Source organism: Eurytemora carolleeae, unplaced genomic scaffold (assembly GCF_000591075.1).
Source record: "Eurytemora carolleeae unplaced genomic scaffold, Eaff_2.0 scaffold675, whole genome shotgun sequence".
Classification (NCBI taxonomy): domain Eukaryota; kingdom Metazoa; phylum Arthropoda; class Copepoda; order Calanoida; family Temoridae; genus Eurytemora; species Eurytemora carolleeae.
In genome coordinates, this window is record NW_019396903.1 from 13159 (window position 1) to 85247 (window position 72089).

A 72089-nucleotide genomic window follows, 5' to 3' on the forward strand; every position below is an offset into this window, starting at 1 on the left:
TAGGGATGAGAAGGTTAAACTGTCGGGGAGTCCAAAGACGTTTTTATATATTAAAACTTCTGAAAAGAATGACAATTAATTGTTAACGAAAGTCACTAATTCTTTATATGAAATATTCTTTGCTTAATTTTTGAAATGGGTTCACAATTAATAAACGTGTTTAGACTCCGTTGTCGGAGAACAAAGATAATTGTTTGGTTTGGTGTCTCCGAGAGGTGATTTTAGGTTAAAGACGACATTACATGGATGGAAACTCTAGGTCTAGTAGGTTTTGCAGGTTTAGGAAACTCTAGGTTTAAAGACGACATTACATAGATGGGCGGTGGGGTTTTTTAGTTAATGGTTGTCCGTTTTCACTGTTTATATTGCNTAATCATTACGAAATTTCGCGAAATTACGTTGTAGAAATTACGCGAAATTACGCCGTAATTTCGCGAAATGGATATTTCCCCAATTACGCGTAATCCTGCGAAATTACACGAAATGAAAATTATTACGCGTAACTGCACGTAATTACGCGTAAGAGAATAATCTATTACGTTGGAAACCCTAGGAACCCCTTGACCGATTTGCCTCAAATTTTTATTGGGGAACTAGGGAGAACCACGGGGATTTTCTTAGTTTGGTTTAAAAGTTTTTACTTGTTTAGATTGACTCTTACAAATAAGACTTTGTTTCCAGACAAAGCTGGGTTCCCAAGCTATAGTCTTTAATAATCCAAAATATAATTCTGAGTTAAGCCTTGTTATATTTGAACACAAAGGGTTAAATACCTTTAAAAGGCCTAAATCATGTTAAAAATATTCAGCTGTAAGATCTTCTGCCTTATCTTACGCTTTTTCTTTCAACCAGGGATTATTATTACGCATTTCATTTAAACATCTATAGCTCTGAACCTTACTGTCTTTACTGAAATCAGAAGTTTTTTTCCTGTAAAAATTACATTTTTGAAAGCCCTGAAACATTGTTTGGTGCAAAAAGTGGTAACCCTGGGTTCCTGGGGTATCCTTGAATAATAAATACATTATATAATACTTAGTATTCAGCTACACTAACATCATTGATGATAACATGCTGATAGGGACAACTCAAAATAATTCAAACCTTTTAATCATTTCGAACAAGAAATGTGGTGTAAGAAGGTTAAAGAGTTTAGAAGATAATAATATAAGATGGACGCCAGGGGATTGATCTTATGACTTATGTTTTTAGTTTTCTTACTGACTCCTTTAATACCCTTACAAAGCATAGTCAGTTTTGCCATTGCTGTGACAAAATAGAATTAAATGGAGTAAGTGATAACTACAGCTGTAAAGAAAATAGGATTAAATGGAGTAAGTGAAAACTATAGTTTTAAAGAAAAATAGCTGCAAAGAAAATAGGATTAAATGGAGTCAGTGATAACTACAGCTGTAAAGAAAATAGGATTAAATGAAGTAAGTGATAACTATAGCTGCAAAGAAAAATCAAATTACAATCCAATTGAAATGATTGACATTCAAAAACTGCACAAAACGAAGTGGAAGAAGGACAAGGTAAAGGTGCACTTGACCAATGAAAAATGATATGCTAGTAGTAGAGGTCAGAGTTCAGATTTATTTTCAATTTTTACAGGTTCCGCAAGGGCCCTTCTTTGCGCCGTCGATATTACACGGCAGTTTTACATCATTAGTCATACACACACTGGAGCTCAACCAGACTAAATATATCTTACATAATTTTACAAATAAAAACGCAAAACTGTACAAATTATTGAGGAAAAAAACTAGTTAATTGAAAACTGTATTGATGGGTTTTTAATTTATTGACAAAAATGCGGCAAAAAAAGAGTGAAGTAAACTCAAATAATGGAGTATGCAGGAGGGACATATTGAATATTGAAAACAAATTGAACTACGCAACAGGAGACAAGTTTTTTATTTCTTACATTGAAATAGTCACGGTTTTACTTCTGCTGCCTAGAGAGTGCAGGCTACAAAGTTAGTTTAGATTTTACAAATAATAAAAGAGGTTCGTTTCTTATTACTTTATAACGTTTTTGCTTGGAATTATATTATGTTAGGGACACAATATATGTTCAGTTTTATGATTGGGGCATACTATCACCAAGATTGCACGCTCCCAAACAAAAATCGAGCACCCTTTATGGTCACCCTATATGTGGTATTATGTTGTGGACACCCTACATGTGGTACTATGTTGTAGACATACTATATATGTGCAGTATTATGTTGTGGACACCCTACATATAAGCGGTATTATGTTGTATACACCCTATATGCGGTAGGATGTTGTGGACACCCTATATGTGCAGTATTATATTGTGGACACCCTATATGTGGTTTTATGTTGTGGACACCCTATATATGTGCAGTATTATGTTGTGGACACCTTATATGTGGAGTATTATGTTGTGGACACCCTATATGTGGTATTATGTTGTGGACACCCTATATATGTGCAGTATTATGTTGTGGACACACTATATATGTGCAGTATTATGTTGTGGACACTCTATATGTGGTATTTTGTCGTGGACACCCTATATGTGCAGTATTATATTGCGGACACCCTATATATGTACAGTATTATGTTGTGGACACCCTATATGTGGTATTATGTTTTGGACACCCTATATGTGGTATTTTGTCTTGGACACCCTATATGTGCTGTATTATATTGTGGACACCCTATATATGTGCAGTATTATGTTGTGGACACCCTTTATGTGGTATTATGTTGTAGACACCCTATATATGTGCAGTATTATGTTGTGGACACCTTACATATGTGGTATTATGTTGTGGACACCCTATATGTGGTATTATGTTGTGGACACCCTATATGTGGTATTATGTGGTTAATATCTGAAATATTCCTTGTACGAAACCCTTTATCCCTTTATATTCGGACATTAGTATAGGGTATTAGGATACCGGGGAGTGGGTTATAGAGCAACACATGGACTAAATTTGAGCTAGGATATATAGGATATCTAGGGGAAACTAAAAATCATCATTTAAAGGGAATATAGACGTAATTTTAAGTGACTTTCCATTTCAAAAATGGGATGTCACAAAAGTACCTTTTAAAGCTTTTTCTGATAAAAGATGCACAAGAAATCCATCATTTTCTCTTTTAAAATTGATTATTTTCATATGTGGTTTCATGTGTTGTGTATTTGCTTACTTTCCAAACAATAAAGAAAACTGCGGAAATAAACACTTTTTAAACAAGAAAAATGTGTTACATATTATTAATTATATCCATTAGAGGGAACCATTGTGAATCGTGCAGTGCCATCCTTTAATGAAAGGCCTCTTAAAAATTAAAATCAAAGTCCCTTTAGAAGTCACCAAAATTATAAATATAGTTCAATTAAAGTCCCTTTAGGAGTCACCAAAATTACAAAAATAGTTTAATTAAAGTCCCCTTAGGAGTCACCAAAATTACAAAATAGTTCAATTAAAGTCTCTTTAGGAGTCACATCCGGCCTTCTTTCGTTATTTTGACAAATTAATGTATTTCTGTCTGTGAATAAAGTACGCGAATAAATTGTAAGATTGTTGATTTGTCAATGTATGTAGTTTTGTATCCCACTAAGATCTAGTGTTGCAAGTTCAGAGTAATTTCTATGATAATTTTTCTTCCCCAAGTGTTTATATTAGTCTTCATTATTATCAACTTTATCAAACAAAAATATAAACAAACTTAAAGGGACTGTACACTTATTTCTTAAGTGACCCTTCACTTATACTGTGGCAAGTCTGATTTACAAAGGTACCCTTCATTGTCTCCGCAAAATGTATAGATCTTGGTTTTGCTAGAAATTAATTATCTTCAATTGTGGTTCCTCTTTAGTAAAAGTGATTTGCAAATCTATTCTACAGAGACGATGAAGGAAATTGTCATAATTTGACACTAATTTAGCAAAATTACTAAAACATCCTGCCTATTAAATTATCTCTCCTTGAAAATCCATTAATATTTATATTTAATTTTTACAAAATATTTCAATTTCGTATGACAAAATTTTAGATACATTTTATGGAGAATAATTGGGGTTTAAAGGGAGTGACTGGCTATGTAAGGAAGTTAAACTAAGCATGCAGTGTTGTGGACAAATTCTTTAGGTTTCATTTGAGACATATAAAACTCTTTAAAGATCTGTAAATCCTGAAATTGAGCGCAAAGTCGACGTCAAAAATCGTACTTTTGGGTGGATACGTTTTCTGAAATGTTTTTTTTAAATTATTAAATAACGACGACAAAAAATGTAAACAAAATTCTTCAGTAAACTAATTAGTTGTTACGGGTCAGGTTGAGAAAATAAAAGTTAACTCTTATCATCGAAAATAAGTAATCTTATTCAATTATTACTTTCTATCTCTCTTTCATCACAAAGATTTTCTGCAGATTTTCTGGAATTTTTATGACATTTGAAGAATTAAGAAATCTGCGAACAAATTCATAGTAAATAAGAAATTCGATATATTGATGAAAAAGGAAATAATCAATTCTAACTTCGATTTATTGACAAATTTCTTTTGATTAAATGATTAAAAATGATTAAAAAACGATTCTGAAAACGTGCCCACCCAAATTCATGATTTTGAACGTCGACTTTACACTCAAACTCAGTAATTCAAAATCGTGGAAACGTTTTTTATGTCTTCAATGAATCCTAAAGAATTTGTCCACAACACTGCATACTCAGTTTAACAACATTTCGTAGCCGGTTTGTCCCTTTAAGTATAATCAATAGACATACCTGATTCACAACAGTAACCTTTCAACTTTTCTAAACTAGAAACTAGATTTCTATTTGAAAGTGTTAAATGCAGTTTCTCAGCATAAGCGACAGCCAAGGAGAATAGAGTATATATTAGAGTGGAATTTACTAGAAAAAAGTGTAAAATGACCATTTTGTTGTACTAAGTCCATACTGCAGGTGTACTTCACATATTTGCGCTATACAACCTTTTGGGCCCTGGAATATCATTTTATAGAAAATCTAAAATTAATATTAAAAGAAAACCAAATTATGAAATAGGCTGGTTTCATAATTGACCAAAGATCATTTCACATAGACTCTATGCCTTCCACTTTACAAACGATGATTTTTCGTTATAACTATAAATCAAATTATGTTTTTTATTCACCTAATTTATTATAAAGTTTATTTGACAGCTTTAAAAAATTTGAAATTGAAATGGATAGTCTAGGGAACATACTGAATTAATGTACTCTACTGCATATAATTTGTGAACATTACATGATTTGTACACTTTGAACTCCCTTTCAGACTGAAAGGGTCTGACAAAATTCATACCGAGGGATTGTCTAAATTCCACTCTAATATATATTCTATTACTCTTTGGCGACAGAAGATTCAAGTAGTAGAGACTAGAAAATAAAATGTAACATATTTATTATCAAAAAACGAATTACTTTGTTTATATTTGTCCTTTAACTTAAAACTTAATATATTGTACTGGAAGAACTGGAAAGGATATATTGTACTGGAAAGGATATATTGTACTGGAAAGGATATATTGTACTGGAAAGGATATATTGTACTGGAAAGGATACTGGAAAGGATATATTGTACTGGAAAGGATATATTGTACTGGAAAGGATATATTGTACTGGAAAGGATATATTGTACTGGAAAGGATGAGAAAATTGTTGAAATTAAAAGTTTATTACCACTTTCCGTGTAATTAGTCGGAAACAGGGTATTTTTGACAATTTTGTTATTTGTCCAGGGGTTGATATACTTTTCAGACACCGTGAAATAATTTTCAATCTTAATTTTATTCATTTTTATCTTTATCATAATTTTTATTTTGAAAAATGTTTATCCCTGTTTTGTCCCTGTTTTTATAGTTTAATATCCTCCTTCCTTCCTTTATTGCGGTTTAATCTCTCTCTCTCTAGACTATTTTAAAAATATTTTGTTCAGAAGGTTTTCCTAATGTTTCAAATCTTGTCTGTTTATCAATGTTATACAATTTGATTTTATCTGTGTTAAATTACATCCCTTGATTGGCCGAGAGTACATCTGAGAGTAGTTCAACTAGCTAGACCGAATTCAACTACTTCTGTCTAATTAATAAACCCACCCCCAGGAGTATTTTTATTTTAAAAATTTCTTAAAAGAGGTAAACGTAATTTCAAGCGATCTTCCATTTACAGAGTGGCATGTCTGATTCATCAAAAATTTATACCGATAATCATTGACTGAGATATCCGTAATCTTCTAGCTGAAAATTTGATGCTGAAATGCAAGAGTGTACTGGCATAAAGTCTACAATGACAATCATAAGTCAAAGCTTTCATTGATTTTCGGGAACCATCCCTTTATGGTGGAGTTTTAAGGTTCAGCAAATGAGAACTGTTAATTCGTACATTAGAGTGGATACAGTCTTGTTCTTCCATTCTTAAATATCATTTAAAATGTTTTAAAGCCTTGTAAAACCTGACTTGACGTTCAAGTTGTCGGGGGGGGGGGGGGGGGGGGGGGGGGGCGGGGGGGCATGCCTTAAATTGCAATATTTTGTAAAACAAATACATTGCGCGGTTATTTTTAAGAACTTGTGTGTAGTTGTAAAGACAAATATGTACATTGCACGTGGCGTACGTGCCAATGGACTGAGATTTCAATATGTGGTTCGGAGTTTTGTTTATATGCTTTTATCATGCTTGCTAGAGAAAATTAGGAAGATTTAGGACGGATGCAGTTAGAAAAATAAAAGAAACAGAAAGGAAAGCGGGAAAGAACGTGTATTAGAAAAAAAATCGAAAAGGGCAAAAGATGAAGATTAAGAAGTAAAAAAGAAACATAGAAAGTAAAAAGGAAGAATCAGAAAGGATGAGAGAAAATAATATTAAAGGAACAGAATGGATGAGAGAAAGTAATATTACAGGAACAGAAAGGATGAGAGAAAGTAATATTATAGGAACAGAAAGGATGAGATAAAGTAATATTATAGGAACAGAAAGGATTAGATAAAGTAATATTATAGAAACAGAAAGGATTAGAGAATATAATATTATAGGAACATGAAAGGATGAGAGAAAGTAATATTATAGGAACAGAAAGGATAAGAGAAAGTAATATTAAAGGAACAGAAAGGATGAGAGAAAGTAATATTAAAGGAACAGAAAGGATGAAATAAAGTATAAGAGAAAGGAATAAAGGACGAGAACAGAATAAGTCTGTCTTTTTTAGTTCAGAATGTTGAGTTCCTTTGTCTAAGACCCCATTCTTGGAGTAAATAGAGTAGTATATAAACCGACAGATAGAGCTTATCTGTTTTGGAACAAACTAAATCTTTGTTTTAACCCACTTTCAGTTGTCAGATTTAGATAATGTTCAGCTTTTTGAAAAGCCTACGACATAAGCAATTTTTTGCAAATTATTTGCATACAACCTCTCAAAAGAAATTTGCACATTTTTAGGTTTTCTTGATTAAAAATCAGGTTATTTAAAATTTTGCTATTTTTTTGCATATTTGGAATGGTACGGTTAAGGGCTTTAAAAAATGTATATTTTATCATTTTTTGGACATTTTTTTTCAAACATTTTTACTTTATAACTGGATTTTGCCAAAATAAATTCAATTTTTTCAAATTTCCAATTTTTTTGCAGATCATCAAACAAGGGATTTAGAAGGGGGGTCAAATTGATCCTGTATGTATAAAATGCCTTATTTTTCCCATTAGCTTTATGTCAGATAAATAGAAGATAGTTAAAGTAGTAATAATTTAAATTTTAAAAATAAAGATATGTATTGATTTATATAAAGTCAGTGTTGGTCAGGGAAGTAGGGGATTGAAAAAAAAATTCTAGAATAAATGTTGATAAAAAGATTTCAACAACTTGGTGGTAGTGAGGGTAGTTTGAAATAAAAAACAAATTCTTGAATAAATGTTGATATATAGATTTTAAAAAGTCGGAGGTAGTGAGGGTAGTATGAATACAATTTTAAGTGAAACCAACCATATTTGAGCCGCGGCTTAAATTTAAGCCGCCGCTCAAATTCTTTAAATTCGGCCTCAGCACTTAAAAACATTAGATTTTCAGGCGGAAAAGCATAAACTACTCCATCATTTTTATAAATCAGACACGTGGGTCCTTTAAAATCATCGTGTTTACAGTGTTTTAGAATTTGAAAGTATTTTTTATCTCTTTACATTACTTACATTCTCTTAGAGTTGAATCATGTTAAATGTAACGGAAGCTGTACTAGAGTAGAAAATTGAGTTTGGATGAATAAAACCGGTTTCTCAATTGTTGTTGTTCTATGTAAACAATAGAATTTGTAGACTAATAAACAGTCTAATGGTCTATATATGCAAAATTGCAAATTAACTGCTGACGCAACGAGAGGATTTACGCAAATAATGAGGCGTTTGAAAATTTGAATTGGCTACGCAGGATTTGTTTACAAAATGTAAACAAAAACAAACAATGTAGAGAAAGTATTTAAACAAACAATTTAATGGTTTGTTGCAGGGGTGAGGGGGAAGGGAAACGTGGGAAAACATTAGATTTTAAGATTATTTTAGTTTAATTCTTTTTATTTTAAGTTACACGTATGCAATTACATGACTTAATAGATCAGGCTTCATGACTTGCTTGTATTTGTATTTGTATGGTTTAGATACAAATATATAAAAAATACAGCATCAAAAAAATAAAGCTATGCCTATAAATAATGATTTTAAATTATCATTCGTCATAGAAACATTCTACATTTTTTGAGTGTTTTGGATTTACAATATTTGGTATTAAAAGATAATTGCGCTTTTTTGATGGAAAACAGAATTTTAGTTTGGTAAATTTTGATAAATCTTATAGGAATTTATTTCCTTAAAGACGGAACATCCTTAGGCATGTTGCTAAAATATAATTTGTTTATTCCCATTAAGACACGACATACTCAGCTGGAGTTAGTTTCGATTAGTATGTCGCTAAAACCTGATTGGGTTCTTTCCAAAAGAGGACATACTTAGATAAAGTTAGTTTCCCTTGAATACAGAACATATGAAAGGTAAAATATAAACAAAATAGAAAGTAAAAACAAACTGTTCTTTTATAATTTAAAAATCATTACAACTGCAGCATTGAGAAATCAAAATATGAATATCATTTGTTCTTACAATATAGATTTAACTAGAAATGCGGGAAAACGTTTGTTTAAATGCTTGAAAATAAATCATCCATATTTTCTAATTTAACAGATAAAATGTGGAAACTTAGATTCTAGAAATAATTCAGAAGTTAATTTAGTCTTCATAAGATAATTTTTGTTTTCAGTGATTTATTTTGTAAGTTATGAAAGTGAGTTTTGTTTTGAATTGTGGATTATACTCAAAAACGGTGGGTTTTGTCTCGAAAACGTTTAATACAATTTTGGTTATAGCTTTTACTATCGACTTTTACTCTGAATATGGCCGGGATCCCAAAAAACAGTCTTTCAATTGTTGCCCATTTCTAACACTCAGTGTTAGAAATTGGCCATTTGTTAGTTTTGGAACTAATGTCCCCTGTACTTAGGTAAAGATAGTTTAGAGTAACAAGTTAGTGATTAACTATAAACATCTAAGTGGTTTCTTCCCAAAAAGACAGGGCATACTTAGCATAGAGTAAGTTTTTCGTCGCTAAAATCTGATTTTAGTTTAGTTTTGTTCCAACTGCTTAATAAAGTCGTGAACAAGGGTAACGAGACGTGTAGACTTCTAATCTCTTTCCATGTCTTACAATTAAACCGAAACAAAGTTTTTTAATCGCGACCGCGTGTCAAAAAAATTACCTATTACCATTGAAATGCAGGCTGTCAAAACTAAATTCAAAAAGGTAAGAAATGTTTAAGTGGAAAAAATGTCAATATCTTTTAAACAGAAAAGTCCACGATTTTATTGTTGCAGAGTACGATGTAAAAGGAGACTTGAAAAGCAACAGTTAGCGCTAAAATTGCTACTAATATAGTGGGTGCGGAGCGTAAGCCTACTATAATCAAGGTTATAATGCAAGGAAAGTTAATTGCGGTTGTGTATACTCTGCGTACATATTGAAACCAGTTCTCTCTGGGCGGAATTTGTAAACAAGAATCAGTGTTCGTCTAATTTTGATAATTCACATAATAGTTTCCATTGACCAGAATATTTTATAGATTATTTTTGTGAAAATGGATTCCCTGTCAGGCTGTGGAATCCGTCTTTTGTTTTACTTTTCCGTCCAAAGACAATACACTGCAGTAGAAAAATAGTGTACACCTCTGAAATAACTTTCCTTGCATTAGTACCTTGACTATAATAATCTTCTCTCTATACGTTTCCACAATGAACTGTAGCAGTACTAAGAAATATAATATGTAATAAATGGCGTGCTAATTATGACTCCAATATCATGTTTAATGAGTCTCACTAATCCAAGGGAGGGGGGGGGGAAGTAGAAGGGGAACATATATAAATATCTTTCCTGGGGGAAGTTATGACTGTAGAGAAATATTGGGCGACTAAGGGGTGTAATGGGGTGGGGCAGGGGATTAGAGGGTTAGCAACAAGATGCCAATAAAAAGAAAATTTAATATGGATTAACAAAATCATAAGACACATACCTCAAAGGTAAAAAAAGCTCGAAAAAAGGCACATAAACAGATGGATGGAAACAAAGAGAGATAGAAAGACAAAAATATGGTTAGGTAGATAGATAAATAGATATATATATATAGATAGATATATAGATAAACAGATAGATAGATATATAAATAGAAAGGCAGATGTATAGATAGATAGATGAATAGATATGAGTGTAAATGTGTATAGTTTATCCTAATGTTAATCATATCTGGTTAATCCAGAGGAATTATGAGAACATAGGACTAATCAACAGTGTGAAGGGAACATTAGGGATATATCTATCTAAATATCTATCTATCTCTCTATCTATCTATCTATCTATCTATCTATCTATCTATCTATCTATCTATCTATCTATCTATCTATCTATCTATTTATCTATCCAGCCTTCTATCTATTTGTCTATCTATCTATATATTATCTATCTATCTATCTACCTTTATATCTATCTATCTAGTTAGCTATCTATCTAAATGTCAATCTATTTATCTATCTATCTATATCTTTCTATCTATCTGTCCGGCCTTCTTTCGTTATTTTGACAAATTAATGTATTTCTGTCTGTGAATAAAGTACGCGAATAAATTGTAAGATTGTTGATTTGTCAATGTATTTAGAAATTGATGCAAGTTTGTATTAACGGCACGTTCGGTCGTACTTACACCATCACGTACATACACCCTCACGTACACACGCGCGTACAGCCGGCCACACGACACTAATCTAAATTATATACCATAACATGTGCTGCGTAATTGTTTTACACGCCAAAAATGTACATCTTATTTTATTTATTTTTTACAGGTTGAGAGTCATTAAATGAAATTTATGACGCAGAAAATGTTTTAAAAAATTTTATTTCATCTTTTGTTTGAATTATTTTCATCATTTCACTAAAATTTCATTTCCTTGGATTTTGAACAGTCACAAGTTAAAACTAGAAAATTTGTAAAATGTTTGACTTTTACGAACGAAAAATGTTAAAGTTTTGAATGTAGACTTGGTTTGCAGTTCTTAAAATGCACGCCTTATTAGCAATAAAGAATTATTTTTTGAAATCTAAGTTGCGGAGCCTTTAATTTTTTTGTGTAGCTAAAATTACGGGGATATAAATGTGCTTCTATCTATAAAGTTAATCTGGCTTGTTGAGGTATAGCTTTAGATTGAAATTGATTCAAAGGGAGTGTTCGCGAAAAATAGGTGGTATAGGCTTACGTCGAAAAATGATCGATGGTGATCGCTACTAATCTTACCTCTATCTGTTGCCTCTATAAGGGGAGAATCTTTTTAAAAACAACTTATACCGAAGCAAGGAACTGTATATACTATACCGAAGCAAGGAACTGTATATACTATACCAAAGCAAGGAACTGTATATACTATACCGAAGCAAGGAACTGTATATACTATACCAAAGCAAGGAACTGTATATACTATACCGAAGCAAGGAACTGTATATACTATAACAGAAATTGTTTTGAATTTCCAATATATAAACTAATAAATTTGTTCTAGCATCTGTGTGTAAAATAAAAACTAAAGGATCTACGAGGTTACAAAGTCATACCAGTTATAAACATAAATTTTACCTTTTTCTTATGTCTAGTTCATAATGGTTCAGAGTAGGGTCACGTTGTGAATCAGTAATGTAACAATTAAAATTAAAGCTCAAATGAAATTAGGTCAAATAAAATAATTGTATTGGAGGCACTCGGATCCTGTATGCCTGACCCAATCATGGTTCAGTCATGTGTTTGTTGTCTTTTCTGAACCAATAGAAATAGTATGGCCTGTTACATCTATCTTCCTATCTATTTCATTATCCAATCAGAGTAATGAATCCTTCCGTCGGTGCTATCAGTAAATGGAAATATTTACTTCTCCTGAAACTATAGTGGAATTGAGGGTCACTTACGACGTGGTGCTATGCAAACATCTCACCACGGAAATGCCTCAAAAAACGGGCTCATAAAACGAATTTAATGTCGTCTTCTCTCAACTTAAGATTGAAAAACTATATTCTAACAATTTTCACAGCCATGGCCGCAGCGCTCGGCCCCTTAGCCGCAGCGCACAGCTCCCCTAGTCCAACCGAGCCCCCTTCGTTGCCTACGGCGCAACCTAACCTATCCTAAATTAATGCTATAAATAATTTTTTTCAATTAAATTTGTTTTAATGAGAGAAGACGACATTAAATTAGTTTTATGATTCCTTTTTTTGACGCATTTCCGTGGTGAGACGTTTCCATAGCACCACCTAAATAACGCATTACACTCCTGTATGCCGAGTCCATTAGTCCCTCATCCAATCAGGGTTCAGTCATGTGTTTGTTTTCTATTCTGAACCAATAGAAATAGTATGGCGGTAACATCTATCTTTCTATCTATCTCATTATCCTTCAAATCCTTCAATCCTTGAATTGGCGCAAACAGTTAATGGAAATATTTACTTCTACTGAAACTATAGTGTAACAGTCCCTGTAAGATTGATATCTCCTCAGGTTAAAATGTATTCTGTATTCTCCAAATTGTTCAATTCTTCAACTTTTTTTCATTTGGAATAAATCTTCTGTGAAACTACTCTTATTAAACTTTTTCGCAAACAGGTTTTAGAAAAAAAATTTTTTTATCAAACTGATTTTTTTTTCAAGGTTTTTTTTTTAATTTCATATTAAAATGAGGGAATAGTCATCCCTGATATAAATGACTTGAAACTGTTTTGATTGCTGGTTCTTCTGGTTTGCTCTCTATGTTTTCCAGGATACAGAGAAGAGAAAAGAAGAGAAGCAGTTCCTGAAAAAGCTGGATGTGTTATGCCTTAGAAAATCAAATTTTAAATAAACTTTTTCTGCTTCATCCATCCATTAAAATCTAGTTTTCGTCCAATTGAAATTTTAAATGTTTTTAATCATAACTCCAAAATACAAAAGAGCTTTACAGAAAAAATGCAAAACCATTTTTTTATTTTCAACCAACTAAACTTGTTCTTTTCCGTCACAAAGTCGTAATAGTAATATTGGAAATAAACATCTTTTCTTTGCACGCCATGGACAGTAGATACACGCTTTCTATTTATTTCTGCTCTGTGGATAAACCCTATTCAAATGTAATACATCTCTTGGGGGTACTTTGTTTAAATCCCCCCCCCATACGCTCTCTAACACCCTTGTCAATATTCTTCAATTCAAATATTTATAACCATATATCTAACTTTAATTCTTCAGCTAGTTAGATATATAGCCATATATCTAACTTTAATTCTTCAGCTAATTAGATATGTATATATAATATATAACCATATTTCTAAAGTAAGATGTATATACGTATATATCTAATTTACTAAGGAATAAAAGTTAGATATATCAAACGGCTCTACGTATATATATATAACTAGCTAAGGAATGAAAGTTAGATATATCCAATGACTCTACGTATATATCTAACTCGCTAAGGAATGAAAGCTAGATATATCAAATGGCTCTACGTATATTTATATATAACTAGCTAAGGAATGAAAGTTAGTTATATCAAATGGGTCTACGTATATATATATATATATATATATAACTAGCTAAGGAATGAAAGTTAGATAAATCCAACGGCTCTAAGTGTATATATATAACTAGCTAAGGAATTAAAGTTAGATATATCAAATGGCTCTACGTAACGTACATATCTAACTAACTAAGGAATGAAAGTTAGACATATTAAATGGCTCTACGTACATATCTAACTAACTAAGGAATGAAAGTTAGAAATATTAAATGGCTCTACGTATATATCTAACTAACTAAGGAATGAAAGTTAGAAATATTAAATGGCTCTACGTACATATCTAACTAACTAAGGAATGAAAGTTAGAAATATTAAATGGCTCTACGTACATATCTAACTAACTAAGGAATGAAAGTTAGAAATATTAAATGGCTCTACGTACATATCTAACTAACTAAGGAATGAAAGTTAGATATATCAAATGGCTCTACGTACATATCTAAATAACTAAGGAATGAAAGTTAGAAATATTAAATGGCTCTACGTATATATCTAAATAACTAAGGAATGAAAGTTAGAAATATGAAATGGCTCTACGTACATATCTAACTAACTAAGGAATGAAAGGTAGAAATATTAAATGGCTCTACGTAAATATCTAACTAACTAAGGAATGAAAGTTAGATATATCCAATGGCTCTACGTACATATCTAACTAACTAAGGAATGAAAGTTAGAAATATTAAATGGCTCTACGTACATATCTAACTAACTAAGGAATGAAAGTTAGATATATCAAATGGCTCTACGTACATATCTAACTAACTAAGGAATGAAAGTTAGAAATATTAAATGGCTCTAGGTACATATCTAACTAACTAAGGAATGAAAGTTAGAAATATTAAATGGCTCTACGTACATATCTAACTAACTAAGGAATGAAAGTTAGATATAATGGCTCTACGTACATATCTAACTAACTAAGGAAGGAAAGTTAGATATATCCAATGGCTCTATAATTAAAGTTAAATAAACGACAATCATTAATGTGGCATCATTCAAATAAAAAACTTGACCAACGACAAATAAGGATTCACGATTTGTTTTCAACTATGGAGAAATAATTATTTAATAATACTGTTTGCTTGAAGAATGTTCAAAAAACATTATTTTGGGGTTTATTCGTATGTTAGACTGCATAAGCTATCCTGCGCACATCTAATTATCATTTATCTGACGTCCGCACGTAGCACGATTCTCTTCTATTTTTTCGGTTCTTAAATGTTTTTAACTTTCCCGTCATGTCCGCTGCAAGGTGCCCTCCATCTTGAAAAAGAAGAAGTTTCAAAAATCCGCGAAAAATCTCCGAGTGTACAGTTATAACCGGGGACACAGCTGCAGCTTTCGTCAGGAAATTAATCCCCGCCAGGCTCGACCAATAGGAGCAGAGCTGTGACAAATCTGACCAATGAGAGAAGAGAGCGGGAAGGATCCCGGGGAGCGGCTTAACCCGGTTCTCAGTCTGGTTGTAAGCCGAGTGCTGTGCGGTTGTAAAGCAACGGTGGTCCGGACGTGATCAAATTCTCAATTGGGGTTTAAAGCCACAATCGGCAAAATGTCTTGACATTTATAACTGCGAGGATTTATTGGATGTGAATCGCGGATTATTTATATGTGATGTAAAGGAATTAAGGATAATTTCAACACCTACCCAACATTCAAGGGAAACACATCAAATAAAACAATATTTAATCAACATTAATACCTCAGAGAGAATTTGATGTCTGACGAAATTAAAATTTGTCAAAAAAAAAATATATTTTTCTTAAACATGATTAGATCATAGGCAACGCTCATCTGAACTTTTTTATTAATCAAAATGATTCAAACCTTCGTTTTATTATTGCTTTAAAAAAAATTTCTCTCGATTTCATGACGTTAACTTGGCATAAATAACATTATCAAATTTCAGAAAATAGAAATTTTAATATATAAAAGCATAAATAGCAAAAACAATTATATTCTCATGGATTAGGATAACTTTTATTACTTTAAAAAGCTTAAACACTTTTGAATTTTGAAAAAAAAAGATTTTTAAATTTATTTGGAGTTAATTTGATGTTGAATTTAGGGTTAATAATGCAAGGGGAGGGCGGCCACCCTGCCTATCCTCATCATCATCTTCCCATGGATCTTCACGTTCCTCAACATTTTCCATATTATGCAGGGTAAACTACCATACTCTTACTTCACAGATTTGAAGGAAATCCGCTAAATTATTGATTGAAATCCTCGAGTTTAATGTACACTAAACCAACAAATATTGACAACATAATGGACACGTAGAGTTCGCTAATTTTTGTTTATCTATACATTTCCCATATTATATTATGTATTGGGTAGGCATTTAATAATGCAAAGATCCAGAGTGCTTTAAAAACTTGCATCAATTTTAAGACTGGGTCTACTTTAATGAGTCGTAACTATAAAGCTCTAGCTTTTAGCTTTAGTTTTTAAAAGTTTATTCTCAGCGTTAAACAATACAATATTTTGATCACTTTGAAAACAAAATCAGTCATTTTCATCTTTTTATCATATCAATCACACTCTACTTTTACAGTGTTATATGTTTTTTTACTAGATCTTGATGTTTAACGTGCTTGTTTCCCCCTTCCCCCCTCCCCCCCCCACCCTGGCGCATATTTAACACCTCTTTTATCCAGCATTGTAAAGACCCGTGTTTGTTAGCTCGAAGTAAAGGTATAATTGAATTAACCAGTTTTTGCCTTGTTTCTTCATATTACAGGGCTATACACACCCACAAGAATAATAACAACAACATTTTGCATTCAATTTTTCAAACACCAAAAACGCAATGAAGATGAAAGAAAACTTTGAAAATTATGTTTGTCCCTATTTTTTGTTTTGTTTTGCTAGTTAGCAATGTTGTTGTAATAAGGAATAAAAAGGACCTTCTTATGAACTTTTTTGTTAGAAAACTCAAAGACCACAAAAAATTGAGTGCGGCATTCTTAAACCGTGTCATATGGCACACACAACAGGCAAAGCGCGCGCATAATTTTAACATCTAATTTTATCTAAACAATTTAAAGAAAGGTAATCTTTCCAACGTAAATTATAGAAACACCTATTGGGTCCGATCAAAAATTGTATTTTTACTTAAACTATGTTTTCTTTTATGAGAAAATTGAAAACTTATGAACTTGTTGGAAAATAAAGATCAGGAATAGCTTTTAAATATAGTTTATATAGTTTAAAAGATAACATTCTCAGTTTCCCCGTTTTTCTTGTTGTTATAGATTCGAAAAATGAAAAAAAAATTTGGCGTTTATAGACTTCTGAAATCTGATTTTACATTTTCATAAAAACCTGATTTTTTATGAAAACTTACAATAAACTTGGCATTTCTTGAAAGGCAGCTAATTATTTTGCGAACACAATTTTTGCAAAAGTCATTTAGTTTGCAGAACGGAAACTGAATTGCACCCTTTCTTATCACAATTGTCAACGGATTGTCAACTGATTTTTGTTCGAACACTAATTACCGTCGGTTCTTTGGTAATTAAAATTATCAAAATCCAAGATCGGAAAAATTGCTAGGAATTAACATTAGTTAGCAAACGATGGGGGGGGGGACACTCCTTTGTTGCCCCCCCCCCCTCCCTTCACATATTTGTCTTACTTTATCTTAAACTAAAACAACGGGTTCAAAATTATATTTTTGCGTGAACGGCGATAATTATATCTTCTATCTTTTTCTTTATATAAGTTTTATTTTTAAAATAAGAGAGTGAAGGACAAAATTAATGACAAGCATTTATTGGATTGACTCAAGGAGATGCTAAAATAACACAATCGCAAAATATATTCTTTTGTCGAATACATGCTTAATGAAGCGACATTATTTTCTTTTTATCTCTTTCTTTCAATCACACTCCTCAATTTTGATAATATTAGTGACAATTGTTGCCCCCAAAGACCTGTCAAAACTATAGCGGAGGGGGGAATATCTATTTATCCATCTATCTAATTATTCATATATCTAACTCTCTATCTATCTATCTCTATCTTTGATCAACCTGTTTAAAAGAGTCCAATAATCTAAACTGCATTTCTCAATAATATTTTCTTAAAAATGATTTTTACAACATTTATATTTTTTTTGTAAATATAATTATGTGAAGTCATTATTATCATTGTTATTGTCATTATTCAGGTGCATTATTGTCATACTGTGATTATTCTTATTCTTATTCTTATTCTTATTCTTATTCTTATTCTTATTCTTATTCTTATTCTTATTCTTATTCTTATTCTTATTCTTATTCTTATTCTTATTCTTATTCTTATTCTTATTCTTATTCTTATTCTTATTCTTATTCTTAGCCTTATTCTTATTGTTATTCTTATTCTTTTTCTTATTCTTATTATTATTCTTATTCTTATTCTTATTCTTATTCTTAGCCTTATTCTTAATTTTATTCTTATTCTTATTCTTTTTCTTATTCTTATTCTTATTCTTATTCTTATTCTTATTCTTAATGATTTTATTAATGTTCAGGTGTATTATGGATAACCAGGCAATGTTTACAGCACAACAGATGCAGTACAATAAGATTTATGCGGCAGGGATTGATCCAACAGCAAGGTACATTAAATTATGTACTTAACAGCTAGGTACATTCGATTATGTACTTTACAGCTAGATTAAACATTGTACTTAACAACATCAGGTTTCTATGATTAAATAATTTTTTCATCAACAATTTGTTTAGAATATTCTATATATGTACACAATGTACATGTAAAGTTTGTGTTATTTATGTACATTAGAATGCTTCTACAACCCGTGTAATATTTGACAGTGCCCGGTGGGGCGCTGTTATATGTTCATGTAAACCCATGTTAAAGGTTTAGCCTTTCTTAGACCTTTTTTTGTTTGACTGAATCAGTCTTCTTGTCGTAAGATCATTCCAATCTCAACGAAAACAAAAGTTTATTTAATCACAGATCCAGGTTCGACTTTACGGCCTTGTTTTGCACCTGACAAAAAGAAAAAAAATCATTTCACATATTTTTTAAAACAATTTCTCTTTTTACAAATACAAAACCAAGAGATTTTAGAAGAACTCTAACGTAGATGGATTTTAATTTTTTCTTTCATACAATTAAAAGTTATTTATTTAAACTTTAATAATAAGGATGTATTGCAGGAGAATGGATGAATTATCTGAACAGAACTCTTTAAATTCAAGATATGGTCATCATCCGTAAGTATTTGTTAGTTAAAGAGACTGTAGACGTAATTACAAGTAACCCTCCATATATAGAAGGTCTGTCCGATGCACAACGGTACCCTGAAATTTTTGTCCAGCCAAAGTTATCCCTTTTTTCTGTCGGAAAAATGGATTATTTTAATCGCGGTTCTCTATATAAGTAACGCGCGGTTTTAAACAGCAAACAAAGATGTGTGAGCTTTATTTTCCTCATTTTCAATCCGATCTCGGTGTAAAGGGGGTCACTTGAGGTCCCACAAAATTTGGGCCCGATCGGTTCAGCCGTTTTGACGTTTACTGGATTACCCTTGGGATTCGGAAATATTATTTTTTAATAAATCAAACTTCCTGTAATGCTTCTCTAATTAAAACGTGAATAAGAAAAAACTATTGATAAATGATTGATAATGTTTTTTTGCCTTTGACGTGCGCGGAGGGGCTGTTAGAACATATTTGGTTTGTTTATCGACCAATTTATGGCTGTTATGATGCTAATGAGGAGCTTGCAGATACAGGGATAATGGGATACAGGGATACTAGGATACTGGGATACAGGGATACAGGGGTACAGGGATACAGGGGTACAGGGATACAGGGATACAGGGATACAGGGATACAGGGATACAGGGATACAGGGATACAGGAATACAGGGGTACATGGGTATAGGGTACAGGGATACAGTGATACGGAAATATAGGAAAATAAGAAATTTCTAAAAAAAAAAACACAATTATAACAAATAAGAAATAAGTTTTAAAAGAAAATCTTGATTTTTTTGTAACTAATATTTTATTTTTTTTTTTGCAGAATTCTTGAGTTAAGAAAGGAGAAGTCACGTGATGCAGCGAGGTCTAGAAGAGGAAAGGAAAACTATGAATTCTACGAGCTCGCTAAGATGCTTCCACTACCCGGAGCTATTACGTCACAGGTTCAACTAAACCATTTATAAACATACAGTGAACCCCGTAAAACTGTGGACTAAGATGACGTCAAAAACCAGTAGCTTGTAAATCAACTTTGAACACAATCTTGTTTTGGGCAATTAATTATCATAACTTGAGTCTTAAAATCCTCTTCTTATTCAACAGTTGTATGAGTTCCACAGTTGTACACGTTACTGGGAGGGGGGGGGGGGTATAGTTTTGCGCACCCCCACCTTTATACAACTTCTAGCTATTCCTCTGTATTGAATTAAAGCAAGTATATAATTAAGGAGAAGAGGATATGTTTACATTTTACAATGAGATTAATTGTAAACGAAATACATTTATGAAAAAATAATTGCTCATTGTTTAGTTTCTGAACGTTCCTAATAAGTTAAACTTAACTGCAAACAAATTCTATCCCCCTCTTCTTTATTCTACTCCCGTCAACTTAAAATGGGTTAAATTAAAACACACAAAAATAAAAATATTGTATTTAACACAAACACACAAAAATTCTTAAATGTCCAAATTATTTTATACTTTTTTGACACATCATTTCTTTAAAATATTCGAAACCACCCCTGATAAAAATGTTGGTTCTGAAAAGGTTTTGGGGCTTAAGAGCACACTCACAATTAAACCTCCGATTATCAATTGTTCTTTTCTATTTTTAGCTTGATAACGCTTCTATTATGGGCCTCACATCACAGGTGCACACACACACACACGATCAAACACGAACAAACACATACATGCATAATATTTCAGTTGGACAAAGCGTCGATTGTACGGCTCACAATCGCGTATCTGAGGTTGCGCGATTTTGCAAATCACGGTGATCCCCCCTGGAACAGAGATGGACGATTTGATGGGAAAGCAACTTTAAAAAGTAAGAAAATATTTTAGTTTCCTTTCCCCCCCCCCTCTAGTATGTGCTGTAAGCCGGGTTGTTGAGTTTATTTAGCAAATATTCAGAATTTTAAACAAGTGTAAACTTTCATGTTTATTCGCAGCCATCTTTCCATCTATCTATCTTCTATATATTTATCTATTTATGTGTTTCCCCCTGTTAATAGCTTGGGAACCCAGCGTTGCCCAGGGGTCAGATATAGTCCCACCCTTTACCAGCACTTTGTCGTAAATTACGATTTTAGCTATTTTTCCTTTTAACAGTCGACCCACTCAACTAAAATATCAAAACCAAGCTAAGAACATTACTGGTGTCCTACTGAGTTCCCAAATAAAAATGTGAGGCAAATCGGTCCAGGGGTTTCTGAGTTATGATCGGACAACCAAACAGACGGACAAACAGAGATTACAACTTTATATATAAATAGATTATATATTACTTTAAGTTCCTTCTTTGTGTCTGTGTCCATGTTCCCGTTATACAATAACGACTTTTCAGATTTTCTGGTTTCTTCAGAGGATTTTAAAATCTAAATTTTTCATTTTCTGGTTTATTAAAAAAATGTTTTTTCTGCATTTTTGGAAAATTTCCAAATCTATATGATATTCTTTTCAAATGTAATTAAAATCTTTGTTGTTAATGTAACTTTATTTATGAAAACAAATAAATGAATAATAAGTCCCAACAATTTTTGTTTTTTTTTTCGAGAAAAATAGAACAATGATTTGTTTTTTAAGGATCTAGTCTACGACGCGGTCCACTTGGTGGAGGGCTTGCCATGGATATTTTCGAGGTTAGTTTAGAAACTTATAAATCCTTAATGTACAATAATCTAAGAGAACTAAGAAAAACTTTCATTCAATCCCTTTTTAATTTGAAATCATGAAGTGCCTACAATCCCTTTAATTCTTCTATGATTTAGGAGCATGAAGGAACACATATCTTACAATCCCTTTATTTCTTCTATGATTTAGGAGCATGAAGGAACACATATCCTACAATCCCTTTAATTCTTATATGATTTAGAAGCAAGAAGGAACACATATCCTTCAATCCCTTTAATTCTTCTATGATTTAGGAGCATGAAGTTTAATTCTTATATGATTTAGGAGCACGAAGGAACACATATCCTACAATCCTTTAATTCTTCTATGATTTAGGAGCATGAAGGAACACATATCCTACAATCCCTTTAATTCTTATATGATTTAGGAGCACGAAGGAACACATATCCTACAATCCTTTTAATTCTTATATGATTTAGGAGCATGAAGGAACACATATCCTACAATCCCTTTAATTCTTCTATGATTTAGGAGCATGAAGGAACGCATATCCTACAATCCCTTTAATCCTTCTATGATTTAGGAGCATGAAGGAACACATATCCTTCAATCTCTTGATGGATTTGCCATATCACTTGCTTCCGATGGTCGGTTCCTTTATATATCAGAAACTGTATCAATCTATCTAGGCCTTTCTCAGGTACAGATAATGATAATAACAAAGGTTTAAGACCATCATCAAGGTGCAAAGATATGATAAAAGATGATAAAATTGTATTGTTTGATCAGGTTGAATTGACCGGAAGTAGTGTGTTTGATTACGTACATCAAGCTGACCACGCCGAGCTAGCTGAGCAGATAGGCGTTACCCTTGCCAGTCCGGGAGACAGTCCTACACAGACGGAGGAGGGGGCGGGGGGGCAGGGAGGTGCTGTCCCCCCTATCCCCGATGGTAAGCCTTGTAAGTGGTGAGCTAACCTAGTAATATATTAACCTTGGCAAATCTATTCCGCGGAATTTTATTAAAAATATTTCTTAAAAGGGCCGCACATGTAATTTACATTGACCTTTCCCAATTCGCATCAGTAGCCTATATGATCTAAGTAAATTCATCAATGGCGGTAAATTCCGTATTTTTCTGGCTGAAAAGTTGAGTGCCTGAAAATGGCCACATGACTGTACACTGTAACCTCGAGTTTCCCGGCACTCAATTTGAAGACGGAAAAATAAGGATATCTCCATCAAGCTTTAGCAGACAAGGTTATAAAGGGTACCGTTCAGAATCGGACATACCACTGTACATATAGAGGGTCATTTAAAAAGTTGAGGTTCACAGACCCTTTAACATAAAGAAATATTTAGGATAAAACTTCTCGGTTTTCTCTATAAAAAAGTTTATTATTCAAATTACTGTTGAATACTAAACTTTTGTATTGCACGGTGATGGTTCACTCACTACTTTCCTTTCTTTCTTCAACTTTTTTGGAAAAACAGGAAAAATTCTGAAAACTTTTTTTCCCTGTTTTCCCAAAATTCTTTGTTCTCCCCTATTCTCTATTTCTTTCTTTGCTTTCTAACTAATTAACATATTAACATGCAATTAACAAATTCCGTTTGCATCTGCAAATTTACAGGGTTATTCACTAAGGATGAGATTTCATTACAATTTAAAACTATGCAAAAAAACGACTCAAAGTTTAAATTTTTGTTTCTGACTTAAATTTGGACTTTTGGTTGCATTTGTACTCCTTTATTAAATAATGACACAAGTTTACTCCAAAAAAAAATATCAGAAAAATGAACTGTCGTATTCGAAATCTCATTCTTTATTGGTAACTCTGTAAAAATGTTATTTTCCCATTTTTCCGAAACAAATCAGCAAAGGAAACGTACCTTCTTTATTTTTAAAGATTTTTTTGGACAAATTTATTTTTAGGCAAAATTTGTGGGAGTCAAACAATTTTTTAAAAAGATTTTTTTACTTTTACATATTATGTTCAAGGGTTAAAAGATTACTTATTTGGTCAAAGAAAGCTGATAAAATAACTTTTAATAAAATTCTTTTATCTTTGCAATCTGATTTTGCAGATTTTTCTGAAGAGTTTTGCTAGAATTACAATTCACAGTTTGAAAAATCAAATGTATATAACATCAGATTGCAAAGATTTAGCGGCTAAAAAATAAAAATTTGAGACAAGTAATCAAAAAACAGGTTTTTCAAATTCTCTGTTTGTTTAGTGTGCTATCCTGTCACCACCTGTATGTCAAATACTCGGGAAGACAAGCACGGAAAGCCTAGTTACGACCGGGCTTTTTGTATCAGGTATTTGTAGGTTTTCGGAGAAAGGTTAGGGCTTAGGGCCGTTTATTAGGGATGGGGAAAATCATGAGGTTGGTGAGGGGGGGGAAATTTTAAGGGAAAATATTAGGGAATTGTCAGTTATTAGGAGAACTCATGAGGTTTTGGACAAAAACCCTAATTTGTTCTGAAAGGTTCTAACTTGATTTCCCTATTTCAGGATGAAATCTACCCTTACAAAACGTGGCTGCCATTTTAAGGTACAAAAGATATTAAAATATAAATGTTTGTTTGATAAATGTATCATTTCAAATTTAATCATGATTAAAGTCATACATTTTTTTATTCAAAATTTTGAAAAGTAAAATAACACAGCAATTGTTCTTTGCGCCTGTTTCCCTTAATAAGTTTTTTGTACGTCGACCAATTGGTAGTTAACTAGATTTGCTTTATAATAACATCAAATATACATATGATTGTTTGAATGTCGTCTTCCTACATCACAGTTTAGGGCTCCCACTGTATCTATTTAATTTTAGTCTTCTGGTTACCGTGTTGTTTTAATACTGGGTAAACTACGGCCACAGTACTCCTACTCCCAGCCCAAGAAATCAGTTCCTATCATGGGATTCATCGGCCTCGCTATCGCCCTCCCTCCCCCCAGCGTCCACGAGGTTCGCCTCGAGACCGATATGTTTGTCACGAGGCTGGCCTTCGACTTTAAAATTGCACATTGTGAACCCAAGTAAGATATTTCTTAAAGGAGTTTTAACCACAAACTCATATTTTCTAACCCCTATATCCTTGCAACCTTGTGGTGTAGACCTGTAATATTGTAAACTTGATCTAACAGAACATTTTGAAATATCAAAGGTATACACCTTGGGTTGCAAAGACAAAGATTAGAATATTAAAGTTTGTGGCAAAAAATCAGTTCCTTTGCTTGTCATAATTATAGTATTTTGGAAAAAGTGTGTTAAGATTAAACATATTTGGATGATTATACAGCAAATTTTGATCATTTCGCTCGTATTTGCGGTCAACATCCAGATTAAGGTTTATGCAAGGATGTTATGCAAGGAAAGTTATTTCAGAAGTGTACGCATCTTTTGTACTGCAGTGTACTGTCTCTGGGCGGTAATGTAAACACAAGACGGATGTCGAAGCCTGACATGGGATCCATCTTTTACATAAAAAAATCAATGAAATATTCTGGTCAAAGGAAACTATTATGTGAATTATCAAAATTATCCAAATTTAATGCTTTTCACCTCCTCGGATATAAACGAACACTGATGCATCTATTCTTGTTTACAAATTCCGCTCAGAGAGAACTGGTTTCGATATGTACGCAGAGTATACGCGACAGCAATTAACTTTCCTTGTATTACAACCTTGGTTTTATTTAAGTTCAAATTTTGAAGGTATTTTGTCCTTCCATCTTTAGCATGCATTATTGCATTGAAACAAAACCTGTTCTTGGGAACTAATCTAGCTCTGTATCTATAGGGTTTAATCTATTTAATTCTGTATCTGTAGGGTTTAATCTATTACTAATCTAGCTCTGTATCTATAGGGTTTAATCTATTTAATCCTGTATCTATAGGGTTTAATCTATTTAATCCTGTATCTGTAGGGTTGCTGAATTACTTGATTACACTGCGGATGATCTAACAGGGAAATCTATGTATGCTTTGTGCCACGCTGGAGATGTGGATAAAATTAAACAAACTCACACTGATCGTAAGTTTTCTTCTTAAAATCTTCTTTTTTGCGAAGAAACCACAACATCTAATGTGTTAATCCTTATATCTTTGCAAACTGATGTCGTAGACATTTGATATTAAAGATTACGAATTCTCCTCAAATTTTCAAAGTTAGAAATATCACTATCAGGTTGCAAAAAAAATATTAGAGATTAGAATTTAGTGTTACATTTCTTTAAATGAAAATAAAAATGGTAAAATTTAAGAATTTAAGATATATAAAAAATCCTAAGAGTAACCAAACTCCCGCATTTTCACCTCTCCCCACCTCTTTCCGTTTTCCCCCCCCTCCACTCTTCATTAATTTAAGGTTTATTTTTGACTCCCTGCCGTGCTCGCCGACTAAGATGAATTACACCTCACCTATCAATCAACCCTTCCTTCCATTTTTATTCATTCATTCTCATATTCATTCTTATAGTCATTCTTATATTCATTCTTATATTCATCCTGGTATTCATCCTGGTATTCAACCTCATATATTCATGCTTATATTCATCCTTGTATTCAACTTTATATTCTTTCTCATATTCCTTTCTTTTATTCACCCTCATATTCATCCTCATATTTATCCTAATATTTATCCTCATATTCATCCTCATTTTCATCCTTGATATTCACCTAATATTCATCCTGATATTCATCCTAATTTTTAATCCACATATTCATCCTCATATTTATCCTCATATTCATCCTCATATTCATTTCTCATTCATGTTTGGTAATTTATTACTCATTCATATTCATGGTAATTTATCACTCATTTATACCTGGTAATTCATCACTTATTCATTTTTTGGTAATTCATCACTGATCCATACTTGGTAATTCATCACTAATTCATACTTGTTAATTCATCCCTCATTCATCCTTTGTAATTCATCACTCATTCACATGCTTGGTAATTCATCATTCATTCATGCTTGGTAACTCATCATTCATTCATGCTTGGTAATACATCATTCATTCATATCTGGTAATTCATCACTCATTCGAATACCTGGTAATTCATCATGTATGCATTCTTGGTATTTCATTACTCATTTATAATATGAATAACAGAATGAGTTTCATTTCTTCAGCTTTTCTTCGAATACTATTCTACCAAAGTATGAAGTTCACTTGTTTTAAATTAAATACTGACAAATTGTTTAAAATTAACACGGTGAGGGAACTAAGGGGTAATTTGTCGACTTGAATAGAATCGATTACGAAGACGGACTAGTGCTGAGATTCTGATGGATTGTGCCTAGGGTTGTCGCAAAACATTTTTCTTAAAAATTGTTTAAAGGAGGGAATCCTCGTCCCCCCCCCCTCCTCAATATTAAATTTTTCATCACTAAAAACAAAAACCTGTCTTATAATTTATTTATTTTTTTAATTAGTTTGATAAGAGGTTTGTTCCATATAATGAATAGCATGAAACCAAATTTCAGATGAAAAAATCAAAAAAGGAATAAAGCATTCGCCACAATCTATAATTTTCTAATCCACATAATATTTCAAACTTTCTTTAATGATTTAACAGAATTCATAGTTTGAAATATAAAAGGTCTACCACAGGTTGCAAAGATGGAAAGAAAAATACTTAATAGAGAATGTGACGAGTAATCTGTTTCTTTATCATCTCTTTTTTATTAGTGATCAAGAAGGGACAAGTGATGTCAATGTACTACAGATTTATGAACCGGTAAGCTAAAAAATTTACATTTTTTTAAATTTTGAACTTCTTTCGTGCCGCTGTTAAGTGACTCTTCGCGATGTGCGATTCAAAACAGCAACTTCCCGGGGTATTTTCCCAAGTAACAACTTCCCGGGGTATTTTCCCAAGTAACAACTTCCCGGGGTATTTTCCCAAGTAACAACTTCCCGGGGTATTTTCCCAAGTAACAACTTCCCGGGGTATTTTCCCAAGCAGCAACTTCCCGGGGTATTTTCCCAAGTAACAACTTCCCGGGGTATTTTCTCAAGTAACAACTTTCCGGGGTATTTTCTCAAGTAACAACTTCACGGGGTATTTTCTCAAGTAACAACTTCCTGGGGTATTTTCTCAAGTAACAACTTCCAGTTGTATTTTCCCAAGTAACAACTTCCCGGGGTATTTTCTCAAGTAACAACTTCCCGGGGTATTTTCCCAAGTAACAACTTCCCGGGGTATTTTCTCAAGAAACAACTTCCTGGGGTATTTTCCCAAGCAGCAACTTCCCCGGTATTTTCCCAAGTGACAACTTCCCAAATGTGCAAATTTCAAATTCTGACCTAGCTGCAGTGCTTGGCCCCCCTAGCCCATCCTAGCTGCAGGGCTTGGTTCACATTGCAGCCCGTGACCCCTCAGAATGGAAAAATGCAAAATTGATGAAGTTTTCACAGTTTTTCTCTCTGACAGTTGATTATTTAAGACAGAAAAATGACGATATCTTGCTAATTGTTATCCAAATAGAGTTTTAAATATAATGTTGTGAATTGGAGATCCTTCCTTTAAATGGAAGGTCGCTAGAAAAGTGGTATACAGTCCCTTAAAGAATGGAAAATTGATACCGAGCCCAAATTAATATTTCTGCGTAAAAATGCCATGAAACCAATGAGATTGAAAATATGGTAGGTCAGCATGCTATTCATGGTAAAACTCCATCCACATGGTTTAAAGAAAATTGCTGCGTAAAGTTTGCTTAAAACTTGCATTACTTCTTGTTGAACTCTTCACCCTTTTTAAAAGGTTGTATAATGTATATATACAGTGTTTCCCAGAAAACATAAACAACAAATATTAGCTCAACCATTCAAACACCTTGGACATCTTAAAAATTGTAATAATTGCAACACACTTTTACTTTTTGCAAAAAATATGTTTTACAGTGAGAACCAGAAAACAATAGAATATTGTTGTCTTCTATTTATTTAATTATGAAATATTGTTCAGGATTTAATGAATAGCGAGCAATTGAACCAAATAGACTAAACTTAACTTGAACCAGCATAAAAGAGAAGTGGTTCAGATTAATCTACGTAGCTTAGTTCTCTAGTTCTTGCGGTTCATTAAATATGGTCTCAGTATCTGTTTAGGCAAAAATTATCAGTTACAAATTCCAGGAACATTTCTTTAATAACAGGAATAACAAAGATGACATTCATCCCAGAGTTTCTAGATCTTCCAATATTATTTTGACACCCTGGAGTATGGTGTTGAGATGATAAAGTGAAAACAATGTAGATTTAAACGTGTTTAGCTGGAGATTTCAACTCCTCTAGTGTATAATTTACATGAGAAACTAGTTCATCTGAACCTAGCACCCGGCACCAATTTAAACAATTTTCATAAACTTTCTTTCAGCTTCTTTCAAACATATGCAATTGAAAGAGAGCATAAGATGTCAAAATGATTTCTTTGTTCTTTTTTTTTTAAATTCGAAACATAAATAACAAATAGAAAAGTAGTTTTGTCATTTTAATGTACTTTGATAAAAAAAATTGAGGAAGAAACTGAAAAAAAGATGAATTTTGGGTTAAAAAGAATGAAAAAGGAAGACAAATTTGGCATTTCATGTTTTTATTTTTAGACGAGGTGGGTATACCTGGGTGCAGACCTGTGCTACCTTGGTTTGTAACACGAAGAACAGCGAGGAGCAGACAATCATCTGCGTTAACTATGTACTCAGTGGACCCCAGTACGCAAATATTATCATGGATAAACAGCAGGTAGGTTAACCAAGTACTCAGTAGACCCCAGTACGCAAATATTATCATGGATAAATAGCAGGTATAGGTTAACCAAGTACTCAGTGGACCCCAGTACGCAAATATTATCATGGATAAACAGCAGGTAGGTTAACCAAGTACTCAGTGGACCCCAGTACGCAAATATTATCATGGATAAACAGCAGGTAGGTTAACCAAGTACTCAGTGGACCCCAGTACGCAAATATTATCATGGATAAACAGCAGGTAGGTTAACCATGTACTTAGTGGACCCCAGTACGCATATATTATCATGGATAAACAGCAGGTCGGTTAACCAAGTACTCAGCGGACCCCAGTACGCAAATATTATCATGGATAAACAGCAGGTAGGTTAACCATGTACTCAGTGGACCCCAGTACGCAAATATTATCATGGATAAACAGCAGGTAGGTTAACTAAGTACTCAGTGGACCACAGTACGCAAATATTATTATAGATAAACAGCAGGTAGGTTAACCATGTACTCAGTGGACCCAAGTACACACTAATATTATCATGGATAAACAGCATGTAGGTTAACCATGTACTCAGTGGACCCCCATACACTAACTTTTAATGGAAAAACAATTTGTGCAGTTTCCCAAATGGATTAATTGATAAATTGATTGTGATCAATTGGTTGATTATTTCATAAGTTGGTTGATTAATTGATAAATTGGCTGATTATTTTATATTGGTTAATTAATTGATAATTGGTTGATTAATTGATATTGGTTGATTAATTGATAAATTGGTTATTTAATTGAAAAATTGTTTGTATAAATAATGAATTCATTAGAGGATTGATTAATTGATTGGTTAGTTGATTGATTGATTTATAAATTGAATAATTGATTAGAAAATTGATTTAATTGATTCATTACTTGATTGATTGATTAATATTTTTCTAGATTGATGATGGTGATGTGAACGTAAAACCAGATTTGGATTTGGAAACAACAGCAACAACAACAACAACAGCTTCCCCTGCTAGTGTCAGAGGTGGGATTTTTAATTTATATTTTGAAGTGACAAATGCACAATTAGAATTTTGCCAAATACTTCTTTAGTAATGGAACTAGAAACATAGAAACATACACATTTTCCTTACTTTGTAGAATAACGACACTGTTTCTGGAATTGGCTGACAAAGAAATTATGTTATGTACAGTGTACACATATCTTTTCTTAGTTATGTTATGTACAGTGTACACATATCTTTTCTTAGTTATGTTATGTACAGTGTACACATATCTTTTCTTAGTTATGTTATGTACAGTGTACACATATCTTTTCTTAGTTATGTTATGTACAGTGTACACATATCTTTTCTTAATTATGTTATGTACAGTGTACACATATCTTTTCTTAATTTATTTCTTTTTTCTTTTAAACCTCAAACATCTTTTAATTTTAAACTGACAACACCTTATTTGTATTTGTAATTCTTAAAACTTGTGGCACCCAATTAGTGTCTGAGTTGCTTGTCACTGGCAACCTTTAAACATTTTAACTATTTCTTATTCATCATTAACAGGCCATACTTTTTATACAAAAATGTAATACTCAACTACTAACCAAAGGGAGTCCAAAAAGTAAATGGAATTAGAGTGATCACTCTGTCATAAAAATAAATTAACTTCTGAATTTTCGTCCAAAAGGTAGACTTTATTTTGCTGCCTGGTGGGAATTATCTCCACTCTTTTAATTGAGTTTATAATATATACAGGACAAAATTAAATGCCAATAACACCAAAATTTAAGTCTTCTTATATCTGTAAAAAATTAAGGATATCTTTGAGTTTCCGTAATCTCCATATTCCCTGTTCAAACAGAATTTTTAAAGTTAATTCAATTTCCCCATGTTATTTGACCATATCCCCCCTCTTCCATATTCCCCTCCCCCCTCTCCTCCTCCTGAATTTGTCTCAATGAACTCCGAACTAACCCTGGATCTCTGGAATCTAATTATAGTTTGGAATCTTGTTAGTGGGCGCTACCAGGGGTGTTTATTTTTCAACTTGTAAAGGGATATTACAAGTTTTTATATCCCTCCTGATTAAATGGACTATTAAAGAAGTTTCATGTGACTCTCCAGTTACTTGCCCAACTTGGAGTTGAAGTAGTTGATTTTGCAGGTTCTGATTACACTGTCAATGTAGAAGAGAGACTGGAATATCAGCCATTTGCTGAGGATTCTGCAGCCATTGACCAGAGGTTAGGCAAGGTTTGTGATTCGGGATCTTTTAACGGTCATTTTCAAACTATATTAGTCGAAGAATAAATAAGAATGAAGAAATCATTAGCATCGGAGTACTTTTGTAGATATCTTTTTCTTTAGAGACCCAAAAGTATCATGCACCTTATTAAATTTTGATAATTTTTATATCACAATTCGACAATAAATTGATAATGGTGTGGCTCTTTAATTACAAGGATTTTCAAAAGTTCTCTGATAATGATAATTTCCTTAAAAACGTAGAAATTTTTATAATTGTTGTCCCGTTCTTAATAAAAAATCAATTTATGACATTTCAGACTCCTGTGGCGACCCCCCATTCTGGAGTAGGATCTCCCCCTGGGACCCCAAACCTCTCCAACCCTGCTGTAGAGGATACAGCCGAGGATTCGGCCTCGTCACCCCAAATATCTAGTCCAAACTCTCTACCAGATCAGAACTCAAACAGTGTCCGAGATCTAGAAAATGCTATGACAAAACATCTTCCGAAGAAAAAGCCCTGCCTTCAGCTTCCCATCCCCTCCACCTCAAGCTTGGAGGCCAGCAACCTCATCAAACAGTTCTACTCTCGGCAGTCTGGCTACCTGGATATAGATCCAGAAAACCAGTTTTTAAACTACGCCCGGCTAGGGTATCCAACTGCACCTGCGCAACCGCTTCCTCTCAAACCGAATGTGTACACTATGAGTGGAACAGTTGGTGCAACTCTTGAACCAGCTTACACAGGGTTTCATGATCAAACTTTATATTCTCATCCTTCATCATTCCATCTTCATAATAGGGGACAGACATGGTATACAGGGAATTAGTTTTAGTAGTTATTTGTCAGTATAAACTTGCTATAATATATAGATTAATCACTTGATTAAACAAATACTATCCATCATTATAGGACACTTAGTTAAAATATGAATTGATTCGTTTACTTTTATCAACTCTGTAGTACCAGGACATAACTGATGCCATTGATTACTCTTTTTATATACAGCTACAACTTGTAGATCGACTTTTTCTCTAATTTTGTTATACAACTACAGCTTGGAGGTCTACTTTTCTCTAATTTCTCTAATTTTGGACGTGAAAACTAAATTATTTCTGTTTTTAACATTTACTTTTTTTATGGTTAAACTTTGATATATATTTACATTTAAAACACTCTAGGAGATCGACTATGTTATTATAAACTGTAAAAGTTAAAAAATATGAAAATGTATTTTTTACATTTTAAAATTCCTTTCATCTTTATCATAGCCATTTCTTTTAAAGAGTTGTACAGCCAATTTTTTGCTCAGTTTATAGAATTCATTCAGACGACATATCCATTCATACATAACAAATTATATATCTACATGTACTTTTCTGGTGAGGAAGAATTGTAAAAAAAAAATATTTTTCTCTTCGTTATTTTGATTTGTGATACAATCTGTGATTTTGGATTTAATTTTTAATGATTTAGCTTCTAATCGAGCTAAATCTGCTTTATGCCGCAAAGTAGGGTAAACGGAACTTTTGTGTGAAGTATAGTTAATCTTGGAGCTTGATCTTGATATCCAATGTGGGAACTCTCAATTTTAAGAATTAATGCTTGATTCCTCAATTATAGTTATCCCTGCAGGGTTTGACCATAATGGGATATCAAAGAATTAAAATAATCTGTTAATCTGCTTAAGATGGGGATTAATGATCCCGAGATTAACAACACACAAGTTCTGACTTCTGATGATATTAGAGAACAGTTTCTTTATGTTAAATTTGCTTGACAAGCCTCTTCTCCAGATATAGTTATCTTTATTCTTTATTTGAGTTTATATAGTTGAATTATTTAAATATGTTTTCGTAGTTTTATTGGTCGTATGTTAGACGGGATTATGTCGCAGTGGTTCAGGGGTAGTCCTAATCTACTAAATAGTTTTTAAATATTCTTTTTTGTCTGAACCATTGACAGTTTGTGATTAAAATACGTGATTTAGCTTTTTATATAAGTCATACACAACCAAAGATCTTGAATTTGTAGGAATTAACCTTCTGTTAAACTGTTTTAAGTCAAATAAAACATAAACTTTACGATTATAATACGGAGAGAGAGAGATTCGTTTATCCGCAAGGTATTTTAGGTGCTTCGCGCCCCTTCTTTTAGTTTATAAACACTAACAAATCAACTAACAGACAAGTCATTTATATATTATCATATAAATGGATAGATAGATAGATAGCCATATAACAATTTAATAATCTCAGTTTTTTATGTCTGATCATTCATAACTCATGATCACCTTGACTGATCTGTCTTAAATTTTGATTAGAAAACCCGGTAGAACCACGGTAATGTGATTATATTGGTTAAACATTATAATTGTTGTGAAAACTGACTTTTGTAAAAAATGGTTCGGTTTCCAGGCAATGCTTGGTTCCCAATATAATTATAATTATATATATATATATGAAATTGATCCGAAAAGTATTGTAAATAGATTGTAAAAAGTAAGAAATAAGTTGATAAAGAAAGATTTACAGGATAATATTTTCAGTAACTTTCCCCAATTTGCTTTGTATTAGTTATAATCTCTACATGAGACAACTTCACTCCCAGTCCAAGATTAACTGACTTCATACGACCTCATAACTCTTCAAAGAACTATGCACCGTATATCTTAAAAGACAAAAATACAAACAATTTCTTTGTAGTGCAACTTTGCACGTTCTTCAGAAAAAGAAGTTGTTTTAGAAAAATTATTAGAACCTTTACATACAAATACACTTTAGATGGTTTATTGAGGTCGCGTTGCATTTTTAAGCCCCCCCCCCCTTACAACAAAACAGACTTGCTACTTAAAATGGGGTGTGCGTGTCCCCCCATACATAAACTAGGTCGAAAAAGCAAATATATTATACGGACCATTCCCCCCCCCCCTCCCCTCCAATCCATATTGGGAGACAGAGACCAACGTCAATTATTTTGATTTAAAGATTCAAGATCTTGATAGTAGGATAGTTTATCTATACTTCTATCTATCCTTCTAAACACCTGCTTTTCTTTCTATCTATCTATCTTTCTATAAATATATGTCTATTAATCTTTTAATATTAACAGGAGACTGAGACTCATATTTCATCTTTGGAAAATGAATACGACTCAATCTATCTATCTATCCAAGGTTATAATGCGAGGAAAGTTAATTGCAGTTGCGTAAACTCTGAGTACATATTGAAACCAGTTCTCTCTGGATGGGGTTTGTAAACAAGAATAGATGCATCAGTGTTTGTTTAGTATCCGAGGAGGTTTAATGCATTAAATTTTCATAATTTTGATAATTCACATATTAGTTTCCTATGACCAGAATATTTCATTGATTTTTTATGTGAAAGATGGATCCCACGGCAGGCTTCGACATCCATCTTGCGTTTACATTACTGCCCACTACCTCTGAAATAACTTTCCTTGCATTATAACCTTGGATCTATCTAACTATCAAATCTAAACATCATTCTATCTATCTGTCTATCTATCTATCTATCTATCTATCCATCTATCTAACTTAAAATTCGGTGATGGTGATGGACCAAACCTATCTATCTATCTATCTATCTATCTATCTATCTATCTATCTATCTATCTATCTATCTATCTATCTATTTCTCTATGGAAGTTTTCTCTCACATTTTAATTTAATTTTATGGTGTATTTGCCCTCAACCCCTTTACTGGTCAGATATCTATCTATCAATATATCCAACTATCTTTCAATATATCTATATTTCTATCTATCTATATATCTAACTATCTTTCAATATATCTATATTTCTAACCACATAAATATCTAACTATATTTCAATATATCTGTATTTCTAACCACATATATATCTAACTATCTTTCAATATATCTATATTTTTAACCACATATATATCTAACTATCTTTCAATATGTCTATATTTCTAACCACATATATATCCATACATATGTCCCCCCTGTGCCCTCCCCTTTTCCCTAGATGGGCGGGGGGACAGATAAAAAGGAAGGCTATGAAAAAACTAAAATCATAATGCCACCTAATTATAGGTTATTAGGTTATAATGAGTAATCAGACAAAAATCAAGTATTTTAGTCTTTACTTCTGTTCTTATACCTGTCTAGCTATTAAGCTTTCTAACTATCTACCTACCTATCTATCTATCTATCTAGCTATCTATCTATCTATCTATCTATCTATCTATCTATCTATCTATCTATCTATCTATCTATCTATCTATCTATCTAACCTCCTTGAACCCCAATTTACCACGAATCTGTATTAGGCAGTTACTTGACAAACAGGCCGATAAAACAATAAGGCCGCCTTTCAAGCCGAATAATAAGAAGTATCGGTCTGTTTTCCTATTGTTTATTGAAACCAAAGATCTTTATCAAATCCTCAACTAAGTTCAACAATATCATAACAAAAACATTGGTAAAATAAGATTTTGAGGACAGGTTCAACTTTATTAATTTTCATATTTTGAAGAAAGAAAAAAAATATTAAAATAATTTTATTTTTTTATTTTTTACATCGTCCCTTGAGTTTTGTATGATTGATAGGACAGGATAAAATCAAAAAATCAGATTTGAAAAATATATATTCTTAATTTGACATTTTTTATATTTTAAAAAAAACCTGTTTTTTCCATTCCATCTCAATCTTGAATATTTAACATACTTTTATTCTATTTAATAAAATTGATAAATCAAACCTCTTTTTTTTCAAGTGCACTTTTCTTAAATTTAATCCTCCTTAAAATTTCATGAACTGATAATTAAATCCCTGTAATTAATCCTCCATGAACTAAACACTCCCTGTGTCTAATTTAATCCTCCATGAACTAAAGACTCCCTATGTTTAATTCTCTTTTAACTAACCCTTTTAATAATTCTCAACGAACTACACACTCCCTGTATTTAATCCACCATGAACTAGACACTCCCTATATTTAATCCTTCATGAACTAAAGACACCCTATATATAATCTCCCATGAAGTATACACTTACTATATTCAATCCTCCATTAACTTACACTCCCTATATTTAATCATTCGATGAACAAAACACTTAATTTTATTCCCCCATTAAATAAACACTCCCGATACTTAATCCTCTGTGACTTAACACTCCCCATATTTAATCCTCTATGAACTAAACACTCCCTATACAATTAATCCTCTATGAACTAAACACTCCCTATATTTAATCCTCCCTGTTACTGGAGGTGTGGGATAATAACCCTTCTTGAGTTTACTAATAATAGGCTTCACACCCCAACCATCATAATTTAATCTTTTAAATGGATTACTGCCCCTAAACCCCTGCCCCTGCTCCTAAACCTGATTAGTTAGTTAGGACAGCCAGATAGGAATTTAGGAATTTTAAAGGACGTAAAATTTGTTCCATCTTATATTGTTAGGAATAAATGATATACTTTAATTAGGAAAAATTATTAAAACTTTTGAAGAAAGTAAAATTTATTTAATGGGACATTTTTAGGAAAAACATCATATGAATAATTAAAGGAAAAAACGAAGAAATTCTAATTTCGTAGGGTTATTAAGATTAAGACAATTAGGGACATTTGTATTAAGCACTTTGGACTAGCACTCTCAAATTAGTGAAAATTTAATGTTTTTTTCTAGTTTTGGCTTCAGCTAGCTTTCTAAAAAGTGTGTAAAACATCGAAAATAAAAATTGCTAAAGGGAGTGTTTGCGAAAAATGAAAGGATGTATAGGCTTACGGCGAAAAAATAATCGCTTTTGATCGCTACTAATCTTACTTCTATCTGCAGTGTCTATTATTTGGTACTTGTTTTATATAGATTTACAATGCACTTCGAACGACTTTTTTCCGTTGGGATGTGTAATCATTCAAAGCATCGAGAGCAGAGACATCTGGTGGTCAACTATTTCGGCGTTTTAATTGCATTGTATACAAAACGTATACAAAAATATTTTGAAATATTAACTATATACGAATGCGTCGAAAAATAATCGATGACTATAGGTTGTAATATCTGAATGATGTGTTTGAAATTAAATTGATTTTTACGATCCGAGTTGAATATTGCAACTTTCTGAATTTGTATGGACGCTATACATTCTTCAGTGTGAGTCGTTTTTAACAATTTCCTCATTATAGACGCAACAGGTAGAATTAAGATTTGCAGCGATAAAAAGCGAAAAAGGAAAAAAAGACTTTTTGTTTAAAGATTGATTAAACAAAAACCGATTTCAGTTTAAATTAAAGAAACTGCACGCATCTTGCGCTAGTTAGTCTAGGGCCACAGGGTTAGTCACAAAAGAGGAGACTTATATGACGACCTGGAACTCGCTAAATATGACGATGAAGATGAAGATGAATATGAGGATGAATATGAAGATGAATATGAGGATGAATATGAGGATGAATATGAAGATGAATATGAAGATGAATATGAAGATGAATATGAAGATGAATATGAAGATGAATATGAAGATGAATATGANATTGGCGTACGTAGAAATCTCTAGAAAACGTAACTTATGTTCGGTGTGTCTGTTTCATAATATAAAATTTGAGAAAAATTTAACGCCTCAAGACAGAATTTTTGCGGCAAAAAAAAGATTTTGTTGAAATTTTGGTTTAAGCACAACACTATATTATAGATCTTAATCTAAGAGATCATTTTAAGATCATTCGATTGAAAAATCAACGATTTAAAGCTGTTTTAAAATTTTTGAGTTTCTGTTTTGAAACAAAATTTGAAGAGGTTGCGTGATTTTCATAGAAATATTTTCGCAGCAGCAGCTGAGGGATTAGAAAATCACACAGCCGAGGGATTAGAAAAATCACACAGCCGAGGGATTAGAAAAATCACACATATCAATCATTTATTCTATTTTATTCCATTCATCATCTAATCCACTTTGAACCATGTAAACCATAAACCTTCTATAATGTGCAGCTGATTTCCTTTTTAAAGGCACAGATTTCAAAGATGATCCAAAATGACACTATCTTTAAAGAGGTATGTGCACCATTTGAACCTTTATTTGAGTAATAATGAGTAAGATATCGTTGTTTTCTATCCTAAATAATATACAAGTTATGTTCTTCCTGGTCTCTTCTGCATAAAGCTGTACAATTCAATTTTCAGAAAAAAAAACGATATTGAAGTGTCGAATTTTCCTATTTTTATAATGGAAAACAAGACTATCTCGATCATTGTAGTTTAGTCAAAGGTTTGAAGGCTACAGTTGTAGATCGGGCTAAGGAATTGAGTTTTGCCACAAATTCAAATTTTCTAATCCCTATATCTTTGCTACTAGATGATTTAAAGCGATGATATTTCAAACTTAGACTATTTGATCTAACAGAATTCATAGATTGAAATATCAAAGATCTACGACATCGGGTTGCTAAGATATAGGGGGAACCAATTTAGAGTTTGTGTCAAAAACTCGTTTCCTTTATAACAACATGAAAAATCAATTAATATATCTGTAATATATCTGTAATATATCTGTAATATATCTGTAATATATCTGTAATATATCTGTAATATATCTGTAATATATCTGTAATATGGGTCCTAAGTTGGGATGCACGGTCCGAATTTGTATGCTCCTTGTGCTACTGTATGTAAGACCATTGGAAAGTACACTTTAGCAAGTCAGAAAGTAGAAGTTTTATTTAAATTGTGCTACACTGGCCGTTGATCAACCTAAAACCGTGATGTACGACCAACGACCAACTTAACACAGGCTGTCTGATATGTTTTGAACCTTGCGTTTGACAAACTTAAAAAGTTTCGTATGATTAAATTAAAACGTCCCACATACTGCATGGCTACCACACAGCAACCCATTTTTTTTTGATGGGAATTATAACGTTTAACGCATCGTGCCCTAGCTTTAGCTTTTAATAAGCTAGGATTAGAAAATCTGCAAAGTACGCCAATCAAGGAAGGATGATTAATTATTTGAGAAGATTTTAAGGAACTATTGCGTAACTTTATGAGACACTCAATTATAAGTGAGTGAGTGATAGGGTGAGTGAGAGTGTGAGTGAGTGAGTTATTCAGCTAGTGAGTGATCGAGTGAGCGAGAGTGTGAGTGTGTGAGTGAGTGAGTGAGTGAGTGAGTGAGTGAGTGAGTGAGTGAGTGAGTGAGTGAGTGAGTGAGTATGGCCCTCCCCTACCCCCTCACAATAACTCCTTTTACATTATTTTCTTAAAATGTATGTTCTTTGTTGTTTGTAATCTTTCCCCCATAGGGTTTCTTTCTTTCTCAACTTGATTTTCAGTAACCATTAAAATAGTTCATTATACAATGTAAACCATTTAAAAGATTGGCGTACGTAGAAATCTCTAGAAAACGTAACTTATGTTCGGTGTGTCTGTTTCATAATATAAAATTTGAGAAAAATTTAACGCCTCAAGACAGAATTTTTGCGGCAAAAAAAAGATTTTGTTGAAATTTTGGTTTAAGCACAACACTATATTATAGATCTTAATCTAAGAGATCATTTTAAGATCATTCGATTGAAAAATCAACGATTTAAAGCTGTTTTAAAATTTTTGAGTTTCTGTTTTGAAACAAAATTTGAAGAGGTTGCGTGATTTTCATAGAAATATTTTCGCAGCAGCAGCTGAGGGATTAGAAAATCACACAGCCGAGGGATTAGAAAAATCACACAGCCGAGGGATTAGAAAAATCACACATATCAATCATTTATTCTATTTTATTCCATTCATCATCTAATCCACTTTGAACCATGTAAACCATAAACCTTCTATAATGTGCAGCTGATTTCCTTTTTAAAGGCACAGATTTCAAAGATGATCCAAAATGACACTATCTTTAAAGAGGTATGTGCACCATTTGAACCTTTATTTGAGTAATAATGAGTAAGATATCGTTGTTTTCTATCCTAAATAATATACAAGTTATGTTCTTCCTGGTCTCTTCTGCATAAAGCTGTACAATTCAATTTTCAGAAAAAAAAACGATATTGAAGTGTCGAATTTTCCTATTTTTATAATGGAAAACAAGACTATCTCGATCATTGTAGTTTAGTCAAAGGTTTGAAGGCTACAGTTGTAGATCGGGCTAAGGAATTGAGTTTTGCCACAAATTCAAATTTTCTAATCCCTATATCTTTGCTACTAGATGATTTAAAGCGATGATATTTCAAACTTAGACTATTTGATCTAACAGAATTCATAGATTGAAATATCAAAGATCTACGACATCGGGTTGCTAAGATATAGGGGGAACCAATTTAGAGTTTGTGTCAAAAACTCGTTTCCTTTATAACAACATGAAAAATCAATTAATATATCTGTAATATATCTGTAATATATCTGTAATATATCTTTAATATATCTGTAATATATTTCTAATATATCTGTAATATATCTGTTTTATATCTGTAATATACCCGTAATATATCTGCAATATATCTGTAATATGTCAGTAATATACCCGTAATATATATGTAATATGTCTATAATATACCTGTAATATAGCTGTAATATAGCTGTAATATAGCTGTAATATATCTGTAATATATCTGTAATATGTCAGTAATATACACGTAATATATATGTAATATATTTGGAATATATCTGTAATAAATCTGTAATATATCTGTAATATATCTGTAATATATCTGTATTATATCTGTAATATATCTGTAATATGTCTGTAATATGTCAGTAATATACCCGTAATATATCTGTGATATATCTGTAATATATCTGTAATATATCTGTAATATGTCTGTAATATATCTGTAATATATCTGTGATATATCTGTAATACATCTGTAATATATCTATAATATATCTGTAATATATCTGTAATATGTCTGTAATATATCTGTAATGTACCCGTAATATATCTGTAATATATCTGTAATATATCAGTAATATATATTTAATAAATCTGTAATATATCTGTAATATATCTGTGATATATCTGTAATAGATCTGTAATATATCTGTAATACATCTGTAATATATCTGTAATATGTCTGTAATATATCTGTAATATTATATCTGTAATATATCTGTAATATGTCTGTAATATATCTGTAATATACCCGTAATATATCTGTAATATATCTATAATATATCTGTAATATACCCGTAACATATCTGTTATATATCTGTAATATATCTGTAATATATCTGTAATATATCTGTATAATATATTTGTATAATATATCTGTATAATATATCTGTATAATATATCTGTAATATATCTGTATAATATATCTGTAATATATATGTAATATATCAATGCCGATTATGTTTTTATGTTCTCCTACTGAGATACTGTTTAGAATCCTACCAAGAAGAATTTGACGTGCGTTTCTTTAGCTTTTTAATTCCTCCAAAATTTACATGCAAAAAAAACTTAATGACGACATTTAGTTGATAAATCTTGCCTCACTTAAAGGAATTGGAAACATAATTTCAAGTAACCCGGCACTGATAGGTTGCCATATCCGATTCACAACGAAGTTCTTAAAACCTTTTTCTAGTCATGTATGAAATAGATAATAGAAAAGAACGAGCTATGACCTAATCACCTTTAATTATTGGAATAATAGGATTTGTCAAAAAACATCTCGGATCAGTCCGAAAAATGCGTTTTTAAGAAAACAATGGTCGGGCACGAAGTGTTCTGAATGTCCGGCCAATAAAAACTTGAATCTGCAGTAAACAGAACTTTTGTAAAGTTTTAACATTTTGCTTATAAATAGTTGTTTAGTAAACATAAAGTATACAATTCTTATATCCCCCTCTCTTTCCTCTCACCACCCGTCCCCCCACCTCCCTTTTCTTTCCCCCTCTCTCTTCAATAAGTTCCAGTACTAGCTATTAGAATTGAGTATGTAAATTGTAAATTATAAATTGTAAAAATGTGTAGAAAAGTCTAGGAGTATTTAAATATTTAAAAAGAAAATTTAAAGTTAGGAAAATATACTTTTAGACAAATTTGAGAATCTGACATTGGTAAAGCATGGGCTTTCTGAACTTGAAACACACAGGGTGTCCGATGTTAATAACTATTAGAAAATCCACTTTGATTTTCATGTTTAGTGGGTCGCCCTGCACAAAAAGATTATCCAGCTATTGATAAGGGAAAAAACTTTAAATATCCCAGAAATTGTTTGGAAAATGTATTATTTTCCCAGGTTTATAATATACTCCTAGGTTTATAATATACTCCTAGGTTTCAGAAAACCTTTATTGAATTCTTTTACACAAATAAACTTCTAACTTCATTTATCTTAGAGTTCAATTCGAATCCAACTATCTATCTATCCATCTATCTATCTTTCTATCTATCTATCTATCTATCTATCTATCTATCTATCTATCTATCTATCTATCTATCTATCTATCTATCTATATATCTATCTTTCTATCTATCTAACTATCTATCTATCTAAATATATATCTTTCTGTCTATCTATATATCTGTATATCAATATATCACTCTATCAATATATCACTCTATCTATTTTTCTATCTATCTATCTAATTATCTATTAGTCGGTCTGTCTGTCTGTCTATCTGTTTTTTTGTTGAAATACCACTCACTTGAGGTCCACTGCCTCATTTTTGTTTTATTTTACCTAACCAACTTACAAAACTTTTGCAGTCGTGTGATGCATGGATGTTTTAGATTTAGCGGGCTTGTTACAGTTGTCAAGGAGTAATTGGGAAATCCTGATAAAGTTTAGTGCTAGAGCATCAGAATTTTGCTTCACTGTGACTTTCATTTTTCCCCCGTACCAAAAGTCAAATGCCTTGTAAGTATTCCTAATTTAAAAAATACAGCTTAGCTGACTCGTTTAATGATATTTCAGTTCTGGCGCATGTACACTGCTTTAAAACATTTATAATTCCTATATAAGGAAAGAAAAGTGCGTTCATTATTAGTTACCCGAATCAGAAATACAGTGCTATACACTTCAGTGCTAGTAGGTATAATGTCTAAAGGTTTAGATGTAACCCCCCCCCNAGATCTTAGGCTCGACTTAAGGAGTTAAGCCCAATGAAAATAAAACCGACCTTGGTTGGTTTTAGTGAAGAATAAGGCTCAATGTTGGGTCTTATTCTCATCAAAACCTGGAATGCGCCAATTCCAACTATGAAAATCCGCCAACTACAACATTAAACCGGTTTAATGAACTAAACTCTGTTAAAAATTAGATGCAACTTAAATCCGAAAGCCCGAGCCGTAAATAAGGCTCAACGACAGCTTAGACCCGAGTCGTATTTTATTGAATTTTTTAAATCGCCGGCTCAGTTTAGGTTTCCAGTTTAGGTTTCCAGTTTTGGTTTCCAGTTTTGGTTTCAAGTTTAAGTTTCCAGTTTCGGTGTCCAGTTCAGGTTTCCAGTCTAGGTTTCCAGTTTAGGTTTCCAGTTCAGTAATGTAATAAGTCGTAATTCGGTGGTAACTCTTTCTGAGATGAACTTTTCACCAAAGCAAATTGACCAAATCAATTATGTAATTAGGGATGTTATAGTTTTTAAAACCTTTTTAAGCTAACGAACCTTCGTCTGAGGAAAACGTTTTTCGTTTTTTTCCCTAGGGAAAACGTTTTCTTCTATGTCGTTTACGAAACGGTCCGTTCACTTTTCAGAAAATCATTGACCATATAAAAGACCAACATAAATATGTCATCTTAAAGCAAAGATGGACAAAAACAAAACAGTTGTGTAAAAAGTGTGCAGCAGAAAAGAAAGGTTAAAAACAATATATTTATTGAGATCTGGAAGATGATATCGAAGGTAGAAATAAATAAAGAAAAATGATTCAATCTCATGATTTATGGAGCAAGTAATAGAAATATGAAGATAGATATACAGATATCAGATATACAGAAATAGATATTCAGATAGATGGATAGACAGACATACAGATATCAGATATATATATATATATATTTAGATAGATAGATATACAGAAAAATAGATAGATATATATACAGATATCAGATATATAGAATTTTAGATAGATAAATATACAGATATCAGATATTTATAGATGTTTAGATAGATAGATATACAGATATCAGATATTTATAGACATTTAGATATACAGGTATCAATGTAATGCAATGCAATGCAATGGATATCAATGCAATGTAATGCAATGGATATCAATGCAATGCAATGCAATGGATATAAATGCAATGCAATGCAATGCAACGGATATCAATTCAATGAAATAGATATAAATGCAATGCAATGCAATTGATATCAATGCAATGTAATGCAATGGATATTAATGAAATGCAATGCAATGGATATCAAAGAAATGCAATGCAATGGATATCAATGCAATGCAATGCAATGCAATGTAATTTAATGGATATCAATACAATGCAATGCAATGTAATGTAATGAAATGCAATCGTGATGGTTAAATCAAAAAGGTTTCCAATATCTCTCGAGTTTTAACTAAATATATTTCTCCACCCACACTGTTAGTTTTCCCTTGCTAAAGCTTCAGGTGTAAATACTGATTTGTACACTCCCAAGGGAGTAACTGGTCATCGTTTCCATTCCCCNTAGATAGATAGATAGATAGATAGATAGATAGATAGATAGATAGATAGATAGATAGATAGATAGATAGATAGATAGATAGATAGATAGATAGATAGATAGATAGATAGATAGATAGATAGATAGATAGATAGATAGATAGATAGATAGATAGATAGATAGATAGATAGATAGATAGATAGATAGATAGATAGATAGATAGATAGATAGATAGATAGATAGATAGATAGATAGATAGATAGATAGATAGATAGATAGATAGATAGATAGATAGATAGATAGATAGATAGATAGATAGATAGATAGATAGATAGATAGATAGATAGATAGATATAGATAGGTAGATAGATAGATAGATAGATATTATGTATTAGCATATATTATATGAATATAAACATTCCATATTTTCTTGACAGAGTACCTTCAAGATGAATTCTTATTAGTTTTATGTAATCCTAGATAAACAGATGTTTATCCTTTCATGGATTAGATTACTAGAAATCAATTTCTTATGATAAATATGATAACATATTGCATTGTTCTTTTGATTTGTTTTTTTGTCAACATATTGTAACATTTTATCAAAGTAATGCTTTTGCAGTAAATTATCTTTTTGAAAAAAAAATTATTCTGAAAACTGAAAATTTTTCTGTTTTAGGAGACATTTTAAAGAGTTACATGTGACCGATTCACAATGGTTCCTTCAAATTTGTTTTCTGCAATGTTTGATCTTATTTTTGTTTTAAAATTGGATATATTTAACTTTCTGTAAAAGGGTGTATCCAAAAATTAATTTTATATTCAGATTAAAAACGATTCTGAGAGACAAGGGTTTAGAATTTAATTCCTTGTCTCAGCCAAGGTTATAATGCAAGGAAAGTTATTTCACTGGTGTAAGCATCTTTTGTACTGCAGTGAACTGTCTACTGGCGGTAATATGTATACACAAGATGGATGTCGAAGCCTGACATGGAATCCATCTTTCTAAAAAATTAATGAAATATTCTGGTCATAGGAAACTATTATGTGAATTATCAAAATTATCAAAATTTAATGCTTTTTACCTCCTCGGATACTAAACGAACACTGATGCATACTTGTTTACAAATTACAAAATACAACTAGTTTCAATATGCACGCAGAGTATACGCAACCGCAATTAACTTTCCTTGCATTATAACCTTGGTCCCAGAAAGCTGTGACTTAGATGACAAAAAACATGTTTTTTTTCATTTTTGTCGGCGAATGAGCCCGTGATAAATGAAAAAGAAAACTCCGTAATTTAAAGATATGATGGTCCAATTAACGCAAATGGTTGGATCAGGGTAAATGATGATTACTTGAAATTATGTTGATAGTCCCTTTAAGGTTTAAATTTACAGAAATTGAAAAATTTAAATCTAGTACATTCCCTTTAAGATGTTAATTCCGGAAAACTTAAAGATAAAAGTATAAAACGGGAGTTTTCTTATTAAACCACAAAGTGAATACTTTTGAATGAATTTGTCCAGTTTTGAATATCTGGGACACAAGTGAAACAATTTTATTCTTATCTTCCAGCATTCTTGGAAATGTTTCTAATGTAAAAAATGTATATATGGAAAAAATAAAAATGAAATTAGAAATAATTTAAAATGAAAATATCCGAAAAGATTTTAGCCGCCTATCCTGTGGTCACTTTGTATTTGTTTTTGAACCTAGGTATGTATTCACTTAGAACTAAACAAATTTAATTTGGCGCAAAAATCTATTGCTGTTTTTTCCCAAATACAGCCAATCACTGCTTACTATCCTTTTTTAAAACCAAGTGCTCTAATATAGGTCTAGGCAAGGAGTATGAAATAGAAGGGAAATACATCTGACGCGGACCGCCCTACCATATGAATATGCATGCTTTGCAGACGGGTACTCCATTTGTATAAGAAATATTTGTCTGATGTACAATTACTGAGTATACAATAACCTATTCTGAATATTTCATATACAAGTGTAGTACCGTCTGCAAAGCGTGTATAATCATATGGTAGGGCTAACCGCATCAGGTATATCTCCCTTCTATTTCCTACTCCTTGGATCTAGGGCATACAGGAAGAAAAAGTGCATGAGTTAGCGTAAAATAAAAGGTCATGGACCCAGTTTTGCGACGTTTCTTGGATAAAAAGGAACAAACAAACAGACAAGAAAAGTTTATATATAGAAGCTACAAAAAAACAATTTGTAGGTACATTGTTAAGTTAAACCCGAGGGAATATGCCTAGCGATCGTTCAAATTTCGCTTGGTCTAAAGGATAATTCATAATTTACATAACTGTTAAAAATTGCTTTAAATTTGCTCTTTGATATTTCTGAAGAAACACACATCGCTTTAAAGGGAGTGACCGGCTATGTAAGATAATTGAACTGAGGATGCAGTGTTGTGGAAAACTTCTTTAGGATTCATTTGAGACATATTTTACTTTTTAAAGATCTGTAATTTCTGAGTTTGAGTGCAAATTCGACGTTCAAAACTCCTGATTTGGGGGTGGATACGCTTTCAGAATTAGTTTTTTTTTAAATTATTAAATAACGACAACGAAAAATAAAGTAAAAATTATACAGTAATCTAATTAGATAGCTAGGAACTTATTTCACAAAAGATATTTGTCAATAAATCAATGCTAAAATCGATTATTTCGTTTTCATTATTATATTGAATTTCTAATTTTCTTTGAATTTATTCGCGCAGATTTCTTCAAATTCTTTAAATGTCGTCTTTTCAAAAATAGTTATAGAAAATCTGCGAACATCTTTGTGAATAACGAGAAACTAGAGCAATGAGATAAAAAAAGCTAATAATTGAACATGATTACTTATTTTCGATGATAAGATTAATTTTTATTTTCTCAAAATGTTCCTAAACATGACGTCTGTAGTTTATTGTAGAATATTTTTACATTTTATGTCGTCGTTAATTAATAAAAAAATTAATTCTGAAAGCGTATCCACCCCAAAATCAGGAGTTTTGAACATTGAATTTGCGCTCAAACTCAGGATTTACAGACTTTTAAAAAGTTTAATATGTCTCAAATGAATCCTAAAGAAGTTTTCCACAATACTGCATACTCAGTTCAACTACCTTACATAGCCAGTCACTCCCTTTAAATTGAAGAAGTTCTAATTTGTTTAGGAAGTAATTTTGTCTGGCCTTATGTAGTCCTACAAGGATTAAGCTTGGGTTTAAATATATCAGAGATCATGATTATAACAGGGATCATTCCCTTACTTAGCTTCCCAGCAAACCCTCTTATAGGTAACAATATATATACTGGGGTATACATATAATTGTGGAATTAGAAGACGACATTTAAGCTATCCCTTGTATATTTGATGTTGGGTTAAAATAAAACGTTAATTCAGTAGCATGAAAATTTATTTATTACGGAGTGAAATAGATTATGCTTTTATTGCAGATAGCGCAATTGCTGTGTTTAATGTTTATTTCAATTTGCTTAAAATCAAAACTTTAGTCTTACAGTCGTCTTCCTATTCTATTCTTATGGGTCCAACTGTAGTACACAGAAATAGTTTTTAGATTTAATGATTTAATTTAGACTTAATGTTCCAAATTTCCAAAAAAAAAGTTTGATAATACGATCAACATGATGGGATTTCTCGAGTTTTAAAAACAATTTTTTTGGGGGCCTTCGCAATAGTCCATAAATATGTGAAATTGGAAGACAACAACTGAGCAATCTTGTGTGTATTTGATATTGTTATAAAGAAAATTTTACCAGCAGCTTGAAAATCAACTTTCTTTGATTCATGTTCATTCGGGTAGAACAACAGACGTACATCTTCCTATTCCACAGTTTTATGGTTCTCACCTTATATATTTGTGTTGCTATAGGGTATCTAGGGGATAAGGTTGGTTACAAGCTGGTGTTTAAGGTTCTCACCTTATATATTTGTGTTGTTATAGGGTATCTAGGGGATAAGGTTGGTTACAAGCTGGTGTTTATGGTTCTCACCTTATATATTTGTGTTGTTATAGGGTATCTAGGGGATAAGGATGGTTACAAGCTGGTGTTTAAGGTTCTCACCTTATATATTTGTGTTGTTATAGGGTATCTAGGGGATAAGGTTGGTTACAAGCTGGTGTTTAAGGTTCTCACCTTATATATTTGTTTTGTTATAGGGTATCTAGGGGATAAGGTTGGTTACAAGCTGGTGTTTAAGGTTCTCACCTTATATATTTGTGTTGTTATAGGGTATCTAGGGGATAAGGTTGGTTACAAGCTGGTGTTTATGGTGCTACTAGCTGCTTGTGCTGGAGTAGGAGTCTCAACTGTATATATTCCTAAATATCATGAAACAGCAAGATTTAAGGTATAACTATTTAGAAGCCTGTGTATTCGAACCTACACATTGCAAGCAGCACTAAATTGTAGTGAACTAGATACAGTCTGCTTAGTGCTTGTATTGGGCCAGATCAAGCTAAAGAAGATTTACTAGATACAGTCTGCTTAGTGCTTGTATTGGGCCAGATCAAGCTAAAGAAGATTTACTAGATACAGTCTGCTTAGTGCTTGTATTGGGCCAGATCAAGCTAAAGAAGATTTACTAGATACAGTCTGCTTAGTGCTTGTATTGGGCCAGATCAAGCTAAAGAAGATTTACTAGATCCAAATAAAAAAATTACATTAGACCAATCGGAACCGGTAAATGCATAAGTCAGTACTGGTGAATGCTTGTACTGATGTTGATCCTGCACAATTTGGTACACAGGTCCAAATGCACCAGCCCATTACTAATGTTGGGATTCTTATTTAAATTGCTCAGGTTACTCATAGTTACTTCTGCTGTTTACCTACACTTGGTGGATTTTACTGGGAAGCAAAATTTTTGCTAATAAAGTCAATCCAAATAATTTAGACTCTTAAAACCAGGCCAAGAATATTTCCAGGGTTCTTCCGAGTTTCCCAATCATAATTTGAGGCAAATCGGTCCAGGGCTTCCTGAGTTACAACTTGATATATATATAGATGCAAAATGTTGGCTCTGGCTAATGAATAATTTGAAAAATAATTCAGGCCTTAATGTATATCTTCTGTCATAGTCAAAACTTTGCAGTGTGTAATCAAAGTAATGTTTTACCCCCTACATTTTCAAAATAGTTGGTGCTTCTCTAATTTTAATGGAGCTTTTTTAAGCCAAAAGCCAATATTTAAAAAAACAGATCAAACTTATGCTTAACTCTAGCTGTCACACTGGTGTCATGATGGGTATTTTCATTTAATGCATTGTAAAATCTTAGCAATATTCTGTTTATTATTTTTTAAGCTGAACTGTGACCATTTGTTTTCATGAAATTGATTTAAATATGGTTATGAATATATCTGTTGTTCATGGTCACATCTTCTGACGGATTTGATAGCTGATTTTTTGTTAAAATTGATTTACTTTATAGATTGGTATTTCCAGCCCTACTCCAACCCCTGATACACTGATTGTGTTTTCAGAGTATTTATCTGAATCTGAACCCTGCAGATCCTACCTTAACTTTACAGTAGAACAGATCCAGGGAGGTCCAAGATTTGGAAATTAAATTACCAGGGACCAGATTTTTTAAAGCCAAAAGTACTTAAACAACAAAGAATAATTTCAACTACTTGTCTTGTACGTCAGGTTAAGCGGAACAGAAGTGGCAAAATAAAACTAAGTAGTTTAACTTCTTAGGGGTTTCAGTAATCTGGTCCCAAAAGTCAATGACCAGCTGGAAAATAATGATAATTTAGTTAAAACAATTGTATTTTAAATCCCATAATATGCTCAGTTGTTTTCCATGAGAAATTCAAGTTGAGTCAAATGTGGCGCTATACCAACCATAATTATTAGCTTCAGGAGTTATTTGCTCAAAACTACCATAACTTTAATCATTTACTGGATTAGGTCAACCTAGGTTTATTCTTTAAATGAGGTTCTTTCAACATAAAAATAAATTGATAATTAATTAATAAAATAAATTTTCTTGATGACTATGTTTATTGGAACTTCTTGCACAGTGTGAAAACAGAACATTTGAGACAAACTTTGATATTACTATTGATACATTTGAAAATGTTACAAGAGAGTCCTGCGATGTTGTTGATGATGACTTGTGTGTTTATCAAGTGAATTCTCAAGATGATCTGATCTATTGTGATGTTTTTATAAAAGATGAGACAAACATTCACAAATCTGGAAATAAATCAGTGACATGGATTTTGTATATCCTGCTAAGGATACTATTATCCTACTCCCTCAGCCCAGCCTGGAATTTTGTAGATGTTATTGCGGCTGGGGTAGCGTCTGAAATTCATGTAGATTGGGCAGTTATCAGTTTCTTTGGTAGTATCTCAGCAGCATTATCTCCACTTGTCGTTGGTAAGCAATTTTGAAAAGCATTTAAGCAAATAAAAAGATTGGTAGATTCTAAATGTTCATACAGTCACAGAATTCAGTCACAAATCGCCATCATTGAGGTAAAAAAATGCCCAATATGACAATTATATAATATACATATTTGCAAAAAAGTATAGTTGCAATTTATATAACAGTAATAGTGTACAAAGTCTGGCAGGTGGGGTAAGAGAACTTTTGATCCAGGCCCTTTACCAGGCCTGTACAGTTAAAGACTAAAGAGTCAATTACTATGGCCTTGCAGCCATAAGTTCTCAAATTTTGTAGCTTAGGTGTTCTTTAACTTCAAGGATTTGTAGCTTAGGGCGAATATGCCTGAAGGCCAATGTTCACCTTTAATAAAATGTACTTCTGAGGATAAAGGATATAAAATGTTGAGAAAATGCTTTTTCGAGTAAATGAATCATTGAAAAAGTGTATTTTTTTCGCAAGTATAGTATCAGGCAAAGACAGTTAAATTGGGCAAAGATACCTTAGGGTATATGTAGCTTCCAAGAAATCTACCTTCAGGAAAATGTACATTTTGGCAAATGACCTTTGCAGAATTGTGCCTTTCTGTGAATGTGATTTACTCTTTATATTACAGGGTTTTTGATGGACACTGTTGAAATTGGTGAACCCATGTTTGATTGTGTCAGAAAAATTGAACTAGATATAACGGATTACAAGTTTCCATATTTGTGTTTTTCTGGAATCATGGTAGCCACCATAATAGTCAGTGCATTCCTGCTAACTGGAGACCATAGAAGGAAGGAGAAGAGGACTCAAGGAAAGAAAGGGAAGGAAGAGAATGAGAAGGAGGGGAAGAGACCCGAAGAAACAATGGTGGAGGAAATGGAAAAGAATGAGATGAAGAACAAGAAAGGAACTTGGAAGGAAGACATCACATGGTAAAATTTTAAAGTAATAAAAATAATCAATCTATTTAAAACGAAACTCTAAGATTTCAGCTAATTGTAGCAAAGCAAAACAAAAAAAATGAAGGAGGGATTAGTATTACCTCAATGATGAATTGATCAAAATTATACATATTTCCAGTAGATTCAGTGGGGTTTCACTTTAGGATAAAACATTGTGTCATTGCTGATTTGAAATAGGACCAACCTATCTAAAAATAAACTATGATTTATCTTACATGCCCTGTGTTTTTGGAAAAGATCAATCCCTGTAAATTATTAACTGAACTTTTAGGTTACTCACTCCTGGAGCTGTAGGACTTTACTCTTTAATAATCATGATTGGAATAATTCATGGAGCTTTGGGAGGATTTTTTTCTGTATATGTTGTTCAGGATCTCAATGTGTCAGATGCTTGGTTTGGTAAGAAGAATTTTATTATAATTATTCTCAATGACTAAGAACTCGAGGACATTTGAAGTAAAATTTCAGGCCAAGTTTTAGTTAGAGCAAGTTATACAGAAATTGGAACTTTAGTGGGGAGTTTTTTAATTTTGAACACTTGATCTTGATATCCAGTCTCAGCATACTTCAGAGATTTTGAGCACGTCTAACAAATTCTTAGAGGTTAAAACTTCAAAATTATTTTTCTAACCATTTGCTTTTTTTTTACTATGAAAAATATTAACCATGAGATGAGATATATTTATTAAAAAAAAATAACCAAAAATGACTGATTTAAACCTATTGTTTTTTTAGCTTTTACAGAAAACAGTTCTGAAATAATGAACCTTCACTAATTTTATGATTCCATTTGTAAGTCCGAATATTTTAAATAAGTTTGAAAACTATTCTTGCTGTTTCCCATTACATGCTGAGGGGTATGACAATGATGGGACATAGAAAATTTATCCATAAGCCTGCATTGGACAGAGATTAATGTTTGATTCTGAGATTCACAACACTTGCTAAAGGAGAAAAGTACAAAAAAATGATACCTTGTTTTTTATTAGCTCAATCTATATAAATAGTATTGGGAATTAAAATTGATCTTCATGTAACAAAATTTGTCATTTTCTTTAGGAGTTGTTGTTTCAATTGAAGCCGTTTCAAACACAGTGTTTGTTCTTTTGGGTGGAATTCTACATAAACATGTAATTGTTTGAGAAAATAATATAATGTAATTACTGATTTTGTTTTGATACATTATACTATTTATGCTATTTAAGGTAGGAAGCATGAATATTGTGATACTGGCATTATTCTTCCAATCCATTCGAATTATGGAACTAGGGTTTAATAGGTAAAAAATATGGTAATAATAATGATAATAATAATGATTTATAAATCATTATATGGACTTTTGATGTAAAGTGTCATGCTCAATTCACTATAATACTATTAAAACTTTTATTTCAATTTGCAAATAGGAGGAAATTGTAATAATTCAAAAAATTTAAAGATAATTCAACGCAAATAGTGAAGAAAAAAAAACAATAGTTTTTAAAAAGTAAATGAAAAGACTAAAAACAAATGATTTAAAATCAAAAATGGTTTGAATGACCTTGATGATTTATGAATCACTGCTAACAAACTTTTGAAAAAACAATAGTTTTTTTACTGAAAGAACTATTTTATTGAATGAATGATTTTACTAAAGAAACAATTTTACTAAACAAACAATTATACTGAATGATCATTCAGTGAGAAGAGAAACAAAATTGATGGAAAATAAAGGATATATTTAAAAAATAATTTTTTTTTATTTTGAAAAGTCTTTCATAAAAGATAATCACAAAATTGTACAAAATAATTTTTATAGTATTACTGTATTTCAATTTTTCCCAATTTTGGGATTCATGGGTCCCATGGACCCTCGTCCTTGGGGGGGAGGAGGGGGATCCCAGGACCCTGAAAACCACATTGGTTCAGAATTCTGATAATCTCTGCTTCTTCAATTTTGTCTGATATTCCAGTGTAGTAACTTAGAGAGTTAAAAACAAACAAAATCAATTGTTTGAATGATTGAAAAAAAATACTAACAAAATGGGTGGTTCATGAAGAATGAATGAACATAATGAAAAAAAGCCAAATGCGCCCATCTCTAACAAAAAGATCTTCCATAATGTTGATTAGTTAAAGGTTTACTGAGGATAAATGAACAAAATGAAAAAAGCCACATGCACCCATATATCTCTAATTTTCAATAATATGGATCAGTTAAAGGTTTAAAATATACCATTGTGTATTGGGCAATCCCTTTTTTAAATGAAGGGTCAATTGAAACACAAAACATACCCTTCAGTTAAGAATAATACTCTTGTGTTCAGGGTGTATAAAGATGATGAATCTAATGTTATGGGATCAGAAACCCCTCTTGCAATCATCATTTTTTCTATTTTGGAATGTCCTTCTTTTCAGGTTTCTAAAATATTATATTAATTCTAATGCTAAAGCTGTCCCTTGCAGGTTTAACTATTTGAGCCTTTTTTTTCTTTTATACTCTTTTTTGGCACATGTTAAGCATGAACAAGTAGAAAAAAGGCAACTTTTAAAGTTTAAAGATTTTTGAATTACAGATCAAAATATGGTTGAATTCAAATAGAAAAAACCAAACGCGTTTCAGGGCAGCCCTGTATATGATTTTGATAAATTGACATATTTCTTTAAGTGGGTTGGTGTGGTTGGATATGTACAGATGATAGCTCCAAAAAACCTGACTGGAATGGGTCTGGGACTAGCTGCATCATGCATGTTCATCATAGGTATCTAGCACCGTAATTCTTATGGAAACCTTATACATTTTTTTAGGATAACCAGGTTACTCAAATCTTCTAAGGATTTAAATGATTTTTTTGTTTGTTGGTAACATCCTTAAATTCCTTTTGGTAAAATCTTTCCTGGGGGTTATGTGAGGGCCCAAGATATGAGATAAGAAGTCTAAGTATTTCAGGTGTACAACTCCAAGTTCTCAGAATTAAACAACTTGGAAATTTGACCAAAGTTTATAAATTTAATATAAACAAATTAAATAGATAACACTTTAAGGTGTTCTACCAATATTAAAGGTTAAAGTAAAAATTGTTACTTATATACTAATATGTATATTTTTATTGTTAGGAAAAGGCTTAGGAAGTTTCCTGTCTGCCCAGCTCAACACTATGGTGGGTACAAGAATGATGCTCAAGATATTTGGATTTATTGGCTTTGGTTTTGCAATACCCTACACAGTCATTTATCACCTGTACATAAAGAAAACAGAAAACAGAAAAGAGAACTCAAAGAGATTGGAAGGAGTTGAAAATAAAGCAATGAATACAAAACTATAATCTGACTTCAAATAAATATCAATTAAATGTAAATTTCTAAACATTTATGTAACATTTAATTATGTATTTTGGTAAATTGGCCAGTTTTATTTTTATGTATATAATGTAGAAATAGAGATTTTTTGACAGCTACAACTCCATGGGGTTGTAGCTGAAGCCAAAAATTTTGTACATCTGGCAGGTTCCAATCTGAGCATTCACCTCCATTAAGATAAAGCTGCCTCCTGCACACCCTGAAATTAACAAATTCACTAATCTCAAAATATTTGGAGTAGTTTCAAGGAATGATTTTGCATCTTGAAATGTCTATATGTTTCCAGTCAGTTATTTTCCTTTTCCAAGACTGACTTGATATATTTTCAAAGTGTAAATTTTACTTTATGTAGCCAGGCCAAGTCCTGCTGCTAACAGCTTTTTAGGAACTATTTTCTGTACATAGCCAACCATTCCAACCCACTGAAAAGGTTAAAGAAATCCTAAGCAGTTTAGTATAATTCAATAATTTAAAAATCGTTGATCGCCAATAAGTAAAACTTTCAGATATATAAAATCTATTATATTGTTTTTTAAAGAAGAAAGTTGTTTTCTTCCTATCATTTAATTAAATAGAAACTTTATTTAAATTGGTAGAATACATTTCAGCCAGAAAAATCTACACAAAACACATTAAATTTTGCACAAAATTACTAGTCAGTTATTTTAAATATTAAAAAATAAAATTTCAGTTAGTCGTTAATTGTAAAGGTAAGAACTAAACGTTTGTTTCGTTAACAGCATTTTCTGTTTTTTAAAAAATTACCGTTAGTTAACAATCTCAATATTATTAAAAGCGTTAATGTAAAATTTTTAACAATTGTTAAATGGCTCTAGCCATAAATGGTACCATTATTACAAAACTAACGCTGCGAAGCGCTAAAATTTTTGTTTTATAAACACAGAAGATAACATTTAAAAACATCATTGCGCATTTTTCAACTTTTTACTGTTTTTAACTTTTTAACGTTTTTAACCGTTAATTTTTTTTCAAAAATGGCTAATCCGTTTTGTTAACAATTTAAAAATGAACGGTTTCTGCCACTCATTAATGGACTCTTCTGTTAATTTTTGAAAACCTCCATTCCATTAACGGAATTTTGCCCAGCCCTATAATCAGTGTGTCTGTATACTGTCTTAAAGTTATTAAAGAAAAACAAATCATTATAATAAATACTAGAATGATACATTTTGTGGTTAATGCCTTAAACTAGAAGCATGTTGTAAGATTATCTATAATATTTCATCAAACATATAAATTTTGCAAAAGTATTGTATGACTTTACTTTCTAACTTTTAGATCAATTAGTCTGTAGAAATAATATTGTGAAATAAAAATTAAATTCAAGCAATAAAATTTGACATTGTATTCATAGACTACGTTTTCTTTAAAAGATGTTTCAATTTGAAGCCACATCAAATATAGTGTTTGTCTTTCCGAGTGGAATTTCATCAAAATGTATTCATTTAACTATCAAACTTTTAAATATATTTTACAGAAATAATGAGGAATAGTAATAGTCATCCAATGTTTCTGTAAAAAGTATACTTTAAAATATTTTTAATGCAAATCTCACTTTACAATTTCCAAGGTTTTTTTAGGAGGGTCAAATCAACATAATAACAGGAGCATTCAAAGCAATAATCATTTTATGTTAGGAAAATCATAAAACTAGCATTAATGTAGAAAATGATTTAGTTTTGATATAATTTTGTACTTGATATCACAATATAACCTGATTAGGACTGGCCTTGAAGAATTTTTTTATTTCTCTTTCTTTACAAGTTTGTGAAGTAATCTAATGGGAAATAACAATATATTTATAATTTATCTAATTGAAATCTATACAATAAAGCTCTTTGCTTATATATACATAATAGATATATTTTTTCTAGCTTGGGAATTTTTTAGTTATTTTCCCCTCTAAAAGTCGACTAATTCAATTTAGAATCTCAAAGAACATTCCTGTGGTTCTCTCAAGTTCCCCAACCAAAGTTTTTTGCAAATTGGTCCAGGGGTTCTTGAGTTATGATCGGAAAAACAAACAAACAAACAGACAAACAGAGATTAAAACTGTATATTTATAAATTTTAGCGTCAGGCACAAAGACAGGGGGGGTAAGTAGTCCTCTTGCCCCCCCCTGGGCATCCTAGGGGGCCCTGACCTCCTCTGAGATTTATAGACATAGACAATCAGGTGTGGTGGGACAAAAAATGAGCTTGCCCATATCTTCAAAGCGTTCCTCCCCGAAGATAAAACAAGAAGAAAATTTTCTTGACACCATTTATTTCAAAATTTTATAAAAAGCATTTCCCTTTTATTTAAAATCTCCCCCCCCTCCCCCCAATTGATGAACAATTATAGATATTAATGATCTAGTTTGTAGAGTAACACAGAACTGTATAGAGGGATAGATTACCATTTTTAGTCCTTGAATCGGACTTCGGTCTTAAGAAGTTAGAGATTGAACTTAAAGAGATCGGAAGGAGTTGAAAATAAAGCAATGAACACAAAAATACTGGTTTAATTAAATATTTAATAAATGTGAATTTCTAAACAGTAAATTGGAAAATTTTTAGTTTGATGAAGTGAAGAAATAGAGACATTTATAAAGAAAGAAGATGGAGATTTGTTCATCATTAAAAACTCCATTTGAAGAACAGCCAAACTTGTTGACAACTAGACCTCCATAAGGTTGTGCTGGCTACTACAAAATCCTGACCTGATCAGTATAGGCGATTTGATCCATCACTGCAACATTAGTTTTTCAGCAATTTTTTTTAATTTCAATTTTTTTATCAAAATTTAAAAAGGGCAGTGAATTTTTTCTCCAACAGTTGACACTATTACATTAATAGTATTCTAACAAAACACAAACAAGGCAATTGTCTACTCTATCAATGATTGTTTTTCAAAATTAGACTTTTTCAAATCTTTTATTTACAATTTATTCATGTAAATCAATCATTACAATATAATTACTACAGCACTAAAATTTTTTTTTTGTGAATTTTTAATAACAAAACAAATTAACAACAGATAATTAAAGTCCCACAGTTTCCTTTGCATTAACAACTGGATTTAGCTCAATGTTATCAATACTTTCTTCTTTTGTCGTTTTCACTTCTGCTTTCTTGATCAACACGTGGTATATGACGTAATACAAAACAGTGCATGCAATGCCAATGAATCCAAATATTTTGTACATCCGGCGGGTTCCAATCTGAGCATTCACCGTCATTGAGATAAAGTTGCCCCCTGCAATCCCTAAAAGATAAACTTCACAAATCTTAAAGTATTTGGCGCATTATCTAGAAACCGTTCTGTTAGCTTTAGATGTGTCTGCACTCTGCATGCCCTATTCGTTTTGTTTATTATTTTCCTATACAATTAAATGGACTTTATAAGCATAATTTAACAAAGAAATCTGTGGTTTTTAAATTGCCGAAAAAACTGGAGTGCACACTGGTGTTAAAATTCTATAATCCTGAATATTTGATGTCTAACACAGTTTTCTAAAGTTTAAATTAAATATATATTTTCTTCAAGTTCTGTTAATGTCTGAATTACAAAACAACTTCAAGTCAGAGTTATCAACAATTACTACACTGTGTTTTGTGGAGAAACAAGATAAATTCCATCGTCCTTGATCAATCAAATTTGTAAAATGGTACACTTGTGAATCAGACATGCCCCACTACAAAGTTTAAATGTTACTTTTACATTTATTTTAATATAAACAGCAATAATGTACAGTTTAAAACTCTTTACACCTGCTACATAAGCACATGATGCAGCCAGGCCAAGTCCTGTTGCAAACCGGTTTTCAGGAACTATTTTCTGTACATAGCCCACCACTCCAACCCACTGAAAATGGAAAGAAAAACATGGGACATCACACTATTGAAAAATCGACACAACTTTGATTATTTTTAAATTATTTTAATATTGACAAATAGCAAACCTTTAAAAAATCTATCTTTATATTATTGTAATCATCTGTAAAGATTAGTTTTAAGTCATTTGATTCCTTGAACACTGTTTTGAGGAGGTGGTAAGATATGTCTGCAGGAAAAATAAACATAAAAAATCACCAGAAAAAAAGACATATATTCTGCCTAAATTCCACCTGAAAAATTCCGATTTCCACAATAGCCAAAAGCAATAACTCTATGGGAACTTCAGTTCTATCAATCTCTTCTGTTACTCCAATATTATACTCTCTAGATATTACATTTTCAGAGGACTGGACATAACCGTTAAAAAGCCCATAGAAAATTCTAACCGCATTGCTTGGTTCCCATTGCAGCCTGTGGCGCCTCAGAAGGCCTATCCAAACCGTCATGTAAAATTACGACGACAATTGCTTAAAATCTCTATCCTACCTGTTGAAACCAAATATAACAATTTTTGAGGAAATGATCAATACCGACAGAATTATGATATTCATACTCCCCATCTAAAGAAAAAAAATAATTAAAAATATTGCTATAAAATATTTTTGTTTGTTTACATATTTTTGAAGAAATCCGCCAACAAGAGTGAACAGCGCACTAGTTGCTCCGCTCACAGCAAATATGATTCCTAAAATAAAAAACCTTTCTTAAAATCATAAAAATACTCATTCATAAAAATAAACAAACAAAAATTTTTCATTTATTTAATTTTTAGATTTAAAAATAAGGTGTTTTTGCATTTAATAAGTACTACTGTAACATCTAAATCTTCTAAATAATGAAATGTCATCTCAAACAAAATGTTTGATACATAGACATACTGATTAAGGAAACTAATTACTCCCCTAAAGTTATGATTTTCCAATCCTCGTATCTTTGCTAACTGAAGGAGACCTTTGATATTTCAAATTAATGATAAAAATGTTCACAAAGATATAGTGATTGGAATATTGGAAAATAGAGATATCAGAGCTGGGAACTTTAGAATGGTGGATATCAGGATTAATGCTTAATCCTCTGTTTTTGCTAATCTCAAGGCTAATATAATCTCGAGATTATGTTAGTCTTGAGATTAAATATCTAGATCAACAAATTGGATTCTATGAATGCCAGATTGGTTCGTTTTCCTAACTTAATTTCTCACCTATTTATTTATTAATACATTAGTTAAAATTGGTTACAAAAGAATCTCAAACGTATTATTAAATATTTTTTTCACCGATTAATTTACAAAATGAAAGAAAACAAATTCTTAATTTGTTAGAAATTGCAGATTTCTCTCATGGGATAGAATTTATTTTCAACTATATTCCTTCACTCTCATTGAAGAAAATAATGTACAGATATCGAAAGAGAGAGAAAAAGAGTGGATTAAGGACTAAAATCAAAAGTTTCCACAGTGGATATTCGGATTAAGTAGTTGGGATTAAAGGTTATCCATTCTAAAGTTCCCTGCTCAGTTCCATAATCTTACCAACCCATCTCTTGGATATATTGAGATCTTCTGCAATATAAATAGCATAGAAACCATCAAAAACTCCAAGTATTATACCATAAACAAGAAGGAAACAATAGAAACCAATGGCAGGCAAGCTCCAAATCCTTAAAAAAGGCATAATTTACTAAAGCAATGACAAAAAAATATATTTTTTGTTTTGCTGCATATTTTTCAAAATTGGTCTATATGTCAAAATGATTTTAATAACTAAGCATTTATTTTTCCTTTTTCAAGAAATATAACCACAGAACAGAGATTAGAATAGAAGTGAAATAAGGCTATGAATTTGTTCAAAGGGATTTGAGCCTGGAAAGGATTTCAAATAGGGTTTCCATTTTTGGAAATGGAATGATCCAGAAATTTGTTGCGTAAACCGGAATTCCGGGAAAATTCCGGTATAAATTGAAAAATTTCCGTTTTACGGAATGGAAACCGTAAAATTTCCAGTTTCCATTTCGTAAACCGGAAAAATTTCCGGTTTCCATTCCGTAAACCGGAAATTTTTACGGTTTACGTAACGTAAACTGGAAAATTTCCATTCCGTAAACCGGAACTTAAAGAATTTTTCTTATTTTAATTAAATTCATATTTACAAAGTTTGAAAAAAAAAAATCGTTCCGGAATTCCGGTTTTCCGGAACCTTTTCCATAATGGAAATGGAAAAAATTTCCGGATCATTTCCGTACGTAAACCGTAACCCGGAATTCCAGTGGAAACCCTAATTTCAAAGTGTACAATTCTTATAATAGTTCCTATTAGATAGTTTATGATGAAATGGACACTAGGATGTTAAGTAAGCTTTAACTGAAATTAACTCGGGAATGCATGACTGTTAGTCAGAGAATTCATTTAGAGAAAATAAAATAATTTTCAAGATAATTTTGTTTCTATAATAAGATGTTCCAGGACCCAAAAGGTTATAAAGTACAAATGTATGAAGTACACCTGTACTGTGGAACCAACAAATTGGAGATTCTACACTTTTTTGGCTTAATTCCATTTTATACTTATCAATTTTCATGAACATAACATTCGAAGTAAGAAATTATTAACTTAAAAATGTCTAACTTACCAATTTAGTTCTGTACTCCATTTCGTTTTCTTTATCTCTTCTTTTACCGTTTTAAGTTCAAGTTCTGTTTCTGGTTCTGATTCCAGTTCCTTTTCCGGTTCAAGTTCAGTCTCGTCGATAAAGAATGCGCAAAACAACATGGCCGCCACCATGAATCCGGCATAGAAAAAGAACGGGAGTTTAAAATCTTCCTCATTCTTTTCTAACCCTGTGCAATCAAAGAGTGTATGTTAAAGGATTTTATTGTTCATTTTGTTTTAACTTTTGAATTTTTAAGTTACTGCAGGCGTCAGAGAGGGACATGCTTGATTCACAAAAGTACCAATGAAACCTTTGTCCAAGCAATATTGTGGAAGATATCGCCGTAGTTTTACTAGCGCCATTACTATTACTATTACTATTACTATTACTATTACTATTACTAATACTAATACTAACATGTTTAAATGTTAAATCTCACAATTTTTCCATGGTTTTCCTGCATTATAAATGCAAGTCACTTTTCCAGAGAAACCACAATTGAAAATAATCATTTTTCAAAATTATAAACATTAATATATAACTCATACTTGATCAAAGAACAGTTTTATGGGTAAATTTGTAAATCAGACATCCCACTCTTTATGAAACTACGTTCACAGACTCTCTAGAAGCAGTAAAATAATTTAAAATACAGGTTATAGACATGTAAGTAGGGATAACGTTTTCATTTTTCAGAAAAACGGTCGTTTCGTTATGATAACGACGACGAAAAATCGAAAACAAAACTATCGTTTTTTATAAAACTCGTCGTTTCATTAACGATCGTCAACGACGACCCTTTGTTAATGATCGTTAACGACGACCCTTTGTTAACGGTCGTTAACGACGAATCTTCGTTAACGATCTTTAACGACGACCCCTACGTTAACAATCGTTAACGAAGAGAGGAAACCAACCTGAAGGGCATCTGTACTTATTATTGAGTAGTTTTTAAGAAAGTATGACGTAAGACGACATTCATGTAAGACGACATTCAATAAGGTTGCATGTAATTTCCAAAAAAGACCGTTTTGATAAAGTTCGTCGTTTTTTTAACGATCGTTAACGACGACCTTTCGTTAAAAATCGTTTTTTCAAAAAATTTCAAAAAAATTTGTTTGTTTTCAAAAATTTTGTTTGTTCAAAAAAACTATGCCCGTCTCTATTATTACTTTAGTCACTCCTATAACACAATGACTAAATCTAGTCCCTTTTGTAAAATTGCGCTATGGGGGCCAGGGGGTAATTATTTTCCAGGTTCAAATTTTACCCTACAAACCACGTAATGTTGCTAACATATACACTACTTAAGTTTAAGGTTGCCAGTTTTAGGATAAGAAATAATGCAAAGAATGTCAAGGTACTAATGCAAGGAAAGTTATTTTCGGTCGCGTATACTCTGCGTACATATTAAACCAGTTTTCTCTGGACGGAATCTGTAAACAAGAATAGATGCATCAGTGTTCGTCAGTATCCGAGGAAGATAAAAGCATTCAATTTTGATAATTTTGAAAATTCACATAATAGTTTCCTATGACAAGAATATTTCATTGATTATTTTTGTGAAAATTGATTCCATGTCAGGCTTTGACATCCCTCTTGTGTTTACTTTTCCGCCCAAAGACAGTACACTGCAGTGCAAAAAATGTGTACACCTCTGAAATAACTTTCCTTGCATTAGTACCTTGATGAATGTCATGTTCTTTTTTTAAATTCTCTGAATAACAACAATAAATACACTTTACCTGTAACACAGTCAATCTGTTGGACATCAAACGAAACATATTCCAGCATATAGCCTAAATATGTAAACAACTTCAATTAATGTTCAATTAATTTTTTCTTTAACAAAAAAATAATTTTTTATTTTAAAACTAATGAATTATTTTGTTAAAAAAATCATGTTTCTTGATTTGAAAATAAATTATCAAACCTCATTTTTGTTTAGCTTTTTATGACATTGTCATTGAAATAATTTGTGAAGAAAAAAACTTACCAACTGCAATAGGAGAAATAATGTTAGCAAGGCTTCCAAAAAAACAAATAGTCCCCCATTCAACATTTATTCTTGTTGCCATTTTTGTTGCTATTGCGTCAGCTATATTATAGCCAGGAAACAGGGAGTACTTGAAAAGGATACGCAAACTTAAGTACAATCCCAATGTTATTGCACGGCTCCCAAATATAATTTCATTAATTTCATCTTTCAATAGAACTTCGCAGTAAATCAGGTTGGAATCATCTTCATCAATGTTATAAATACAAACATCTAAACCATATTGATTGCATGCTTTTCTTGTAATATTATCAAAGATGTCTTCTTGTACATACATTTCCAGATCATATTCGCTGTTGGGGCAAATAATTTTCTGAATAGTAAAACTCAATGTGTCTTGACAGCTGAAGTTCCCATCAACATATTCAGAAAATGATTTTATCTTGACAAATTTTGTTCAGAAAGAATTTTTTAATGCATGACCTAAACATTAGCAAATTTTGTACGTCCACTTCTTCCACTTAGATCCAATGGGTTCCCAAATACCCAAAGGAATTGAGTCTTTGGAACAAAATCAAATATTTAAACCTCAATATCTTTAGAACCCGATGTTGTAAACCTTTGATATTTCAAACTCAGATTATTTGATCTAACAAAATTCATAGTTTGAAATATCTAAGGTCTGCAACATTTGGTTCCAAAGATATAGTGATTATAAAATCAGAGTTTGTGGCAAAAACTCAATTCCTTTGTTTGAATTTTGATTAATTTTCAGATAAAATTTAAAAATAAGAAGATCTGAGTATTTTCTTTAACTCAAATTTCTGAACAATCCCTTTTTTGCTGAGCTCTCTATATCATCCATGGAGTCTATTCCAATCTAGAAATATTTCAGTTCCTAAAATTTTTAAAATTTCCAAACTGTTTTATAAATAACTAGCTGAAGTCCCCAGCATTGCCTGTGGAATTTGTTCAGATCAAATTTTGAAAAAAAATGATTTTTTTTGGCCTATGTTACCCTGGGAAACCAATGGGTCCTCTCAACAAATTTCAGCCCATTTGGTCCAGCCGTTTGGCCAGCCAGAGGGAATGTCTTGTTTTATTATATAGATTAATTCTTTCCTGATATTTATGTACAGTATTTACTGTTGGTATGTACAAGGTAAAAACTTGTGACGCACTGAGACCCATTAAAACAACAAACATCTTTTTGTATCCAATTTTATCTCCGATATAACCTGTAAAGTGTAAAACATTAAGTAATTGGTATCTATTTTAAATACTCTAATTTTTGTAATTAACTGTCAAAAATGTTCAAAAGCAAAATAATTGATTTGTTTGAAAAAAAAGTTTTGATATATTGTTGATCTTATACTTTACGTCCATAGAATTTTTTTTAGAAATTCGATACAATGAAATTTTGCATGAATTTAAAAGTGATCAGAGTCCAAAACTAAAGAACGAAAAGTTTTGACTTAAATTTTAAGTTCATGGTTAAATGCCACTTCTGACTTAATTTAAACCTGAACTTTAACCCGGAGGTTAAATATTTAATCCTGTGGTTAAATATTTAACTCGCCGAAATCGACGAGTTAAAATTTAAACAGAGGTTTAAATTATCTTGAAATCCTGCATTTTCCCTATTTGTCTATTATTCAATCATCATTCAGCTGCAGCTGAGAAAGCGGCATTCAACTTAACGATATATTTAAAAGTGAAAACCTTGTTAAAGAAAGAAACAGCTGATTAGCGATGGTTATGTAATACTCTCCGTAAATCCTTTTCTCTGATTGGTTCAGATTTTCCCGGGAAATTCAAATTTAAAATTGAGAAAGTTTAATATTTAAGTAGCTATTCATTATTTTACAGAACTTTTAACCTCGAACTTAAAATTCGCGCATTCTTTAGTTTTAGACTCAGGTATCATACTTTATGAATAGCAAGAAGTTGTTGAACAGCAAAGACGTGGTTAAACAAATTTTAATCAATTTAAATCCATGATCAGGGTTCTCTCTCTTTTACAAGATTTAGTTCCAGGATATATTATTTAAACTTGCTGGATTTATTATAAATAAATTCCTTTAAACAACCACTTTTTGCTTAAAAGTTTTGATCATTCTGGACCTCTGCAGGAACATTGTTGAGAAGATATTCTTTGATGTATTTAAATTAAAAGAGTGGGGTAATAATTCCATATTTCTTTAAAAGGAAAACAATTTGTTTTAGTTTGCCACCATCACAGAAAAAGAATTAGAGAATTTCATATCTTTTGCAAATGAAGATGAATAAGCAAATAAATACTATTGAGATGTTTAAATACTTCAAGAAAGACCAAATGCTTTTGGAAAATAACAAAATTGGCTAGTTTTTGATTTTGCTATTTATGTATATTTATATTTCCTTGTTCTAGATTTCTAATGATTCTTTTCATTTAGGGTAACATGCCGGCTGAGAAAAATTTATGAAATATCAATTTCCCAAATATTTTGCTAAAATCTCAGCACATATCCTTGAGACTGTTCATTTGATGCTGAATTACTAAAAAGATTACATTGCAAGAAAAAAACCTTTCTGATTGCAAAAGGAATTGTGAGAATTTCACTAATTGGGTAGCTTTTTTATGGTTTTGTTTCTTTAAGTATGCTTCTTTCAATTTACCAGTGATTGGAGAGGAGGGTAGGGAGAGACAAGTTGACAGTCCATTGACAAGTATAATGTCTGATACTGATAAACCCAAACTTAACCCTTGATAACTTAGAACTGGATTCAGACAAGCAGCTCCTAGAACAAAAAAAATAACAGACTCAACTTTATTACGAATGGTGGGCGGGGGTGGGGGGGTGCATGCCCCCCTCTTGAGTTTTTTCTCCCTAACTTAAAAACAGCTTACACTAAACATAAACTTCTTCACTTTTCAATTTCAAAATCTGCTAAATTATTTGCTGAATGCTGATGTATTATATGGTATAAAGGTGGAGGACGGTCAAATGACTGGTCAGTGTTTGAAAAAAATAAAAATAAAAAGTAACAAAACTCTCTAGAATTCTAGAGAAGGAAAGCAAATCTAATGATTTACCTAATTTTAAAAAAATGTCAAATAATTCTTTTTGAAATAAAATCATTCTATGTATTCGGTAATGTAAAACTACAGTAAAAATTGAGTTAAATAGAAAACTCTGAAATAGGAAGACGACTTTTAGATACACAACAATTGTGCAGTGTAAACAGGCCCATTTATCTAAATAAGTGATTTACTAAGGTCTAGTAAACCTTTTTGCCTTGTAACAACATCGAATATAATTTCTGTAAATTTGCTATAATGTCGTCTTCCTATTCCATTATCTTCTGGTTAACACAACGTAGTACACCTAGATTCATTAAAGCATAAAGAGATATCGGCTGTAGTGCTTTTTTGATTTTCTCTGACAACTTCATTCTGCGTCTATTCAGTGTATACTGTCGTAGAATTCAAGAAATATTAATTATTATAATTCTGAGGTTGAACATAGAATGATACAGTTTTGTGGTTAATGTCTCACAATCTTACGAAAGTATTATTTTACTGTCAGATTAATTTTATGTGGCCAGCTCCATCCAAAGATACCATTGCCAGTGTTGAAATGGAATGGGCATGTAACTTTTGCAGTAAAATTGCAAATGAAAATAAAAAGAGCTGAAAGCTTTAGAATGAGATATCCTTAATCCTGATTGCTTAATCTGAGTATTGTACACACTTTTGATTTTATTCTTAATCCTCATTTTTGGATATCCCTATTGTTTAAAAGTTACGTTTGATAACAATTACAGATACTTAATGCTATATCGATTGAACTAATATCCAATTGAACTAAAGTCAGCTGTTCACAAGCCGCCCTTTAGAGCATTTAAGCAAATATAAAATTAATCATGTTAATATGAACATATCAAAAAATATTTTATCACATTTTAGGACTGTCATCATTTTAAACGTTAGTCTTTATTATTTATTTAATTGATGTTTAGTTTAATTGATATGACACAATTAACACCAGAAAAAAAAACAGTTTTCCAAAAGTTAAAAAGTACATCTTAACATGATACGCTGATTGGTTGAAATTTATACTTCTTGATATCCATCGTTTTAAAGTTTTCAGTTTAAAGAAATAAAAACATTGATATCTAATTCACACTTGATCAGAAAAAGCTTTCAAGGGTACCTTTGTATGGTGGGTCACTAGAAATTACGCTTACAGTCCCTTTAACTTTTTTCATTAAAGGTGGTGGCCGAAATAATAATTATTTTTGGCTAAATATCTTAACTTTAAAATGCTGTTTTATAACTACAAACTAAAAGGTGAAATAAAAGTAACACAACTATAAATTGTGTGAGGACACAATGAATAACAGCCGACAAATATTCAACATCAGGGGCGCCACGCGCCATAAATACTAAAAAGGAAGGGGGGGGGTAAAACAAAATCTTTATAAGTTACTGTAAACGTTACATCGTCAAAAAAAATCTCATGAATCGAAAGAAGGAAAAATAACTTGATTTATGTTTCCCGCTCTTTGCTAAAGATTATTTATGCCCCTAGCCCTTAAGTTGGTATTTAAAGGTATTCAAATAGGTTTGTGTTAAAGAGATGAGGGGGGGGAGATGAGGGGGGGAGGGGGATTGTAAAACAAAGGATAACATATCGATACAAAGAGGAATTATATAATACTGTACAGTGTGAATATCTTTTCTTAAAAATGGGTGTACGTGTAATTTCAAGTGACCCTCCATGCAAAGATTTATAAAAGTATAAATTATAAGATATCAATTTTTATAACTTTGAAAACTGATTATTTTCTATTGTGAATTTTCCACTTTTGCATTTGTTCTGCAGATAAATATAAACATATAGGAGATATCAGAATTATACACTTATAAACCATAAAAATTTGTTTTACACATAATCATTCAGTATTAATTTTTAAATTATTTTTTCTGGATGAATCTTTTAAATCACTGCAAAAATAGTTGATCCGAATGAAAGTTTAAAGCAATTTATTTTTATGGCTAAGAATTTAAAAACGCTAAATTTTCCATTCATTTTCTAAAATTTTCTTAAAATATAACAAATCGAAAAATATCTAATCTCCTTTTTAAAACTCTAAATAAAAAGAAAAAACTACTTTTATTTATCTATATTATTTCTCAATAACTATCCCCCTGAAAAAAAATTGCGACATAAAACATTATTATTTGTTAAACATCTCTTGAAAATCCTTTAAAGGTAAAAGTTGTAAAAAATGTTTTTAAAGGCCTGCTTAAATTCTACATAAAAAACATTTCTGCACGCAGAATTGATGCCGGGAGACTGATTTTGCAAGATGTGCAACCAAGCAAAGTAAGAAAAAATTTGAAAAAAACTAGAAAATTAATTATAAAAAATCTAGTATAGTAAAGAAACATCGTGAATACTTGGCCACCGTCTTGATTGATTAATTTGACCCATTAAGACTTGATAAGACTGATCACCAATTAAGATACCAAGAAATTAAAGAAATTAAATACTGAATACTTACATTTTTAAAGATATTTATATCTACTAAAATATACACATTTAGATTAACACTTTAATCTTGAATACAAAAACGTTTGGTATGTACAGTGGTAGGTGATTATATCAATACAATGAAGACGTTGTCAATTTTAAAAGGTTGTTAGTAGTTGATTCTCTTGCGCAACAGTTTCGTGGTTTTGCACTAAATGATTTTTTTGCACGAAATTTCGCATCATTTTCGTATCAATACGAAACCAGTTTTGCACGAAATTTCGCATGAATGCAAAATTTAAGTCATAATTTTTTCTCGATATTGCGTATAAATACAGATCATTTTTGCATGTAATTGTGCAACGCCCATGAATTTGGAATTTTTGTGCTGCAGTATTGCGCATAAATACAAAATTAAGTACTATTTGTTGCATGTCATATAGATTATCCCTATTTATTGATAACCAAGGTATAGTGCATAAATATAAAGGATTTTGATATTTGGAGTTTGGACAGTATTAGGTGAATTAGTTTCAGGAAAAAAACATACATAGCAGTATTTTATCAATCAAAAATATGTAGTTACAAATTATTATAATATTCATAGTTTAGACACTGTTAAAATTTTGGTTCCTTTCTGTAATAAAATTTTTTATGATAAACGTGTGTTAAAAAAATGCGCAAAAACGTAAGAAAATTTTTGCCTGGAAACCCTACTTGTTAGCAATCAAATCAAAGAGTCGTCTTCAATGTATTGATATAATCGCCTACCAACATATGTATACAACCAGTGGCGTACACAGGGGGGGCAGTAGTCCTCTTGCCCCCCCTGGAAGTTCCAGGGGGGGGCCTGCCCCCCCCCTGGAAAATACGAAATTATGTAAACAACTGTTAATTTTTTACAATAATATCCTTTCTTCACACACCAGAAGAAATACTAACGTTGTGTTCGACTTTTAGAAATTGATTGAAGATCGTTCGAACTATCTATCTGTGAGATCTGGCTAACAGTGATTGCTCTTATTTAAATCTCAGATTTGTATAAGTCATCGTTAGATGTTGATGTTGTCATAGGACGTTCCTAAAAGTCTTATTGATTGATTGATTGATTCTCATTTTGGCTTTATTTTGTTCTGCATATTTCTGATTTGTAAAAGGAAAAAATGTGATATTTATAATTTATATGATTTAAAATACACTTTATACTTATTTGTAGAGGGAGTGACCGGTTATGTATGTATGTTGAGCTGAGTATGTAGTGTTGTGGACAAATTCTTTAGGATTCGTTTGAGAGATATCAAACGATTCTACGATGTATTATTACTGAGCTTGCGCGCAAAGTCGACTTTCAAAATAGTCTATTTGGGTGAATACGGTTTGAGAATTGGTTTTTTCAAATTATTAGATAAAATGTAAAAAAAAATCTACAATAAACGTTGATGGCATAAATTATAATTTTAATTTACATTGTAAATTTTCTTTTGCAAATTCAAATTTTAAGAATCTTTTACTTCGTGAAGTAATCCATGGGACCGGATTTAATGAATAGCGAGAAGTGGTTGAACTAGATCTTTTGTTTCATTACTTCCGTATACTTAGATACTAAATTCCCATTTTATAAAGATAAACAAACGCACCTCATTTTTTCAGACT

At 31.7% G+C, this 72089-nt stretch overlaps 3 protein-coding genes across 6 annotated transcripts; 2 read left to right on the forward strand and 1 right to left on the reverse strand.

Moving 5' to 3' along the window:
- Positions 1-15188: 15188 nt before the first annotated feature.
- On the forward strand, positions 15189-34150 carry LOC111709934 (protein trachealess). 3 transcript variants are annotated; one of them, XM_023483904.1, is made up of 19 exons: positions 15189-15868; positions 16277-16373; positions 18728-18814; positions 19380-19436; positions 20251-20371; positions 21044-21079; positions 21138-21258; positions 22017-22072; positions 22648-22764; positions 22854-23025; positions 24303-24387; positions 24584-24623; positions 24903-25108; positions 26000-26106; positions 27771-27819; positions 29687-29825; positions 30759-30849; positions 31986-32074; positions 32386-34150. In XM_023483904.1, exons 2-19 carry the CDS (start codon positions 16285-16287, stop codon positions 32893-32895), a joined length of 2172 nt encoding a protein of 723 aa, XP_023339672.1. In that variant the 5' UTR covers positions 15189-15868; positions 16277-16284; the 3' UTR covers positions 32896-34150. The 3 variants fall into 3 exon arrangements, with proteins under 3 accessions (XP_023339672.1, XP_023339673.1, XP_023339674.1); XM_023483905.1 differs by having other exon boundaries at positions 15194-15868; positions 22854-23016; XM_023483906.1 differs by lacking the exon at positions 21044-21079 and having other exon boundaries at positions 15194-15868.
- A 13046-nt stretch (positions 34151-47196) lies between these two features.
- LOC111709942 (uncharacterized) lies at positions 47197-56396 on the forward strand. The gene is made up of 12 exons (XM_023483923.1): positions 47197-47378; positions 48844-48966; positions 49924-50042; positions 51124-51237; positions 51719-52079; positions 52702-53005; positions 53307-53434; positions 54095-54165; positions 54241-54314; positions 55342-55432; positions 55683-55776; positions 56132-56396. The coding sequence occupies exons 1-12, from the start codon at positions 47312-47314 to the stop codon at positions 56338-56340; spliced, it is 1755 nt and encodes a 584-aa protein (XP_023339691.1). The 5' UTR covers positions 47197-47311; the 3' UTR covers positions 56341-56396.
- A 2900-nt stretch (positions 56397-59296) lies between these two features.
- On the reverse strand, positions 59297-68412 carry LOC111709933 (uncharacterized). 2 transcript variants are annotated; one of them, XM_023483902.1, is made up of 13 exons: positions 68286-68412; positions 67576-67698; positions 66040-66155; positions 65753-65797; positions 64918-65359; positions 64667-64720; positions 62901-63108; positions 61805-61932; positions 60888-60958; positions 60760-60833; positions 60504-60597; positions 60148-60241; positions 59297-59641 (listed from the first exon to the last, which is right to left on the reverse strand). In XM_023483902.1, exons 1-13 carry the CDS (start codon positions 68350-68352, stop codon positions 59418-59420), a joined length of 1740 nt encoding a protein of 579 aa, XP_023339670.1. In that variant the 5' UTR covers positions 68353-68412; the 3' UTR covers positions 59297-59417. The 2 variants fall into 2 exon arrangements, with proteins under 2 accessions (XP_023339670.1, XP_023339671.1); XM_023483903.1 differs by lacking the exons at positions 67576-67698; positions 68286-68412 and having other exon boundaries at positions 65753-65815; positions 66040-66124.
- Positions 68413-72089: the final 3677 nt, after the last annotated feature.

Excerpts from the sequence above, each read along its gene's own strand:
- LOC111709934 (XM_023483904.1), top strand. The coding sequence starts at position 16,285 with ATGCAAGGGGAGGGCGGCCACCCTGCCTATCCTCATCATCATCTTCCC. Across the intron at positions 22,073-22,647 it reads TTGCCATGGATATTTTCGAG|GAGCATGAAGGAACACATAT; the intron begins GTTAGTTTAGAA and ends TCTATGATTTAG. Across the intron at positions 26,107-27,770 it reads TAAACAAACTCACACTGATC|TGATCAAGAAGGGACAAGTG; the intron begins GTAAGTTTTCTT and ends CTTTTTTATTAG.
- LOC111709942 (XM_023483923.1), top strand. The coding sequence starts at position 47,312 with ATGAAAATATCCGAAAAGATTTTAGCCGCCTATCCTGTGGTCACTTTG. Across the intron at positions 51,238-51,718 it reads TTACAGTAGAACAGATCCAG|TGTGAAAACAGAACATTTGA; the intron begins GGAGGTCCAAGA and ends CTTCTTGCACAG. Across the intron at positions 55,433-55,682 it reads TGGAATGTCCTTCTTTTCAG|TGGGTTGGTGTGGTTGGATA; the intron begins GTTTCTAAAATA and ends TATTTCTTTAAG.
- LOC111709933 (XM_023483902.1), bottom strand. The coding sequence starts at position 68,352 with ATGAAGTTGTCAGAGAAAATCAAAAAAGCACTACAGCCGATATCTCTT. Across the intron at positions 65,360-65,752 it reads TAGAGAGCTCAGCAAAAAAG|ATAAAATCATTTTCTGAATA; the intron begins GGATTGTTCAGA and ends AAATTTGTCAAG. Across the intron at positions 64,721-64,917 it reads TATTTCTCCTATTGCAGTTG|GCTATATGCTGGAATATGTT; the intron begins GTAAGTTTTTTT and ends TTACATATTTAG.